Consider the following 72,089-nt stretch of genomic DNA (forward strand, 5'->3'; position numbering starts at 1 on the left):
TGGGCTGGGCATCAGGCTGGTGTGGTGAGCGACTGTATTGGGCATCAGGTGTCTATCTTGGGTTTTATTTTTCTATCTCCTCTTTATTACTAATAGTACTAGCATTACTATTAATATCAGTATATTTACTTTGTTTCCATTATTAAACTGTTGTTAACTCACAAGTTTTTTGGTGGGGCGGGAATGGGCAATGAGAAAGCGACTCCTTAGTTCTTTGTCGCCAGCTGGGGTTAAACCACAGTGGTGTAACCTAAAGCTGAGCAGTCCTTGCACACAGTGAGTGACAGGTTTTACCCAAAACAGCAGGAGAAGCAGCTCCTGCTCTCAACTGCTTCCCTCCAGCAAGCAGCTCCCAGGGCTTGCACGCTCTCTGGCATTAGCCACACAGTTGGACGTCAAAGCATTTTTCACAAAGTGATCGAAATCTGCAGTCTGAGATCATTCCACCTTGCATGTCAGTGCTTTATGCGGTAGCAGTTCCCAAGACACATGCAGTCCAACATGAAGAAAAACCCAAGGCCAAATACTTTGATTAAGGCAGTAGAAATACCTTTCAGTCTATCACTTTGGCAACGAATAGATGTACTCACTATACTGTACTACACACCTGTGAGAGACAGTTAAAAATTATCTGGGCACAATTAATTTTTTTATTTGACAGATTACATAAGTTATCACAAACTCCATCAATTTTGCTGAATCCACTTATTTTTCGGAAGAAAAAACTTCAATGGAAAGAAAACAGCCAGATTTACAATGATTATGTTTGATTAAGAATTGATAAGCAATTAGGGAAAAAAAAAATCCCAGCAAAATCTCCCTGCCTTCCTTGCAAAGACTACATTAATTTACCAGAACCAAGAGGAATTCTGGCTCAAATCAGTGCATTTTCCCTTTGTCTTTCACAGGACAAAAATTTCATTTTCAATTTTCCTCTAAATTTCTCGTCATGTTGTGATATTGCTCGTTAAGTAAACTTGGGATTGCTCAGCATTTGAGCATAATTTCTCTGTCGTGTGTTGGTCTGTCCTGAACCAGAACAGCAGGTATATTTCCCAAATAAAAGATTTCTCAGTTAAAAGAAGCAGGAAACACAGAAGGAGACATACTAACTATCCACACTAGCTGATTGGAATTTAACCCCACAAGCAGGTCCATGACCACGTTTTTTGCAGTATTGAATTTTTGGAACCTCCAAAACAGAGGGAAGGTGAGAGCGGTTTCAGCAAGTACAACTGACTCCCAGGCTGCCTGCAAATGTCTGCCCCATGTTGCCTTCCTCCAGGACTCAGGGGACAGCACTCCCTGTCCCTGCTGCCCCATTCCCCACCCAGACCTACTCCTGGGCCAGGCAGCTCCTACGCTGCCTTCACCTCTTGCTGCCTCCTGGAGCCAGCACAAGAGAGAGGGCAAGTCACTGGCCTGGAGTTACAAAGAAAGTGAAGTGCTTTACAATGGGAACTTAATCATCTAAAAGCAGATTCTGTGAGCAAAACTGTAGTATTATTTTTAATATACTTTCTCATGTGTTAAATATATCTTGGCCGGTTTCCTGCTGTTGTTCAGAGAAGTGTGCTGAATTTGACAAGAAAACTTCCAAGACATCTTTTTACTGTATTCAGACTAATTTGGCTGTTAATGTTTCATGATAGAAATAAACCTTTAGGACATGTTCTTACACCACTTTGCAAGCTTAATTGTTAGGATGTTATACTTTCCTTCCGCTGTGATAGACATGATGATCTCCTTACTAATAACATAAAACCAAAAAAAATATTATTAGAAACCTCCTTTTTGCAAATTAAGAACATTTATTTTTCATTACAATGCAGAGCATTGCACATAATGTGTAGAACAATAACGCTATTCAAGCACAGATATACATATGCAAATGGTAAGTCATGAACAAGAACACAGGTTATTTTGAATGAAAATAGTTCATTAGATTCAAGCTCTTTCCCATTTCACTTGCTCCTAACTTGATAAATACCTTGGATTTTCAACTTTTACCTTAAACATTCTCTTTTTGTGACCATTTAAAGGTCAGGACTTAATTTAGAAAGGAGAATGCACATTAAAAAAGATGAAGGAATGACAGAAAGACTAGGAGGTGAGACTCACTCATCAGTTGTGTGAGCAACATTTATTTCCCCAGGTAAAGCAAGCATTCTGAGGTCAGCTTTTCATTTGTCATACAGAAACAATCAGGAAGTGCTAGATTTGTCCAGCAAGAGTTATCTTGAATATTTCAACAACTGCTTTTATCAACCTGATATCAAAAATATTTGACATACATGACTGTGTTAACAACAAAGTAGGGGGAAGTCCTGCAGAAGGCTGAATTTCTACAGCACTTCCACAGGAACTGGACTGTCAGCTAGTTCAAGAAAAAACTCATTATTTATACTGGTGTGCATTAAGTATTTTTGGTCTAATAGGACCAAATCAGATTGTGTTTCTGAGAAAATTTGCCATGAAATGAAGGCACCCACCTTACTCATTCTTTCGTATTAAGAGCAAAATTAACAAGAACATATATGGTGTATCTGTTCAGGGTGAAGATAATGAGAGCATTCCTCCGAATTTCAGCAACAGAAGTAGTGGCAGTAGTAATATAAAACAACAGGAAGACAAAAGACTACAGACTGGAAGTCAGGCTCAGTTTTACCATAAACTTACCTTCAGCAAGCTAGTAGTTTATTTAGCTGTGCCTTGATACCTCCATCTTCACAGCAAAACAGAAAAAATTATTGAATTCAGAGGACCGTGTCAAAGAAAATGTATCAGCATCAATAAAACAGGAGATTTTTCAGTCAAAAGCCATTAAAGCATCCACTAATATTTAATTTCCTTTGTGTCAATCCAGTTAGTTCATGTGCTACTTCACTAGTTTCTAATTTGTCAAATATTTATTCCAGTCTGCTTACAAATTGTCCAGGAAAACAAGTTACACATAAGAGTGTTTCCTCCATGTAATGAATGTAACACACTTTTCATCAATTTTGTAACAAGTGAAGCATTTGAGGTTTTCTAGCCTCTTGTTCAATATACACTCTGAAAATGCATATTATATTATTCAGACTCAAAATAGAAACAATCACCTTGGAAAATCACACATTGAAAACATTACACACAGGTCATTAAACGTGCTAACAATTCTCCTTAAATTCCAAATTTTTTGAATGCCAAAAGGCTTCACCATACACAGACACAATAAAATCACTTTGGTGTGTAGGTAGGTCATGCTTAAATTGGATTTTCACAGCACAGACAACGGTTACAGATATATTAATTGAGGACAACATTGATTATAGCTCTGTCATTGTTCACAGAAACCTAACACTCTTCACTGTAAAAGAGGATCAAGTTGTCAAACTCCATACTTCAGAGGAAATCACTGTTGGAGCAGAAGTTTCTGGGATAACTCAGTTTTATGACCAAACGTTGCTTAATACAATGTTACATATTGTAACAAGAAGAGCCAGAACTATTCTTATCCAGAATCACCTGGTGGTGCTCTGCAAAAGCATGTTTTAGTGCTGGCTCAATTACAACAAACACAGTGCCAAAACCTGACCACCATCCAGGTCCTTTTCATTTGAGCTTATTTTCAGTAGGGTCTCGTTTATCGATAATAAACTTGCTTTAGTCCAAACTGCTGGGATTTCTGAAATATTCCAGAAATGTCTGTTTGGGTGAGTTGAGTTCAAACTGCAGTGGTAATCTGCGTCAGTCCTAGGTCATTGGACTCCTCTCTCTCCTGAGGACAGTAAGATGACATTTCCACGACTAGTCATACAGGTTTGTTTGCCCCACCTGCCTCCCTCATATAAGCTGGGTCTTGCACAGTGTTTGTGACTCTGCTGGTGCTCTGCCTCTCCATCCTCATCTTGAAGGGGAAGCAGAAGTCCTTGAAGCATCTCTTGAAGTTTTCATCCAAAAATGCATAAAGGATTGGATTGAGGCTGCTGTTGGTGTAACCCAAAGCAATGCAGAAGTAATAGCTGGATATGGCAGCAGTACTGTGGGACACGTCCCCTAAGGCTTCAACCAGCACAAAAATGTGGATAGGAGTCCAGCAGACAATAAAAACTGCCACAACCACAAGAACCAACCTGGTGATGCGACGCAGGTTTCGATCTTTTTCTCGAGACCCTGAGAGAAGCCGTACGCTTTTCAGGCGCAGAATCATCAGAGTATAGCAAACAATTATAATGAGAACTGGGATAACAAATGCAAAGACAAAGACACAGATTTTCATGAAGATGTCCCACCACACATAATCTCTGTCTGGAAACTGCAAGGAGCATTCAGTGCTAGCAGTATCTAGGAATGAAGGAAGCAAGAAGAAAATTGGTTTGTTACTAGATATTCTAAACAATATAATTATCATAGCATAATCTAGGAAAAGTGATTAGCATGTACTGCGATATTAATAAATGGAGTTATCATTAAATCACTCCAAGGAAGCTTTCAGTTACCATTGAAACTGGTTTTATTCAGCTGTCTCTAGAAATTACTGAGGTTTGGGCTTTTTTAAATGCAAAATATTGTATGAAATTTCTTCCCCATGGGAGAATCTAAAAAAGCAGAGCACAAAAACAAAATCTGTAAAGTTGTTTCCATTTGAATCGCACTGAAATTTAAAACCAGACTGATTACCACCTTCAGTGAAGTAGAAACCTCACCATTATTATCAAACTACGTATGTTTTTGTCTGTGAGTGGAGAAAGATTTTTGATAACATGAATGGTAAAAGCTGAAGGAGGTTTTGATAGTAGGAAAATTTTGCCAATATATGATAATAATGTAATCGTCTTTTCCCATGTGCCTTTTACAGCACAATTAGAGTACACATAAATGCTTGCATTCAGAAAAACTCAACAGCTTCTTTTCTATTAAACAGAAGCAAATAAAAGACACGTGTGCATGGAGTCAAAATGAAGCTACTCTTTTTGCAGATCATGCCATTGAAAATGCAGCCTGTGCAGAGACTGCAGGATGTGGGCCACAGAGATGAGCTCCCTCCCTTTCCCATCGCCCATGCCAGGATTCAGAGCCACAGGCTGTCACCTGAATGTGTTTAACAGAAATATTTCATCTGACGGGAGGCAGCTAAGGAATGAAATATTTGAGGCTTCATTTGCTGACCTCATTGGAGCCTTCCAGCATATAAAACATATGGGAAAACAAGTAATAAGATAAATTAAAAGGCAAGAGAAGAGGTAAATTTACAACTACTATCAGCAGATCAACTCTACTGAAGATAAGTCAGAGTTACACAGGGATTTTTCACTCTGAAATGCAGCTTAGATTTTATCCTGTACAGTAATGCAGTGTTCTTTGGATTTTTTTATCATTTTCCCTACTGAGTTTTTCATTCCTCTACAAATTATTATTGTCTTTCATCAATTCAGATCTAAGAGTGGAATGATTCAAAATACTCCTGTGCATCACTTTTTCATATCTGTCTCCATCAGGACAAGACAGAAAAAAAACCAATCAGGCCATATTTTCCTGCTATAAAAATGTTTCACAAATCAAAAATATATTGAAGAGAATTTGTTTAGAAAAACAATTAGGGAAAAAGTTAGCATTATAGTGCCATACAGACATTTCCTTGGTTAGATACCAGAAAGCTGTTACCGTGTAATATTGAATACCGAAACATTTTAATAGAACAAGTTTAAAGCTAAAAAAGCTAAATACTTTGAGGTTTTATTTTAAATAATATGTATTATTCTGAAAGCTGAAAATTGAAAAGACATTTTTCAAAGCTGATGCAGGATACTCAGATGACAGCACAAGTATGGCTTGACAGGCCTTGACACTCAGTGAACTTATCTAAATCCTTTGTGATGTAGGTTTTCACAAGCATAGTTGCTTTTATTAAATTTAATTCTAGAAATGCCAACAATCATCTTCAAAGATTTCGTGTCAAATATTACTGTTATTTGTAGTAGATCATGACTTAGCAGCAGCAATAAAATCAGGATGCAGCTGTATTAGCTAAACTAGTAAAACTGCCTCCAGATGTGTGGGTCTGGATAAAAATGAGTGATCATGGATGGCTGCTCCAGACCACATCCAACTACTCACTGAAACCCACTCCCAGAGGAAATGGCCTCTTCAAATCTACTGACATAATTTCACATATTTATCAAAATTATTAGGTCATCCTCACTATATTTTGCTATAATTTGTGGTTGGCAATGTTATTTTAGCATTTCAAATTATCAAATACAAATTTATTATCTTACATCTCATTGCAGTTTATTTTCTATGGAAAATCTTATTCTAAATTCATTAATATTCATGTATTGTACTTGATGTATGTAATGCCATAGCATAGTACTTTATGGAATCCATTTACATTTTCCCAGTTTACAACCAGGAAACAATCAATAGAAATTCTGGTTGTAATGCACAATACTATATTAATTTTCTGAAACTTTGGAAGTGGAACAGAATAAAATCCAATTTATGTTTTATTTTTACTGCCTGAGAAGGTGCAGAACCCTGTATAGTGTCATAAATTTAGGATTTCATACTGACATTTTCCACTTTGAAAGGCAAATATTTCAAATACATTAATATATTTAAGGAAAAACACTGTATTCTATATGGTATTTTGGTGTAAATCTGTTTTATAATGTGTTTGATAAACTACCATTTAAGATTAATTTTACTCTTGGCATAGGAAACATAGATATATAATATTGATTGTATCACTTTCATAGCCTTCACATCCTTACTGGCAATATGAGTAGATAATTTTATTCCTTTATTTTTTTTCTAGCTGAACAATTCTTCAGCAAGAAGAGCTCCGTTAAGGTTGGAGCAGAAAAATTTACACAGATGTAAAATTTATTCTGCAGTAAAAATGTATCCAAAAGGACACACCTGGGAGCAATTCTGAGCTGTGATAACAAAATGGATTAACTGAGCACGGTGAGGGAACTTTAAATATAATCACTTTCCATTTTCTGTTCAGTTGTTGCTTAAATCTGACTCCAGCAGAGGCTCTGAAGCATATAAACAACAACTGTTGTGACCCACATAACATAAAGTTTCAGGCCTGAGGTCCAGCTGTCAGGCAAAGGGAGCATCCTCACCTTTCCACTTCAGCGTTTATCAGCGCAATTCATGAACACACCAGACAAGGTAATTGACACTAAATGCTCAAGAGAGACCTTAGATCAGATGAGCAGGGAGGAACAGTAGCAGCTGACAAGCAGTTGCCAATATTTCCAACCTCATTTAGCCCAGCTGTGTTCTGTATTACCAGTCTCTGTTTCATAAGTAAAAAAAAGGCTGCCTGCTACATGGCGTGGAAAAAGCATTTAATCATTGCTGGCCTCAGAGGACCCCCCTGATCGAAATGTGCTGCTGACAGTGAATGACAGGACCATTCTGTTAGTTGAGCATACTCCAACAAAACACCTGTCTGAGCCAATGTTCCATGGCCTTCAGGATCTTGTATGTAGCGAGACATTCTTCCCAAATATGCCTGAAGTTAATGTTTCCCCAGCTAGACATTGTTTTATAGAGCCTGTCAAAACTTTACTGGGGAGAAGAGTTACTGCACTGCAGACCAGGACACGTGATCCCCCAAAGCACTGAAAGAAGAGTTTCCAGAGGACTTTTCTCTCACCTACATAACAGAAGACCAACAGCAAGAAAAAAACCTATATATCTTCAGCCAAATCTATTAGCCCTTGAGCAGCTATTACTGAAATGATTTTTCACATTGATCTATGTCAAACAGCTTAACATACAGCATTTATTGTCTCTGCCAGATGAAACTGTGTCCTTACGTAAACATTTGTCTCGAGAGGAGTGAAATTATTCTAAATAGAAAAGGTTGATAGTGCAGGAAAGTATAGATAATTTTTCAAAAGGTTGTTTACATCTCAAACAAGACTCCTGCCAAAGAAATGCCTTGTATTTTATCAAGACATCCAGTAAGGGGATGACACCAACCCAAGGACACCATTAGAAGTCTCCAGCCTTTTGAAGACACTGAGATAGATGCCCCTGCACTGCACTTAGGCCTGTGGGTATGAAGTATATTTGTGTGAAAATGCTTCTCCCCCTTCTTTCTCAAGGAAGATCTCAAACTCAGATTAACCCCATAGCAGGGTAATAAGTTTAGCTATAGGGGCTTGTGTTGGGTTGACCCTGAGTTGATGGACAGTCTTTAAGACCAATTACGCTTCTCACAATTTACATATTTAAACCGCACCGAAAGGCGGGACTTCCCCTTTTTGGTCGGAGCTCGCCTGCTGGAAGGTGGGGGGGCTCCGAGCCTCCCGGCCCCGCTGGGCCGGGCCGGGGCCACTGCCCCTTTCCCCCTTTCCCATCGCTGCGGCACAGACCCTGGGTCACTGAGGGGGACTGTCCCAGAGCCGCAGGCAGCTAAAACCAGCCATGGACTGCTCACAGCTAAACCCATCCAGCGCGGCTTCTGGGGACAGGCGGGTCCCTCTCCTCTCCATGCGGAGCCGGCGGAGCCAGCGGGAGCCGGCAGAGCCTCCTGTCTGCAGCCAGCACACTCCGTGCTGAACTGAAGAGGACACCACGCAGCCAGCAGCACAGAGGGAGCGAGGCTTTCCCCACCGTAAAGCCCGAACAAGAACACTCTTCAACATGGCGGCTTCAGAGTCAGAGAGAAAGAGAAGTGAGTCACGTGGGACGGAGCTGAGCATGGCGACAGGAGAAAAGAGGGCGGTGCCGCGATTCTGGCGCGCAGCTTAAAAGAAACCTTCTTGCATGCCGTGGTAAGAAACTGTAATACCACAAACTGTTTGTCTCTTTAATCCATTTGAAGAACATGGGGGGGGGGGGGGGTGGAGAATCAACGTGTGCCTATGAAGTTTGTGAAGAGTGCCTATGCCAGGCTATATAGAAGCAGTGAGAGGCTGTTAGAGACTTGTGGCGAAGAAAAGCCTCTGTGTGCAGGCCAAAATAACTTATCCTTAAAAAGATGAATAACCCCATGTGATGGCCCATGTTCTGTAGTGTGAAAGAACTGTGAAATTCTTCATGGGAGAGATGTTCTACACATAGCAGACTGTTTGTTTCCGGGCGGGTCTGCTATTGGTGGCAGTTTGGGAACCACGTGCAACTGAAGGAAAACCCTTTTTTCCTTAAGCATAAGAGAGAGACTTTTCAGGAACTGCAACACTGACTAACATCCCATGTTCTGTTATCCCTTGTGTGAGCTGGATAAAAGGAGAGAAGTGCTGGAAAGGGGGGGGGGGGGGGGGGGATTTACTTTAATTTTGTTTTGTTGTTTTCTCTTTACTTTTAATTCTGTTAGTAATAAAGCTCTTTCATTGTACTGCAACTGTTTAAGGTTTGTGCCTGCTTTGCTTTTCTCCTAATTCTTATCTCACAGAAGGAAAATAAGTAAATAATGAATATTTTGAACCAAAACCACTACATTTAATTAGTGTTTCCGCCCGGTTTCAAACTCAACCCGCTACAGGGCTAAATCCACAGTCCTTCATGGAATAAAAATTTCAAGCAAAGCCTATGCATGGTCTGCATAGAGTTTTCAGTGACTTTGTGTTCTTGTAGCTGTTTCCCTGCCGTGGCCTGAATTTCAATTTCCTGTGACAGTCCTTATTCTCAGCTCTTCCAGGTTTCCATACACATTCTCATCCTTTTTTAAACAAATCTTGAGATACTGCCATATGTAATTTATTTTCATTTTCTCTCTTCAGCTACTGACTTTTCCTTTCTTCACCATGCCTTCAAGTTCTGTGAAATTCCTAAGAATTCTAGTTTCTGTTCCTGGGACTTGGTCAGAACTACTCTCACAACACCTACAAAAAAGAGCCTTAAGCCCACATTTCAAGTTTCACCGTGAACTAATCCTGGATTCATCCATTGTGTTTAAATTCCTGATTATTTTCCCTTGCTGCCTGCTAGAAGTTTTTGATGGTCTCATTCTAGCACAGACAGAGCTCCAAAGTGCATTTTGTTCTTTTGGCACGGGCATCTGAGCTTAAATGATTTATATGTTGTACTGTGATGTTCCACAATATATTTCAAAATGTCAGGAATTTAGATATACTTTGAAGAAGGAATAAATAAGGTTTGATCAATATTTGACATTACATTTTATTGTCAGTTGAGGAATAAAAAGACTGAATTTTGAATGCTCACACTCACCTTCCCTGACTTTGGTACCTCCAAGAACTATTGCTGATATACCAACAGATGAGGACAGCAGCCAGATACAGATATTGATTATCTTTGCTTTGAGAGGTGTACGGAAGTCCAGAGCCTTCACAGGGTGACACACGGCAATGTATCGATCGACACTCATCATGGTGAGTGTGAAGATGCTGGTAAACATGTTATAGTAGTCAATAGAGATCACTACTTTACACAGCACATCACCAAAGGGCCAGGAGTTCATCAGGTACTCGGTGCTTTGGAAAGGCATGGTCGTGGTGACAAGTGCATCTGCCATAGCCAGGTTGAAGATATAGATGTTGGTCGCTGTCTTCATCTTCGTGTACCTGCAGAAAAAAAGGTAAGCCCATTTAGATATGTAACAGTTTATCAGTCAGGCTTTGCCATAGATGGGGGTTTTTATGTCTTTTCTCATCTGTGATAGAAATGTACACAAATGCAAGACCCTTGGGATAAAAGTGAACACACTTTATTCAGTCTCTCAGCACCTATGTTAGCAGTTAGAGCTATTTACCACAGGCAAACCAGGCATATAAATACATTTTATCTAATTAGACAAATGCTGATTTCAATACTATTTTCTCAAATCCTGCTACAATAAAATATCACTGTTAAATTTGGAAGAGATCAAAATGGTTTTTGTTTCTTTTTCTTGTAGCTATCGGTCAGTGATTGTGAGATTTCTGGGTTTGCTTTGTGGAAGAAACTGTTATCCCATTCTCTAGTAAGATTCCAAGCTAGTTGCTATGTCTGCTGGGCCAGATTGCTTCTTATATGATAGTTTGTCTTCCTTGAATTCACCACAGTGCCAGCTGATACAAGTTTTAGTCATTTCCCTTCCTTGTTCCTCCCTTGCCAATTTCTTCTCCTTTCTTATCATCAGCTTTTACCCATCCTCTCTTTTATGACTGATAATGTAAAAGATTAATATTGTTTAAGCAGGATACCACAGTGAGGAAAAAATTGTCAGAGCAGTATTTTTCTTCTGCATCCTTTAATTTCATCAAAAGCAAGCCCTGGTTTTGTCCAGCTGGTAGGAACCTAGCCTACAATGAAAAATAGGATCTGTTTCTGGAGATGACACCCTGCTTTGTTGGGCCCTAATGACAGTTTTGGGGACACAGCCTGTGGAGGACTGCTTATGTCTCTGTGATGAGCACAAAGGATGATGGAGGGCCTGCTAACATGGAATATACCTAACGCTCCTTTCTGACATTCTTCCCCTCAACCCTTGTGTTTTCTCATTGCTGTTAATTTATCATTGGATTTAAAGAGATTTTCTTTCTCAAAACTGCTGCAGCCCCATATTTTGACTGTGTGTCCGAACTAGAATGTGTACATGTAACACACACAGTAACACATGTAGCTACATTTTGCTATATGTCACTAATAATTTACAGTGGAAATATAAGATTCAGCCAGTTTAGGCCATGAACACGTAGGGCAATGTGTCTATTTGCCTCTAAAACTTCAATGCGTAGAATAAAAAAAATTTTAAAAAGAAATTGAGCAGTGCTGTCAAATTGTGCCCAATACGTAAATTAGATATTAAATAAAAAGTGGGAAGAAATTTCATTTTATGACCAATATGAAATGTTAAAAAATATCACTGGTTTTTCTAAAACACTCTAATTAAGACTTATCAAGGAAATAAAGCCAAATGGTGGTTTGAAGCACAGGGGAAAAAACTGCAAGGGAAGTACAGTTCTTGTACAAGGGATGTACAAGACAGTACATCCTTCTCACCCACGTACCAACCCATCAGTCAGAGCTGGGCTTCTGCCCCCCCACTGGATCAATCTCCTCAACAGACCCCCCAGCAGAGGGGGGCAGTCTGTCCTGTAGATCCCATTATAGCCCTTAAGGCACTGTTCAAACACAAATACAAGTCTTTATGGCTAGAAAAAGCAAATATAAGACATACTAACAGACAAAAAAATCCCTCCTGGCTAAAAAAAGAAGAAGAAAAAATATTATCTCCAAGTGTATCTCAGCTGTAAGACTGAACAAAAGTTCACTGAACACTCAAAAATCTCTGCTAAAGTGGACTAATTTCCATTAAATGAAATAGAACAGTAGAAGGACAATTTTGCTTCTATGGACATCACTGATGATATTTGGAATTGCTGTCTTGTTCACATTGCAAAAAAAAAGACTATGGAAAGTTGGAATGGTTGCATAAGAAGCACCAAAAAATAAATGAAGGGACTGGAGAAAATTCTTTCTTTGACTAACTTAAAGAGCTCAGCATGTTTAGTTTATGAAAAAGAACACCAAGAGGTGACTCGATTACAGTGTCTGAAGACCCTCACAGGGAGAAAATAGCAGGTACTGAAGAGTTCTTTAAGACTACAAAGAAAAGCATAACAAGAACAAATATGTAAAACTCTTAAGAGAGGCAAATTCAGTTTAGAAACAACGACAGTTTTTTTCCTAACAGCTAAGGTGATGATTACTGGGAAAAAGAAAGTGGTAATTTTTCCATCCATTCATTCCTTCAAATCAAGGTTTGCTGCTGTGCAAAGGGTCTGCTTCAGTCAAATACAAGTTATGAGATTCGACACAGGAGCATTCAAATGAAATGTAATGGCCTTTGACATGCAGAGGTGACACAAGTAATCATTCTTCTGAATCATTATTTCTGTAGATCTTTAAAAATTTCACCAAGAGTTTGGACAGAAAAAAGTTGCTTTCAAAATATAGAAGAATTAGTTTGACCTTTTTTCCTTTAAGGAAATCAGAAAACAGGGGAAAAATATCGAAGATTTTATTAGCCTTGAAAAAGCAAATTTCTGAAAGTCTTTATATCTCACATTTCCCATTCCTTGCAACCTTAATTCAATTATTTTATGTGTGTGCCATTACAACTGTATATACCATATTTTCCCAGTATCTCTTTTTCTTTTCCTCCTCCCTAGCCTTCCAGTGGAAGAACAGGAAAGAAGTGCTGTAAAATAGAGCTAGCTTTTTAGGCATCTTCAAAACCCAGTTTTTTGAAGCTGCAATATAAAGCATGTTCTCTGTGTATGCATGGTTTATGTTCTGTATGTAAATTGAGCAATTTTTTGGACTATGCAACACATGCACATAAAAGAAAACTAGTTTTACCATTACTACTGATCCAACAGGAAGGGTGTCTTAGCATTCACAGGTCAAAAGAAATATAGTCATTCCAGCATCAGCATTTAGACAACTGCCAATGTAACCAAGTCAAAGCTGTATATGGGAATGAAAGTTTAATAGGGTAAAGAAAAACCCACAGCATGCCATTTTGTCCCCTTTGTGAAAGATTTCCCTCATTTCAGGGATAGATTTGCACATAGCAATCCTTGCTTTGATAACCTTGCCTGGTGTGCATCTAATCCATCCCACAGCTCACCAGCGTGGCAGTCCCATGACTAGCTGGCCTTGCCCAAATCCACCACGGTTCACAGACCCCACATGCCTCCCTGCACCATTTATTATGCACCAGGATAGGCACCTGACCCCTTCTGACAGACTTTGAACAAGAAGGTGGAAGACAAATAAATACAGCTCCAACAAATATCTCATTTAGCAATCAATTCTCCCAGGCACTGCAGAGGGATCATGCATACCTGACTCAGGGATGAAGGGTGCACTGGCAACCTGAGCAATGCTAAATCCAAGCACATTTGACTGATGCAACCTTAAAACTCATTGATCTCACTTTGGTAACATAAGGAGTTTGATTACTTTTGCCTGGAAACATTGGCTTCTGTATAAATGAGGTATTGGTCCTTAAAGTTATTAGGCAGTATAGATTAAGTCATTTAGAAGTTTATAAACTTCATTTAGAAGTTTATAAAATTGAGAAATGCCTCTGAGAATCTGGGCTCAATCATCCAAACTCCTTTGAATGTTTTTAATTAAACACCTAAAAATTATTAAATGCCTTCATGCCTCTGAAGATATGTGCTTGCAGGTTTAATTAAAAGTCCAGATAAAGGAATGGAGTGACTGCTGTTGCTGTCAGACGCTTTCAAGCAGACCCTGATAAAGTCCACAAGATGAGGGATTTGCCTGCTTTCCTACAACTCATTCTATTGCACCACCGCATAGAAGGAAATATTTTTTTGTGGTCTGGGTTTTTCCCACTGTACTCTCCATTCACTTGAACAAACAATCAAAACAGTGCTTGTGTAAGAGAATCTTGTCTTCCTTTGCAAAATTAAAATTCTTGATCAAATATCTGAATTCATTTAAGTTAAAATATTTATATCTCCTTTAAGTACTTTAGCAGGACAGATAGGGTAAACCTGACCATCATTACAGCATAGATGGCACAGTGGTAATTAATGACAAACATTTTCTTAGTGTCTGAGGTACAAGTTTCAAAGACTATTATAATATTTATAAACCATGGCTGTATAAACTGCTCATGGGAAATCCCATGTCTAGAAAATCATTTGTTAAATACTGGGACTTCTTAAGAGAATGGCAACTTTTCTAATACTACATAGGAATAGAAGTCCCTCTTTTAAACTAGGTGCTAGAATCTAATTTCAAGTGGCAGAAAAACCTCTGATCCCTTAAGCTGGTGGATCTCAAGACTGCTTGTAAAGCTATAAGCAGGCCTCAAGCCTCTGTAGACTAAAAACTGGAAGATATATCAAAGCTGCAGAAAAATGGTCAAGATGAAACAACTCTTTCATTTAGATGGGGTTTGGTTTTTTTTTGGATGGGTGTATGATGAAAGTTTGCAAGGAGCAAGTTTTAAATTATGTCTACTTATGTGTCAAAAGTAAAACTCTCAAAACTATTAGGCATCATTCACCTTCCAAAAATTGAAAGTTCTTTGAGACTGACTTTAGACTGACCCCTAGAAATTTCCCCCTGTTTCTCAGTCGACTCATCATTACTGTTCTTTTCCCTCTGGAGTGGAAAATAATTTGCACAAGCTTTTAAGACAGTAAATAAGAAAAAATCACACCTCCAGCCTACGTTACCAATGAAATTGTGGGAACAGATGAGGGAAACGTGCTACTAAGGATCTGGTGTGCTTTCAGGAAAAAATCTGCTAGTTGAGCCCCTTAAAGTTATTATCTCAAGCTGAGGAAAGGAGTGTGATACTAAAGTACACTCTAACATTAGAAAAGATGATAAAAGATAAGAAAGAGGCTCTGGTCAGAGTTTTTCATGTAGCTGTAGTAGGATGAAGTGATGAAATGTTCCCTGCAGTGTGAAATGAGGGATGGGGAAGGGAGCAAAACTAACAAATATACTACACCAACCTCCAGTTGCAGAGGGAAAGTACAAAAGCATAAAATGCAATGAGGAATAGCAAACACAGATTTTTCACAGATACCTGGGTAAGTGAATGAAAATGAAAGCTAAAGCACATCTAAAGCAAATTACAAAAACACCTATCAGCAGGACGCAGGCTCTGTTCCACTAGGTTCCTCTGAATGAAGTATATGGAGATCAAGCAGCTGAAAAGCTTAGTCAGGAAAGCTGTAAATCTCAAGGCTATATTTCGAGTACACTGAGTATAATACTGCATCAGAACAGGAAGAAAAAACCAAAAAACGGTCCAGGAGGATCTATTGCAAGCCCATACCATGTCAAAGGTTTGGCTCAGCTCTCTCTTGGATATTCATAATCCAATACAAAAGTCTTATGCCAATATGAAATGAAGTCTAAGGTCATTTAAAGAATACAAAAATTAATATGCTGCAATTTTCATTTTTGTATTGGGTTATATGACGTTATCATGCTTTGAACTGCCACATTTTAGCAATAGAGAGGACCTCTCTATTGCTTTAAATACAGGAAAACAGCTACTGCACATATTTAAAGGTTGCCTGTCTTAAACACCAAACCCTTTTGGACCTGACAAAAAATTGTTGTCTACAAAATTATATCCTAAAGTGGAATCTCTTTACTTATAAGCATCCAAAGATACCTATTTTAAAGCAGCTCAAAAAAGAAAAGCATGATTTTGTCTTTTATTCTCCCATCAGGGAGCATGATCTATGTGAATGTCAAAAGGTATAATTAAAATCCTTACGATTTTCCACCACCATTACTTCTCTGCACTAGCCATAAACTGAGCCTGAACAAGATCTTGCCGATTTAGGTTGCATGTGGAAGCATTTTTTTTCCTGACCTAAAGAATCAGGCTCTGAATTAGTTCAAGTCTACATATATCCTGGTCAAAGTGAAAGAAAAATTCACACTACTTAACGAAAATGAACTAATTTTTCTCCTTCTATGATAAAGGTTTTTAATATTTTTATGTGAACTCAAGAGCCTCTCTTTGAAGAAACTATAAAATGTTAAAAAAAATTCTGTGAAATTTTTGCTTCTGTGACTTTAGCAGCAGAGCTCAGAGGTCAAGGTGCTGTGATCCACTGTGGCTTAAAATGAATCAGTGAGAATGCGGAATTTCACTAAATTGGTACTTTATCTAAAACCATTATGTCTAATAATATTATTAAAGAGCCTGGACAATTAGCTCAGACTACGTACCTGATTTTTTTTTGCTCACTGCTGGTAAGTAGAAATAAATACTGAACTTGTCAAGCAACTTATTCTATCCCTTGATAAACTTCATGCTGCTTCAGATGTTTCCCAGTGACGAGTCATTCTGTGGGGAGTTCCCAGGGTGTTAGACCATCCTAATCCTTCTTACTTGCCACAAGGACATTCCTCTAGTGAGTATTGAATCTCTGTCTCTGGTAACATGCACCTTTCCTGTTGTTCTTTTCTCTTGGAAATGTTTGGGGTTTTTTTAATAAAGGATGTGGGCTCCCTTGGCAAAGTGCTTCCCATGGGTTTATGGGAGAAGGAATTGAGTAGGACACACACTGCCTGGCAAAGAGAAAAAAACTCATTGCTCAAGGAAACAGAGACAATAGCTCCTCCAGGAAAAGATTTCACAGGGTCCTACTTTCCTTGTTGGAAGCAGACAATTGTTATTGAATGTTTGCTTCCTCTAGATGTTTCTGCAGGACAGAAAAAAGGAAAGAACTCAGAAACCACTCACTCGGGTCTTGGGGTATGGGTATCACTCTTGTTCCCAAAAACAAGGCAGCTGGTCTCCATTTTTGCCACAGGGATGAATAACAACTGACACAGCTGAGAGTGTTTAATAGGACAACTACACACTCAGATGTGTGGAGACCCAAATCTCTGGTCAACACTCCTGTAATAAAGTTGAATGGGAGACAAGGGACTTGGCTCTATAGCAGGTATAGGATTATGTGGTAAGACAACAAATGCACATATCAGTAGTGAGCCAGCTCAGGAAAAGTCATCAGTCCTTCTTAGGAGGCAGCTGGCAGGCTTTCTCTGGACTCCATCCATTTATCTGTTTTCCTCACCTGCTTCAGGGAAGCCCAGAGCACAGACCTCCTGAACACACACATTCCCATAGCAGATGATTCAAGTGAAATGCAGAAAACTTTAAGTCACAGTCAACAGAAGAGCACAGCTTGTAGCTTCCATAAGTGAAAATATTCTTCTCCTCTGCACTTTAGCAAACCAATCATTCTAAAAGGTGTGTCTAACAGTGAGTCCTGATGCAGTCCATCATCCAGCAGCATGGTAAAAAAACTTTTCTGAGTGTGGACACTAAATGAACATTGAATAGATTGTCTGAACTGATCCTACCATACAGCTTTCCATCTGTCACTACTCAAGGAGGCTTTTGCCAGTTGCCCAAAAGTAGCCACAGTGGCTGGACTACCAGCAGTGCAGTGGGAAGTGCATTTAGCGAGTATAAAATCCTCTGTGTTCCACGTGCAGCACAGCTAAGTTTGGGAGCATGATCTATGTGACATTCACTCTTATTGCATTGATGACTTTTGGAGCAGAGATGAGCAGCAGCATGTTACAAAGGGGGATTGATACAAGTGGAGAAAACAGGAAGGTTCTATTCACTTTCTTACCACGTATTTGCAGACATTTGTACACTGAATAGAATTGTCTTCTTATACTCATACTCTTGCAGGGAACACAGAGATTTCATTGAAAATGATGCCTCAAAACTGAAAACAGCAAACTGCCTAAAATTAATTTTCACTTCCATGGGGATTAAAAGGTGAATCTAATGAGAGTTGAACCCTCTAGCTTTGGGTGAAATAAATATTTCAAAGATAATTCACAGCCTGGCATGTCAACTTCCCAATAGAATCACGTCAATTTAAAGCAAATTAACAAGTAATCTTTTGATGTTATCAAAATCTAGTATTAATTTCAACCAATATCTTAAATAATTTTCATTTTTGTGCACTTTCTTTAAAAAGTGCTGTGCACCTTTACGTATTCTTGATTTATATATTTTTTACATTTTGTGGAATGCCAGCATGGTCAGACATCCCTCTTCCAATATCCTCGTTGCATCTGTGCACACCCTCTCCCCCCAGCTAATTCAGTTTGTGCACTTATGCCTGTCTGTAGACAAAATTATATTCCTACTGCCTTTTCCTCATATCTCTCTAAATTCACAAAAGAAAATAACAATAAGCAAAGAACAAAGTCTCCCTTGAGGAGAAGAGCACAGATTCCACACTTTGCAAGAATTATCTCATATTTAGAGATGGGAGGACCAAAATGGAGACCTGAAGTATAGTTCCTGGAAGTAAAGTGTAGCTGGGTGCTTTTTCTTCAGAAAGAAATATGTAAATGGAATCAAAACTCTTCTTGGGAACCCATCTGTTTCAGAGAATTTAACTGAAAGGGACCAATTAATTACAGTTTGAACAGACAGTGAGAGTGGGCAAGAGAGGAAGATTATCTTCCCTTGTCCTTAATGTGTCCCAGGCAATCTAAATTGCCCAGTTAAGGATTTCCTTTCACAACACCCTTTCAGCAAATCAAAAATCCTCTCTCAGAAAAAAACTAAATGAAGTGTTACCACTCTTCTCTCATTTCATCATCTTCACCAGAAGGGCTTAGCCAGTCTGCCTTCCCCAACACCACTGTGCACCCTCCCTATGCTTCATCCAGGATCATGAGCTACCCACCACTCTCCCGTCTGACAACAGGCAAATTATCTGAATCTTTCTGCCAGCAGCCAAACTGGAAAGTTCTTCTAAGTTTTCACTTTGTTCCAGTTCAAAAAGATTCTCTGTAATTCATCTTGCTTCCAGACACTGATTCCAGTTATGCCTTTCTCTGAACTAAATGATTACCTGGCTGTTAGCCCAGCGGAAATGTCTGGACGGATACCAAATTACTTTCCAGAAGCCAAACACATTACTCACTATAAGCCTCTCTTTAATACTGTCTGTAGTAAATATTCCTTTCAAGCCTTTCCTCTGCTCTCCCTGCCTTTCAGTATCATCTCTTCTTATCACAGCATGACCGTAAGTCAGGTTTCTTGTCAGCTTATAAATCCCAGGCCTCACTTAGTCACTGTCTAGCTGGGTTTTAAAAGATTGGAAATAGTAACATTTTGTTTAAATGGTCTGTGCTTGTCAAACTATCAATACTCTTTTAAAAGCCTCTCCTCTTTCATGTTTCCTGTTGCCTTCCTCTTTGTGCCATCTGTAAAAGCTTTTCGTAATGATCAGTCTTCAAAGTTGGGATGGAAATTATGTCACGTTTGAACTAACGCTGCAGAACTTATCAAAATTATCTCCATTCAGTGAGGTAAGGCTAAATTGTGTTTGAAATCTGTGGTGAATTGCTATCAATCCATTTGATGCCTCTCTACTGGTAGTAGTAAGGTGTCAGATTTTTGATTAGCACAAGAAAGGTTAAAAGTCATAAACTTCACAAAGTATAGTACAGTTCAGCCTTTGCCTTTAGCAGCCAAACACTTGATTTTATAAAAGAATGAAATCATACAAACTGCCAGCAATAGGGAACAGGTAATCCAGTTAGGTCGACTCTTCTGAAGCTTAAATTTTCATTTCAGAACAATATTCTTTCCAAATATAATTTAATAAAATTAGAACAATAATTTAAAGCAATTTAACAAGTAATCTTTTGATGGTATCAAAATCTATTATTAATTTAAACCTATGTATTGAATTATTTCATTGTTGTACTTCTTAAAAAATGCATTTTCATTCTTGTTTGGAATGAATGATGAAGAAATATTAAAAACAATCTGGAAAGGAGTCAATTTTATATTACATTTCTTAATACACTCTTCCTGTTATGTGAGACACTGTTCAGCTCAATGAATATAAGAACAAAAAATGTATTCCTGATTAAACTTTTTCTTCAACATTAGACTAAGCAGAGGATTATAAGGTTTCTCTTTTCCCTTAGGAATCAATTTACATATCTGTGACACAACCTCTTCTTTAAAATTCTTGAATGTAGAAAATTATTCAGTTCACTGGAAGCTTGAAAGACAATTTTAAAAAAAATACAAGATTGGCTCTTTAGGATCCTGTTGATATGAGCTGGTCTCAGGAAGTTACTTCAGGAACAATGAGGGTAAGATAAATACATAGCAAAAGTGCTTCTGGAGAGGGTAAGAGAGAGCATCTCCCAGAGTTTTACCAGAGTATGTTTCTGGTTTTGCTAAGTGCAAATCTATAGTTAAAGCTGTAACTTTAGTCTGGAGATTTTTCTTCCCTGCAGCTGTCATAAGAAACTACCATTTTGTTTAAAGCCAGCACTAAATTTTAAAGAAAAAAGTCATGAGGGTAGGGGAATGGAGAAAAAAGCCTTCTTGCTTCCAAGGACAAATAGGTTTTTTTATCCCCTTCAGCCAGCTATTTTACCTCCAGGAATATCTTCTAAGACCTCAGAGGAAAAGTTAATCTCAAAAGAAAAGGTTTGGGGTTGAGGTAAATTCTGGTCAAGCAAAGAACCACACAGCTCTAGGACTTTCCTCAGGTGAGGTCAGATAACTTTACCTGGTATCTGCAAACCCATTTCATGGCTCCCCTCCTCCTCCTCCTCCATAGGGGAGGATTGTGCTTCCCACACAGTGCTTGTATTTCCCAGCAGTGCAAGAGGCAATGTGATGCCCCCTTTCTCTCTTACTCTCTCATCAGGAAAAAGCAGCAGCCACAGGAGAGCATTACATCCCATGTGACATGGCTCAGCATGGACTGTCCATCCACTCAGCTGTCTGCTGGCTGACAGCAGAGCCCCTTGGGATGGTGCATGTGCTGCACAGCTGATCCAAACACAGGGACGGTTCCTGCAAACCACCCGCACTGGGAGAGCCGACCACCATGGGCAGGAACAGAGTACCAATCCACTGTACATTTAACACAGAGCTTTTTCTGCACATTAAAAATGAGCACTCTGTGTGTGTCTGAGGAGCCATGGGTGCTTACAGTAGACCTGGTCTTGCTCTGTTACAAGTTTTAGTGATTAAACTTTGGCTTTTAAATCTAATTGTTGCTGTGTGTTTAAAGACAGTGAATGCCAGCATCTCCATTTTACATATGAGGAAACCATGAAGCGACCTTGTCAGGACAGGAAAAAGTGTTTGTTCTCAAGCCAGAGAAATGTTATAAATTCAACCAACATGGTGACTATTTTATCCCAACACAGAATAGGTAAATTCAAACCAAAATGTAATTAGCACATGCTTTTCACTTTCCTTCGAGCCACACATTGGGCGCCACTAAAATTTGTTCCAGTTTGGCCAAATTTAGAAATATATCCTCTGAGAGAAGGCAGGTTACAACCATCCCTCCCCCACCAGGTTCGGGGAAAAATAAATTTTCCTCAAAGGAAAGAGATAAAAACTATTTATCTAACAAACACACAGGAAAGGGATAATAATGCTAAATAATAAAACCTCTTGCTCTGCTGAGAGAAACCTGGGAAAATTTCAGAGTCCTTCCACAGATCTCTCTCGCCCTCCTTGGAGCTGGGATGGGGTGGTGGGCCCATCTCCAGGGTGGTGGAAATTCCTCCTGATGTATTCTGATGTTGAAACTGTCCAGCAGAGGAAAAAAAAGAAAAAACAAAGTCCCAGGAATAACGTAAGTTCAACTCTCCATCTCTCTCTCCAGAGAAAGAAAAAGGAGCTGAAAAAACTGGCCAAAAGCAAGCGAGGTGCCTTCCCCACTCTCACTCTGATGCCGCAGCTGAAAAAAAATCTTTGTGTGACCTTGAACAAGCTGCAAACTGCTCAGAAGAAGAAGAAGTTTTACTCAGGTTTTCCTCCCCCCTCTCAGTCTCAGTTTAAAGGCACAGAAAGGCACAAAGTTAATTTCTGGGCATGGGGCAGCAAGAGGGGTTACACATCACAAAGTCACCCCAAGACAGTGTTGAAGCCTGATAGTAAAACCAAGAGAAGAATCCAGGTCTTATAAATGGTTTAAGAGGCCATGCTGTCAACATTGCACTAAAGGACCATTCCCAGTCAGATTTCAACACAAATCTCTCCTCACAGGAGCTGTACCAAACTCTGCTACTTTTCTGTCAGGAGTTTGTACATGTGGTTGAAGTGACATTCTCCTGTTATTTTTCCCTCTGAGGAAACTCTGAGTTTTCCCTCTCAGCAGAAAAACACCCCACCAGACCTGTAAGAGATTTCATTCACCCAGAACTCTACACATAAGCTACTGAGGTGCTGACTCACTGGTCTCCATGAGCTTCTTTAGCAGCCCTCAGAGCAGAAGTAGCAAAACCAGTCCTGTAGTGGTATCAAAGCAAGGAATTGGACAAGGTCTGCCTACACCACAGGCTAAGGCTGAATTTGAGCCTGTTTCTGAGACATCGCAAGACTCTGGAGTCTCCTAAACCTACCACAGCATTGACACTTCAACATTTTGACTGAAAGTCTCAGAACACAGGGGGTCTTCTTTTTTGTCACCCAAAAGGTGAGCCCGTGTCAGGCCTGGAGTGTCAGGCAGTTGGGGTGGATGATTATTGTAATAATTCCAACTGAACTGTTCTAACAACATTAGACAACGTTTAAATGAGCAAAGGGAGAAGGAGTCGTGCCTGCCTTGCCTGCCTGTCCAGAGGGGGTTAGGAGGAGGAGGGCAGATCTGGAATTCAGAGCTGAGAAATGGCAGCAAAGGGCCTCAGACAAAGCCTGTACTCAGCTGGAAGGTGAAGAAGAGCCACAGTATGTTCCCATCCCCTTTTAGAGTTGTGGCAGCTGGAGGAGAGGTATTGTGAGATGGCAAGGGGACAGGATCTGCCTCTCCCTTACCATCTTCTCCCACAAACTTCCCTTGGCTTTCCTCAAAAAAGGAACTAGTAGGAACCTGTAGGAACTAGTAGGAAAGTGAGCCATAACTATCTAGAGCCTCACAAAAATAGTCTTAGGCAGGTAGCAGAAGGAGAAAAAAAAGCAAATACATATGCACCAGTGTAATCCATCCATGCTAACTTTTAGGGTTAAGTTTGGATTTATTTCCACTGCCCAGGCCAGTTTATGAGCTGACTTTGTTACTGACTACTGGCTTAGAAAACCTCTGCCTTTGCAGCTGTGTGACTGTCAAGTATGGAATCTCTTTTCTTGAAGGAGAAATACAAAAAGAAATTAAATCTCTACCCTGAATGAAGATCAAAAGGGCAGGCAAGGGTATAAAAATCACACCATCACAAAACTGGAGCCAACCACTTGTTCTAAACTGACCAGAGGCACCTTTCTTTATTGCACTATTAAATGGAATTTTATTTTCATTATTCAAGAGTATTCACCTGATTATAACTCATCTTTTTGAAGTACCTCATCAACAACTTCAGTTCTCGTAACTTCCCCTTACATCAGGGCTGACAGTTACTTCAGCATCCTGCAATTGCTTGACCCTTATCATGCATGCTTTACTAAAGAGAATCCCTTCCAATACCTCCATTTTTGCCATGTACAAGCTGATTTCATTGGAATAATGAATAATCCACAGTCCTGGGATTTTTTTTCCAGAAATATTATCAGAATTCAAACGGGCTGTGGAGAAAGAGTCCAAATTGGAGTTGCATGATTTCAGTGCCCTGGACTGCTCATTATCACCCTGCTGAACTGCACTGTCCAAGCAAGCCTATAGATTGCAAATGAAAAAGACAAAAAGACAGAGGAAGCACAGTGCAAGCTAAAATATACACCAATGCAAAAGTGTAAGTGCAAGCATAAGTATCAGTGCATTTCACTAAGTGGCTTAGTTAAAACATTCACTAACACAGACACAGAGCTTTCTCCTCTTTCCTGAGAAACAATTTAAAAGGTATTTCAGCACCTTCTCTGCTTTCTTCAATCCAACACCAACAACTGGAGTTGAAAACTGCTAAACAGAGAAAAACATCCCTTGCTTTACATTAAGCCATTCCTCCTATCTTTATAATCTCCTGGCCTTCTCTCCTTGTTAAACAAAACATTAGGTGCCAAGACAGCAATGTATCAGTGTCCACATGACTGGATACATGAGCTGTCCCTCGGGGTCTCCTCAGTGGAAATAAAAGCTGCCTTGTAGAAGTTTGCTTCTTTCACACAAGCCTTTTTCCCTCGGACGCCAGCAGCATCTCATCCCTAGAGGGCAGCCAGTGAACACAGCTGCAGGCACAAAGCGCTTTCCCTCGGGCTGCAGGATTTATCACATTTAACCAGCTTGTCCCTTCTGTCTCTAACACAAGTCCAGGCAAACCACTGTGACAAACAAGACAGCAATTTGGGTCATTTCAGGTGATTTTTTCCAGTTCCTCACAGCAGAGCTTCCAAAAACCACCCACTCCCCTACCCTGCCAAACTTAGAGACAGTCTTTTGCACCTCTTCCAACCAGCACCCAAAACCTCTTACCTTATGATGACAAACATGACCAGGGAGTTTCCCACCAAGCCGACAACGAAGACTACAGAGTAGACAGCAGTGATGATGATGGGAATGGCAGGGGAGATGCTGGTGTGGTTGTGCTGGCCATCCCCAAAGGCCCCAGTGGCATTGCTGTCATAGTCTGCCCAGCCTGGGAGCCAGCTGCTGCTGGTGCTGGGGGGTCGGCAGGGCCCTGGGGAGCAGGTGGAGTCTGGCTCCTCACGGAAAATCTGTATGGGGGCATCCATAGGGGTACAGTCCCCACAGGCAGGAGGGAGACCAGGAGGAGGGTGCACACAGCAGGAGGCAAGTATGCTGGAAAGAGGGAAGAGAGAGAAAGAAGTATTTTCACAGCCACAGAACATTAAGACCTCTAAAACTTGTAGGTGTTAAGGGGAGCTCTGCTGTGATGGGAACTGTAATTTGCCAAGCAGAGATTTAAGCAAATCACATTCATACTAAATTCTTGCAAGTTTTACATCTTGCTATATAATGCTGCTTCTCCAAGTGCACAAGGGAAGTTTTCCTCCACTTTCAAAGGTTGCATAGTGAAGCAAGCCAGATGGGAACAGCTCAGATCCACCCCCACACTTTAACCCTGTCTTTCCCATCTTTCGTATTTTAAGTCAAACTATATCCTAACAGAGGCTCCTCATTACCTAAGCTCTGCTATAAAGGGGAAGGAGACAGAGAAACCCACCACCTCTCTGTACACCTGCCTTAACATCCTGCTCTGAGTTATTCTTTCCTGATCCCATACCTGCTTTTATAGAAAAGACACATTAGTGACAAAAAAATACCTCTTTCAGTCCAGGAAAAGAAGCGGAGTCCTCAAACAGGTGCTCTTTGCAGGAAAAGAAAAGAATAAAGCAGCTGTGCTTGGCTCCTGGAAATGCCACTGACCACCTAGGACTTTTGAATGTGAGGCACCTGCGCCCTCGGAGAGGCGTGCTGGCAGCAGAACCGGTTCCCGGGCACCAGCTGCACCGTGTAGCAGCAGCAGTTGCTGCTGTTCCAGCTCCCACCACTTCGCCTTTTCTGTCTCAGGCTCCCTCTGCCTCCCTCTCGCTCTGCCAGGGCTCCAGCAGCACTCTGCACTGATGCACACGTTCTCCACTGTCTCTGTCCCTGCAGCTCGGAAGCTCACATGACTTCTTTCTAAACACTGAGATGCAGATAAATTAAAAGAAAAGCAAGAAATAAGTTCTGCTATGAATGAATGCTTATTTTAATACACTTTTCCAAGTTGTCTTCCCTCAATTCCCCTGCACTGCCAGGCCTCAAGCAATGATGCTCTTTGCCCTATAGAATCTCACAGGATTTCAGACTAGTAGACACTGAATAAAAGAGGAATTTTAAATTTAGATGCCTTACCTGGTCCATCAGCTCTTTCATGCCTCAATTCCACAATTGTGTGTCCAAAACATTTCTCACTGGGTAGCTCTGCCCCTGCTCCTTTGCACCTGCAACTTCCAAGAAAATCAGAAGCTGGCTACCAAAGAAGAGAGGGGCACCCAGATAACTACGTAGTTTTTTTCAGTCTGTCCCACACCATGTGAGAAGCCAAGAATTCCCTATAGCACTGTCAGAGCTCCATTCTCCCAGCTGCAGCCAGAAACAGGGAGATGGTGTGTACAGAAATCACATCCCTCAGGGCTTATCTCTAATATATTCCCTCAAGCAGGAGCTGGTAAAGCACCAATATGTGTGTTCTAGTATCCCTGAATTTGCACACAGACCTTGAAATCCCCACCAGGAGTCTCTAAATGGCAAATTGGGACAGAAGAGGCAAGACCCTGAGTTATTCCTACTCCTTTGGAAGAGGCTGGGAACAGCCAGACTGGCTGCATCTCAAAGTGTGCAGCAGGAAAACCAGTCCCTGGAGAGGAAGACAGGCTGTGGGTTTCCTTCAAGCATTTCCAATCTTAAAAGTTTATTTCATGCTCCTCTTGTTGAGTGTCTGTGATCAGGCTGAGTTTTCTACTCTGAAACAATTTTTTTCTAAACCTATAATCAAGAGAATAAATTATGTCAGCTCTGAGTGAGAAGTCATGTGGGAGGCTTAAAAGGTACAGAACCCCCTCTCTTAGAGGAACAGTCTTGTTCAAATGGGATAATGGCTTTGACTGTGGTCACTGTTTTCTCCAGAAGTTCAGTAACTGCTCACCACCATGTGCGTAGAGCTGTCTAAAAGTTTCACGTTTAATGATGATGGATAAAAATGCAAAATAACAAATATGTGACGAAAATGTTCCTGAGTCAGGGACACAAACCTGAGCAGTTATCTTTTTTTGAAGATGAAGTGACATCCTAACATAAAATATACTTCAATTCTGTTTTTATCCTCTGCAATCCACAATCTCCTGCCTATGTACTGAAGGGAACTACTGTTGCTATATCTTCTCATAAATAACTTTACTGGTGATTTTCAACTCCTTGTTAGCATCTTTCCCAGACTTTTCCATATCCTGGAATTAAAATATACAAGAGAGATTTAAGATAGCAATATTTTAGCACTCCATGATAATTTAGCTCTTAAGAGCAATCATTTTGTCACTCTGCAACTGCTACACAGGGAGCAGAAACTTCTAAAAGGGGAAGAAAATCCCTGTTCCCTCTAAGGACTGACACCAGACAGAAGGCCCTGCTTTCAAAGGAAAGCAAGGAAATATTTAAAGAAGAAAGACAGCACAAAAAAAACATAGTCTCACCATGCAGCTGCAATTTTCCTCCAGTAATGTTCTCACAAACATGTGGCTTACATGCCCCCTGATTTTTTTGCTATAATACTTTAGACCAGTAGTGTTCACCTCACTGGACTCTGGGAAATACTACAGAAATCACTTGGACTTTTTCAATTAAGAATACAAAACTATATATCAAATTCTATAATTATAGAAAATTGTTTAAGTTGTAAATTCCAGCCCTCAAAAGTGAAAAAAATATCACGTTCAACTGCCTGATACCTAGGAACTACAACATGTGCATTTACACAAACTTTTATTTTCCCCAGGCTCTCTGCCTCAATCAAAAATCAGCTACACAGTATTGCTAAGTATGAGTGGAAGGGCAACCATAAATTGTGAATTTGGTATCTGTAAAGTGTTTTCTTTTGCAACCCTAGTGAAATTATTTGAATGAATAAGAAACTCGGGGGGAGGGAAATATGAGATATTTAACAACAGCAGGTAGGAAGGGCTTCAGCACTGTCTTTTTTCTTGCCAAAAGCTAAAGAGCTGCCCCCATCAGCACAGCACTTTAAAACCTTAACAGTGTGGTGGGACATTAATTCAGCCCTGACTCAGAGGCAGGAATGAAGCACATTGAATCACTGGCACGACTCGGTGCAGCACCGTGCCGGCTGCTCACCATGCTGCAGCACAGAGCCAGCTCCATCATCCCAGCACACACAGGCTTGGAGTGACAGCTGTTTAGCTCCTGACATTGTTTCCCAGGGAACCATGACACTTTATGGGTTTCAGTCAAATGTGCAGGATAGGACAAGCCTTGAGGTTCAGCCATAAACTGTAACACTGGATACTTTGGAACAGGATTATTTGCAGAGATCACCTTCTATTCTAGAGGCTGGAGAAGAGTCCACATGAGTTAAGTGGAGCACACTATCAAGATGCTTTTTCAGCTAATATTTGTTTTTACTACGTGATTGACCAAAGGCTACGATGATAGTGAGCCTGTGTAAAGGTAGGAGATGCTGGAAACACTTTCTGTTGGCTCCAGTTGCCAGGGAAACAAAGTTCTCTTGTCTCTCTGCATCCAGAAATGTTAGCTCCCTGTGTGAACACAGCTCTCGGGAAATGGTGTGTGGTTTATGCTCTTCAAAGACCTGAAAGGGAGAGGAAGGGGGAAAAGATGAGAAGGTATATACAATGCTACTTAAACAGCTTTTATACATATATTTTGTTCACAGCGGACTAAACATTCAGCATAAAACTTGTGCTTTACTTTTATTTGTAGATAACAGAAGTTCATGTTACTTTTTTTAAAAAATTACTGGTACAGATCTCCACTGCCACCTTCAGAAACCAACCCAATAAAGTGCTGAGCACTGGGATAGCTTCTGTCCCAAAACATGTCTTCCTTCCACAGAAAAGTCCCTGGGTGGTTATGAAAAGACCAGCCACCCTGAAACTGCCAGCTGCAGGGAGGGACTGGGACAGGTCTTGAAAGGTTTCTGACCCTAGGACTTTAAAAAAGAAGGGAGTTGCACAGAGAAGAGCTAACTGGCAATGAGGAGGTCAGTGGCTGGGATTAAGGAGTTCAGAAGATCCCAGCAGGAGGCCATCTGCCTTGCTCTGCTGTCACCCTGCCTCCCTGCAGCAGCACTTCTGTCACAGCTGGCCATGGCATACATGCCAGGACCCTGGAGCAGAGGCAGAGTTGTCAAAACAGGTCACCACTTTGCCATCTTCCCTGCATTTCATTTCATCAAGATTCTCAGCTGGAAGTTTTATAACTTCTCACTTTTCTGGAGCAGGCTAGAGCTCCGACTCCAGAGAAAACAAAAGGATGCTGAAAGCAGATGAATGTGAGCTTCAGAACAACTTCCAAGACTTCTCTTTAAAAGAGAAAATTGTGGTGTTCTTCAGATATCTGTATAAAGATACAGATACCTGATCTACAAACCAGCTCATCTGATACAGGTATTTTTAACAAAAAACACCAATTAAACAAACAAAAAAGTCACACATACTAACCAAACAAAAAGCAACAATGACAGAACAAAAAAATTACATCTCTCTAACTATTATTTACAACTACCTCTCCTGTGGGCATTATCAGTTAATCATCTTTCATGGCAAGTTGGCTTCCCAGCATGTGGAAGCACAGTTCTGCCAGTGGGTGGTTACCCTGTTCCAGGAAGGGAATGGGGATCAGCTAACACGTCTTGAACTTCCACACAGCTTCGGTTCTGAGACAGGAGATGATGATCATGCCATTAATAAGTTTTATGGGAATAAATAGAAGCCACTTTAAGATTAGCCTGGTCATTTCTTTTTAAGATGATCCCAGTAGATTGTGTGGGATAAGTACTGACTTCCTCAAAGAGCTCAAGATCCTGCAGAGTCTTCTCTTTACCTTTTTAACAAGAAAAAAAGGACGATTCATTTCCATGAAGGGTAAGAACTGTGTTGATTACATGCCAATGATACCTAAATCTTAATCTTCTTTGCTTCTGACTTAGAATTGTTTGTTGACTTATTCTAGTGCCTGGCAGAATTAAGACCAAAAAATGATGTAGCTGAAGCTAGAGAAGAGTAAATTTTCCACACAGGCCCTAAACCTTGCCCCTCCCACCTCCTCTGCCTCCTGCCTGGCACCCTCATTCATACATAATTAATGGCTTAAAGACAAGTGCTGTGGTGAAAGAGGGGTGAATTTAGCTCTCTGAATAAGGGTTGTGCCTGCACCAGCTGACTAAACCAGTCTCTGCTGACTCTGAGACAGTGGCTGCTGACTCCAGGATGGAGTGGGGAAGGCTAAACCCCACTTAGTCGTTCCCCCTTTCCTTTTCCCAGCTAATCAAGTCCTATTAGTCACTCAGTGAATGCTATAGAGAACCTAGATTTGCAGAACAGTGCAGTAAAAGTGATGCTAACTAGTGGGGAGTGACAAGTAAAACAAGGCATGGATGCCACACTTTGCCCCAGTGCAGGAGGATGGAAGTGACCTTACTTAAACATCTACCACTAATGCTCACAAAACAAACCCTCAATTACTTGAGGTTATTTGGGCTTATTTAAGTCACACCAAAAAAAGGGCTAAGAACTGGCCAGCTCAAAGTCTGACTCAAGGGTCAGGGTGAAGCCCAAAAATTGTCAAACTGTCCAGAAAGCCCATTTAGCCAGAGCACACATGGAAAGAACTGTATGTGAGGGGGGATAGTGACCCCACCACTTCTCTGTGCAGTCTGTTGCAGTGTTTGAAAACCCTTTAGAAACTTTTTGTAATATCCCACTAAACCTCCTCTTGTGCAGCTTGAGGGAATTTCCTCGGATCCTGTCATTTGTTACTTGGGAGAAGATACTAATATAAACAAAATTGCCCAATCAAAATTTATAAAGAAATGACATTTATTATGCGACCGAAATATCGGTTTCAAAAGCCACGATCGAGAAAAGCAGCCCCGAGCCCGGGGTCAGAGCTGGGTGAACAGGCATAGGTCTGATGTCTATCGTATCAGACCTCCCAAGTTCACCACTGCTGCTTTGGCTGGTCCCTTCTTACACAGTTTTTGGGCAGAGTCTGAATTAATTCTATTCTTCTCGTATTCATGAAATTTTCTTGTCCCGGAGTTGGGCTGCACAAAGCCTTTCCTGGGTCTGATGAATTGTCCATCCTGGGTGATGAGTGGGCTATTTCTGCTGATGGATGGGCCATCTCTGGTTCCTGGAATAGTTATTCTTAGTTCCCGGAATGTCCGATTCCCTATCAGATGCGATGTAGATATCAGAGTGTGGTGATCAAGTCGTCATGGTGCAAATGTCCTGGTGATAAGATCCAACCCCACCTAGGTGGAATCCTCACTTATTGTGAAAGAAATACTTTTAGCGTTGTGAAATTTTTCTCTCAACCAGGCTGGTGCAGGGATTTAGAAACTCGGTCTCTGTAGGGTCTAATTACATTTCAGTTTTATATATAATAGCACGAATTACATATTTTATTTATAACAATACTGACTCTCACCTGGATACAGCCCCATCTTGGGTAGTAGTAGGGAGGGATAAGGTCTCCTCTCAGCCTTCTTTTCTTCAGGCTTAACAACCCCAGCTCCCTCACCCACTTCACCACCTCCACTGCCCTTCTCTGGACACCCTCCAGCACCGCAGTATCTTTCTTGTAGTGAGGGGCCCAAAACTGAACACAGGATTCCAGTGCCGCTTACAGGGGGATGGTCACTGATCCTGCTGGTCACACTATTTCTGCTACAGGCCAGGATGCCATTGGCCTTCTTGGCCACCTGGGCACAGGCTGGCTCATGTTCAGCCAGCTGTCAACCAGCACCCTCAGGTCACTTTCTGCTAGGCAGCTTCCCAGGCACTTGTCCCTAAGCCTGTAGCACTGCCTGGGATTGTTGTGACCCAAGTGCAGGACCCAGCACTACACTTTTTTGAACCTCAGACAACCGGCCTCAGCTCACAGATCCAGCCTGTCCAGATCCCTCTGCAGAGCCTTCCTACCCTCCAGCAGATCAACACTCCTGTCCACCTTGTTGTCAGCTGCAAACTGACAGAGGATGGACTTGATCCCCTCTTCCAGATCAATGATAAAGATATTAAACAGGAGTGTTCCCAAAACTGAGCCCTGGGGAGCATGACTTGGGACCAGCCACCAGCTGGATGTAACTCCATTCACCACCACTCTCTGGGCCTGGCCATCCAGCCAGATTTTACTCAGCAGAGTAAATTCTCCAATCTGTGAGCAGCCATGCTCACAACTACTTAGCAGTGTCAAGCAACAGCAAGGTACACATTTTAAGCCTTTTGCAGTCATTTGCTTCAGCATGTTTGATAAAGTAAAAAACAACATTTAAGCTCATGTCACAAAGAGGACAAATGGCCATTTTACACTGTCTTGTTTGATGCTGTTACTAAACTGTAGATTACAAAGTGTGAAAATTAATCTGAAAACTCCTGCCAATGTTTGGCAGCATATGGAAGTGCTCCTTTTGAGACATTTTTTTAAAATAAGCAATCCAAGAAGAAAATTAGCCTGGGAACAATTTGTCAATTGCTTAAAGCTGAGTTGGGCATAAAGCTGGAAAACTCAGGCTCCACTTAGGAAGGTACTTAGTGGGACACATAAAATACTAAGTCAAATTTTATTGTCATTACTTAATGTGTGTAGAACCACTAAATTCAGTGATGCTGCTCGTGGAATAAAAATACCAGGCTAAAAATTTCATTTCTAAAAGACAAGGAGGAGGGGAAGGAAAAGAAAATCAATAGAAGTATAAGAGAAAAATGCAAGAGCAACCCAAGCTGAACAAAACGTACAGAAGGATGAAGTGTTGACTAAGCATCATTGCAACCAAGTGGCATCAAAAAGAAATATTAAGTGAGAAATAACAACTTGGCAGGACAACAAAGCAAATCATCAAAGACTTAGTCATTACACTGAAGTATGCCACATAGCTGGCTTGTCTTGTCCTTTTTTCTGATTTCACCTCTTTTACTGATAGTATAACTGCCTATTATTACAAATTGCCAGCATATTCATAAAGTAAATGGCACTAAGGCAGTCCCTTTTTCTTTTAATAAACTAGAATCTCATACCAGCTAATTTTCCAAAGTACTTTTCAATTGTGGTGAAAGAAGATTACTAATTGCTTTAGGTTGGTAATTGCTCTACATATCAAAGGATTTTTTTAGTAAATGCAAAGATCCTTTGAAATCTCAAGAATAGAAAGCATTTTATTGCCCAATGGCTTTATTTTCACTGTTTCAACAGTATGACTTAAGTGAAGACACATGTGTCTTTACTGCCTGAGACTTCATCCTTGCTCTGCCGCACAGTGACAGAAACTGCTGCTTCCTACCAGTAGGGAGAGTTGGCCAGTCAGGCATCTTACACAGATGGCTGTTAAAGAAAATGAAATAATTTGGGGTTAATCCTTGAAGACTATTGCAGGACAATGCATTAAACATGCATAGAAATGCTTAATTCCTATGGCCAAAAAGAAAAAAAAATCACTGGTTATCTTTAGAAAACACAAGACATGGATATAGCCAGTCTTGTTCCTGGCATGAACTCATGGTTTCATTTTCATCCTACAGAAACTCTCCTAGGAAATATTCACCTTAGAAGAACTGAACCCAACAGCCAGTTTCTTATGCAGATATACAGTTTCTAAGAAAATCTGCTTCATAATTAAAACAGATGTTATGCCTAAAGTTTATCAGAATGTAAACACTTTTTATAAGGTGCACCACTAAGGAATTTTGCACAAAAAACAGACAAATTCCCTGAGACTGCCCTGTGATCAGCTGGCAAAGACTCTGTCTTGTATAGCAGGTTTTTATCAAGCCAGAAAAAAACATGTTGCCCAGAGAGACAATAAATGCCTCATTCCTGAAAACATTCAAGGTCAGGTTGGACAGGGCTCTGAGCACCCTGATCTAGTTCAGAATGTCCCTGCTCATTGCAGTGGATTGGACTAGATGGCCTTTAAAGGTCTCTTGAAATCAAAGTATTCTATGGTTCTAAGATCTGCAAATAACTCATTCCTGAACAAAATAGCCATTTATTTAAGTGGCACATTTTTACTACGGAAGATGGAAAATGGATGCATACACACTTACAGGGAGACTGAGAGAGAAAGGGAGCTCCAGCAGCTGAGGCTGGCAAATGGCACTTCTAGGCTTTAGCCTTTTCTCTTGGAGCCAGTCCATTGTAGATAAACAAGGATTCAGAGAAAGACACATTGCTGCTCTAGTCTATTAACCAAAACTCTTGCTAGACATGTGGAAAGCCCAGGCTCACCTCCTTGCTCCAAACCAGAAACTATAACTGTCTTGATCTCCCACATGCGGACCAAGTGAGCCTGTTCCACCAGTAATGTTTTTCATTTTATCCAGAATACTCACATTTAAATTTCCAATAGCAATTTAACCTGTACATTCTAGTAATAAATATTTCAATGTAAATGATAAAATCATCGCACTATATTTTTAGGTGTGAATCTGAGTGCCTTACTTAGGTCATTCAAATCTGAACTTTTGATTGTTGATTTTGATTTATTTTTACCTTGATTTTTACCAAGTGTTTATGGGATATTGTATACTTTAAAGTCACATGATGCTTGTAGAATGCTTGATCCACCTCTTAAAATAATGAAGAGTTAGGAAAGTGTCAAAAACTATTCAGATAAGATTTATTGTTTCAGCTAATCAGCAATAAATTCAGACAAAATTATGGGTCCTTGTCTCGGTTTTGAAAGACAGGTGTCTGCTAAGGAAGGCAGAAGCCCCCCCTTGAAGTGGCAGATATAACCCCTTTTCCCTCTAAGTTATTATATTTTGAAATCAAGGGCCTTTAGGCGAAGATGTGGGAAATAGGAATAACAGTTCTTTACTATATATATATATATATATATGTATATAACCAGTCAAACAAAACAACAACAACTATGGCAGTAACAGCAATCACAAACCCAGTGCCAGCCTTCTCGGCTGTCGGGCCCTTTCCCCTCGGGTGCAGTTCCGCTCGCAGCCGGCGGGGGCGCTGGCGGCTCCCGGTGAGCAGGGCAGGTGCGATGGTTCCCCCGCGGCTGCAGGGGGCGCTCCGGAGCGAGCTCGGGAAACCCGCGGCACCGGTGCCCTGGGATCCCGGGAAGGGATGGAACAAAGGCTTCACAAACCGCTGGGCAGCTGATCCCGGGCTCTCAGGAACAGCAGGCTGGAACGGCAGGCTGGAGCGGCAGGCTAGAGCGGCAGGCTGGAACGGCAGGGACGAACGCAAATCCCAGGTGGCAGGCTAGATGTATCCAGATGGGAGAACCCCACGGAGGCCCAGGCAGGCAGGGCGAGCAGGGCTACAGAGTAGCGAAAGCTCGAAGCAGCAGCGGGGCAGGGCAGCCACAGCTCAGTCTCCAGCAGGGCAGGGAAAGCGGCTTTTGCGGTCCCGGCGTTGTTTCCAGCAGGAAGAAAGAACGGCCAAAAAGAAAGAAGCAGCAGCTCCTTTCTCTGCAGCTTCTCTCTCCAGACGCTCAGAGCGAACTGACTCCACACCCAGGTGTAGACAAAGGAGTAGCCAGGCCCGCCCCACCCCCCTTTTTGTCTTTCTTAAGTACAGCTATTTGTCCCCTAGCAACATGCATATGGGAGAAAATTCCTTTAACAGAAAAAAACTAAGACTAAACTGAAACCCCAACATTATCCACCCCAAATTTTTTCCCATACTAACATGTTACATGAAACGTAACTTTTTTAACCATATAAATCTATGCATCACCCAGATTATATACAAATATACATGCTGATACTGATACAAGTACAGAGCCATGGGTAGTTCACTCTAAAACAAGGTCCCCTTGAGGTATGCATAGGGTATCTCCATCCTTTTGCATCACCCACCAGGTGCAACTTGGTCCCTGAGCAAAAACAACCCCACGGATGGGTTTGTCTTTGCTCAAGGCAGACTTTACCCAAACAGTTTTTCCAAGCATACCTCTCATGTGCACCACTGGAACCTTATCTCCATCTGTTGTTTGTAGGGGTTCGGATTGGGCAGGGCCTGCTCGGCTGGTGGAGCCTCGAGTGTTAACTAACCAGGTGGCTCTTGCTAAATGCATCTCCCAGTTTTTGAAAGTCCCCCCACCCAGTGCCTTCAAGGTGGTTTTAAGCAGTCCATTACACCGCTCAACCTTCCCCGCTGCTGGTGCATGGTAAGGGATGTGGTACACCTACTCAATGCCATGTTCTCTAGCCCAGGTGTTTATAAGGCTGTTCTTGAAATGAGTCCCATTGTCAGACTCGATTCTCTCAGGGGTGCCATGCCTCCAAAGGACTTGCTTTTCCAGGCCCAGGATGGTGTTCCGGGCAGTAGCGTGAGGCACAGGGTAGGTCTCCAGCCATCCAGTGGTGGCTTCTACCATTGTGAGCACATAGCGCTTGCCTTGGCGGGTTTGAGGCAGTGTGATGTAATCAATCTGCCAGGCCTCCCCATACTTGTATTTGGACCATCGCCCGCCATACCACAGAGGCTTCACCCGCTTGGCCTGCTTGATTGCAGCGCATGTCTCACAGTCATGGATAACCTGGGAGATACTGTCCATGGTTAGATCCACCCCTCGGTCTCGTGCCCACTTATAGGTGGCATCTCTGCCCTGATGACCTGAGGCATCATGGGCCCATCGAGCTAGGAACAGTTCTCCTTTATGTTGCCAATCCAAGTCTATCTGGGACACCTCTATTTTCGCAGCCTGATCTACCTGTTTGTTGTTACGATGTTCTTCATTAGCCCGGCTCTTGGGGATGTGAGCATCTACATGACGGACCTTCACGGATAGCTTCTCTACCCGAGTGGCAATGTCTTTCCACTCTTCAGCAGCTCAGATTGCTTTTCCTCTGCGCTGCTAGTTTGCCTTTTTCCACCTTTCCAGCCAACCCCACAGAGCATTGGCTACCATCCATGAATCAGTGTAGAGGTAGAGCTTTGGCCACTTCTCTCTTTCAGCAATGTCCAGAGCTAATTGGACAGCTTTGAGCTCAGCAAATTGGTTCGATCCACCTTCTCCTTCAGTAGCCTGTGCAACTTGTCGTGTGGGGCTCCATACAGCGGCTTTCCATTTCCGGCTAGCGCCTACAATTCGGCAGGAACCATCAGTGAAGAGGGCGTATTGTCTTTCACTCTCTGGTAGCTCGTTATATGGTGGGGCTTCTTCGGCACGTGTTACCTGCTCCTCTTCTTCTTCAGAAGATAACCCAAAAGTCTCACCTTCCGGCCAGTTTGTAATTATTTCCAAGATCCCAGGGCGACTTGGGTTTCCAATTCGGGCGCGCTGCGTGATGAGGGCAATCCATTTGCTCCAAGTAGCGTCGGTGGCGTGATGTGTGGAGGGAACCTTTCCTTTGAACATCCACCCCAGCACCGGTAGTCGGGGTGCCAGGAGGAGTTGTGCCTCTGTGCCGATTACTTCTGAGGCAGCCTGGACTCCTTCATAAGCTGCCAGGATTTCCTTCTCTGTGGGAGTGTAGTTGGCTTCAGATCCTCTGTAGCTTCGGCTCCAGAATCTCAGTGGTCGGCCCCGAGTCTCACCAGGCACCTTCTGCCAGAGGCTCCAGGACAGACCATTGTTCCCGGCTGCAGAGTAGAGCACGTTCTTCACCTCTGGTCCTGGCCTGACTGGGCCAAGGGCTACGGCGTGAGCAATTTCCTGTTTGATCTGGGCGAAGGCTTGCTGCTGTTCAGGGCCCCAGTGGAAATCATTCTTCTTGCGGGTAACCAGGTAGAGAGGACTCACGATCTGGCTGTACTCGGGAATGTGCATCCTCCAGAAACCTATAGCACCTAGGAAAGCTTGTGTTTCCTTCTTGTTGGTCGGCGGAGACATTGCTGTGATCTTATTGATGACCTCAATGGGAATCTGACGTCGTCCATCTTGCCACTTTACTCCCAGGAACTGGATCTCTCGGGCAGGTCCCTTGACCTTGCTCTTCTTGATGGCAAAACCAGCTTGCAGGAGAATTTGAATTATTCTCTCTCCTTTCTCAAACACTTCGGTTGCGGTGTTCCCCCACACAATGATGTCATCAATGTACTGCAGATGTTCTGGAGCCTCACTCTTTTCTAGTGCAGTCTGGATCAGTCCATGACAGATGGTGGGACTGTGCTTCCACCCCTGGGGCAGTCGGTTCCAGGTGTACTGCACGCCCCTCCAGGTGAAGGCAAACTGAGGCCTGCACTCTGCTGCCAGAGGAATGGAGAAGAATGCATTAGCAATGTCAATAGTGGCGTACCACTTTGCTGCTTTGGACTCCAGCTCGTACTGGAGCTCTAACATGTCTGGCACGGCAGCGCTCAACGGTGGAGTCACTTCATTCAGGGCACGATAGTCCACAGTCAATCTCCATTCCCCGTCAGACTTGCGCACAGGCCAGATGGGGCTGTTGAAGGGTGAGTGGGTCTTGCTGACCACTCCTTGACTCTCCAGCTCACGGATCATCTTGTGGATGGGGATCACAGCATCTCGATTTGTCCGATACTGCCGGCGGTGCACTGTTGAGGCGGCAATTGGCACTCGTTGCTCTTCCACTTTCAGGAGCCCGACTGCAGAAGGATTCTCAGATAGTCCAGGCAGGGTGTTCAATTGCCTAATGCCCTCTGCCTCCACAGCAGCAATCCCAAATGCCCACCTGAGTCCTTTTGGGTCTTTGTAGTAGCCATTCCGGAGGAAGTCTATGCCCAGAATACACGGGGCCTCTGGGCCGGTCACAATCGGATGCTTTTGCCACTCCTTCCCAGTCAGGCTCACCTCAGCTTCCAAAAGGGTCAACTGCTGTGATCCCCCGGTCACCCCAGCGATGGATACAGGTTCTGCCCCCACATGTCCCGATGGCATTAAAGTACACTGTGCCCCAGTATCAACCAACGCATCATATTTTTGTGGCTCTGATGTGCCAGGCCATCGGATCCACACCGTCCAGAAAACTCGGTTCTCTCGTGCCTCTTCCTGGCTAGAGGCAGGGCCCCTCTAGCCCTGGTTATCATTCTTTCCCTGGGCGTACATGCTCGAGGTACTTTCAAGGGGATCCAACATATCATCCTCCCTTCTGTAATACCTGGCAGCTCGGTCACGGGAGGCTGAGGCTAACTTCACCTTAGCGGAACCCCCTCGGTTAGTGCCTCCCTCCTTGAGTTCACGCACCCGCGCTGCCAGGGCAGAGGTGGGTTTCCCATCCCACCTTCTCATGTCTTCCCCATGCTCACACAGGAAAAACCACAGCTCAGCTCGTGGGGTGTCCCCTCTCTCTCTAGCAGGGGGACGACGGGCTCTGACTTGGGGGCCTGTGACTCGCACTGGTGCCACACTGACCCTCCTCATCTCCTCCCTCATCTCCTCCATCTTCTCCTTCATGTCCTCTTTGAGGTCCTGGACCACAGCAGAGACATGAGCTTTCAGCGGGCCATTGATCATGCTGTCATAATGCCTGAGCCTGTTGGCAACAGAGCCCACTGTTTCTCGGGTATTGTCAGCATCAATCGTTGCAATGAAGGTGGTGTATTGCGATGGCCCTAGCCTTGCCAGGTTCCACATCATCTGTCCTGTGCACCTGACCTTATCGGGGTCATTATCATGCTGTCCATCCTTCCCAAAGAGTACCTCTAATATTGCCACCTCTCTTAGCTGTTGGATCCCTTGCTCGAGTGTCTTCCACTGCATTCTATGATGATACTCCTGCATTCTTTCTTTGTGAATGAACCTTTCTCTCACGCTCGTTAAGAGCCGCTCCCAGAGAGAGAGAGGCCCTGGCTCCCTCACAAATATCTGGTCCACACCTGGGTCCTGGGTCAACGATCCCAGATACCTTGCCTCACCACTATCCAGTTGCACACTTGTGCCCATAAGGTCCCAAACCCGAAGCAGCCAGGTGGTATAAGGCTCACGCCCCCTTCGCACAATGTCGTTTCGCATAGCACGGAGACTGTTGTGCGACAGGGACTCAGTGATGATTTCTGGCTCTGGCTCTCCTGCTGGTTGTGAGGGCCCTGGTTGCCCATCATCATTAACTGGTCGTACTGATTTGGTCTTACACTTCCTCCTTCACACAGGGGCGACTGCTGCTGGCTGTGGTTGTCCTTGTGGTTCAGCTGAAGCCTGGACGGTTGTAACATCCATGGGTTCCACTGCTGCACCATCGGACTCACCCTCTTTGGGGCAGGGAGAGGGTTTTTCACCTGCTGAGGAGGTGTATTCCCTTAGCAATTGGCATATCTCCTGGCGCACCTGGCCCATCTCCTGGCACATCTCCTGGCGCACCTGGCCCATCTCCTGGCACATCTCCTTGCGCACCTGGCCCATCTCCTGACACATCTCCTGGCGCACCTGACCCATCTCCTGGCATATCTCCTGCATCCCTTTTGCCAGTACTCCCACCCAGTTTGGGTAGTCCATTTCTGAGGTAGACTGTTGGGCGGTATCAGGCTGTGGGGCAGGGTCTCTAGTGTCTGGGGCCGTGTCAGGTTCTGGGGCAGGATCAGGCTCTGGGGTAGGAACTCTACTCTCTGGGGCCATGTCAAGTTCTGGGGCAGGATCAGGCTCTGGAGTAGGATCCCTAGTCTCTGGGGCTGGTGTCCGGGTAGTTATCCAAGCTGATCTCAACTTATCTTTGAGTGCTAAGTAGAGTAGGCCTATCAGCAGCAGATGGTTAGTATTCAGAGGGAATTTAAACCCTTCGAAAATTGATGGGGTGGGCCCGAAGAACTGGTTGAGGGGTTGGGAGAAAACTTCCCCTGTGTCATTTCCTCACAGAAGGTACCATTGTTAACATAACCCCAAAAACATGTGCTCAGTGTGTGATAGCCGTTTATCCATGTGCCCACATTCCAGAGGAAGTTAAAAACCCATGAATTCCTCACCTTCTCGACCCATAACGCAAGCTGGATAACAGCAATGGTAGCCTTAGTCAGAGGACCCATATTCAAGTAAGGAGCTGCAAAGGGGAAGAATATAGCCACGGCCACATGCCACCCGAACCAGGGTAAACTAGACCACATAGTGCTGCCTAACAAGGTTCCAATATCCAGCTCACAAAATTAAGTTATCCAGGAACTGTTATTCCTTTTTCACCTCTCTCTCTTAATGCCCTCAGGCCTCACATTGGGCGCCAAGATCTGTCTCGGTTTTGAAAGACAGGTGTCTGCTAAGGAAGGCAGAAGTGGCAGATATAACCCCTTTTCCCTCTAAGTTATTATATTTTGAAATCAAGGGCCTTTAGGCGAAGATGTGGGAAATAGGAATAACAGTTCTTTTCTATATATATATATATATATATATGTATATAACCAGTCAAACAAAACAACAACAACTATGGCAGTAACAGCAATCACAAACCCAGTCCCAGCCTTCTCGGCTGTCAGGCCCTTTCCCCTCGGGTGCAGTTCCGCTCGCAGCCGGCAGGGGCGCTGGCGGCTCCCGGTGAGCAGGGCAGGTGCGATGGTTCCCCCGCGGCTGCAGGGGGCGCTCCGGAGCGAGCTCGGGGAGCACGCGGCACCGGTGCCCTGGGATCCCGGGAAGGGATGGAACAAAGGCTTCACAAACCGCTGGGCAGCCGATCCCGGGCTCTCGGGAACAGCAGGCTGGAACGGCAGGCTGGAGCGGCAGGCTAGAGTGGCAGGCTGGAACGGCAGGGACGAACACAAATCCCAGGTGGCAGGCTAGATGTATCCAGATGGGAGAACCCCACGGAGGCCCAGGCAGGCAGGGCGAGCAGGGCTACAGCGTAGCGAAAGCTCGAAGCAGCAGCGGGGCAGGGCAGCCACAGCTCGGTCTCCAGCAGGGCAGGGAAAGCGGCTTTTGCGGTCCCGGCGTTGTTTCCAGCAGGAAGAAAGAACGGCCAAAAAGAAAGAAGCAGCAGCTCCTTTCTCTGCAGCTTCTCTCTCCAGACGCTCAGAGCGAACTGACTCCACACCCAGGTGTAGACAAAGGAGTAGCCAGGCCCGCCCCACCCCCCTTTTTGTCTTTCTTAAGTACAGCTATTTGTCCCCTAGCAACATGCACATGGGAGAAAATTCCTTTAACAGAAAAAAACTAAGACTAAACTGAAACCCCAACAGTCCTCTAGAAAGATAATTTTACTAATTATGAGGTTAAAATTGTTACATTAGAGGCTAAAAGTCATAAAGAAAAACATATTCAAGGAAAATTATGTCCTACTGTTCTGGAATAGTCATAGTGCAACAGGAGTAAAATATTTATTTCAGAACTGAAAATGCTGAAACCTCCTGATGCTGCCTCTCAGTGACCCACACTGTATCGTTTCAGAAACCACAGAGTACGTGTCATCTCGGATGAGAGTTTCAGAGATCACCTTAGACATTTCCAGGGATGAATTCTCATTCCAAGAAAATGAGTCTCTGGGTTATATAGACAGGTCTACTGAGTGCAAAGGATCACGATGAGGTATTCTTCTTTATATTTTTCATAACAATGAAGGATACCTCTCGCAATTAACTTTCCCTCCATTAGTAGGAATACTGAAAAATAGGACCAGCTTCTAGGAACTGAAGAGAAGGAAAGAGACAGGAGCTATTCTACAGGAGAAAAGACACTCTAAATTTTGTATGTAGCCAGGACAATAGAACAATGAACCATTTGAGGACCCTGATCTTGTACCTTTGTTGCCTCCGAAAAAAAACTGGAATGATCCTAAGGCTGCTGCAAAGAGTTACATCCCTGGGTTTCTATAGCGTCACGGGGGGAAGAAGCAGATAGGCTCTTCCTATAATTAGATTTTCTCTTATGTTGAATGTCCATAGTAACAAAGTAATGAGGTCTCTTCAGAGTTCATGGGCATCCCTGCTGTTGAGCCAAACTCCACGAACAAAATCAGTCCCACTGCTCCTGGAAGTGCTTCATGCAGGCACACCAGGTTTTACATGAAGATCCTTCTTCAGGGATGTTGCCATGGAAGCTTCTTAGTAACTCGGCTCTGATAAGCCTTTGCTGTGCAATTTACCTGCTGGCGGTTTGACTGAGAGAGCCTTGGCACTGTGATTAATCTGAGACCCGTGGTGTGTTTGAGCTGACACTGCTATTATGCACCTGTAGTTTGCCTTGACTTGTTAGCTCTCCATTCAAACTGCTGGTTTTCCTGGTCACCCATTCCCCCTGCAATTCCTGCTCCATAGCTGCTAGTTTACTCCATGGCTGAGTATATTTTACCAGACAAATACATATTAGGGAAAAGATTGTAAAGAAATAGAGTAAATATTTAATGATAAACTGTTGCAACTCAACTATTTCTGCACATCTAAGGCAATAAGATGGTGATAATCAGGTGAAATAGTAACCTTGTGTAAATCATATGAGCTTTCTACAGACATTATTTCTGCAGAAACTTATTTTAACAAACTGAACATGTTTTATTTATTATTTTGCAGACTATTGTTCTTTTACAGATTCTGTCACTTGAAAGGGTAAGTAAAACTTTACCATTTCCATGTTAATAATTCCTCCTGGAGAGAAGGTGCTTCTGAGAAAGAATCCAGGTTCAACATTTTTGAACCTATTAACCACATATACTCACAGCTACTGCTTTCTCTCTGTGATTGCCCCATCTTGCTTTAGTGTAATGCACAAATGGATTTTTGGGGTACACGCTACTTACACAGTTTGAATCATAATTATGTATCCAGAAGGTAAATGAACTGCACATGATCTTATTATGCTAAGATTTTGTACATCTTTGAGGTTTGAAAAAGATCTTTTAGGAAGTATGAATTGGTACATGGATCTTCAGAGTGGTTTAGCATTATGATCTTTTCAGTACAACAATAAGAAATAAGAAAAAGAACAAATAAGAAAGGAGAGAAAATCATAGATCATAGGACCAATAAGTTTGGAAAAGACCTCTGAGATCTTTAAATCCAACCATTAACCTAATACTACCAGATCCATCATTAAACCAATCCCTAAGAACCACATCTACACATTTTTTAAGCACTTCCTGGGATGGTGATTCTACCGCTTCCTTGGGAGCCTGTTCCAATGGTTCATTTAATTCTGACACAAATTTGTCTATAGGTGTGACCACAATAGATATGAGATATATCTGTCAAGCTATAATTTTCTCCTCTTGGGGAGGATTCAATTTGGGGGGCTTTAAAATTCTATTAGATATTAAAACAGATTTCAGAAATGGCTCCAAAGTATTTTATTCCATTAATTCTTGGCTCCATAGAAGATGTATGTATTTTTGCTTCTAAAATACTACACATGGACATCCCTCCAGAAAAGGAATTAAGGTATTAAACTTTTTCCAGGAATTTTTTAAACAATATTTTTTACTTTTGTCTTTTATAATTTTTCACTCAAGAGGAAAGACATATTTCCTTTTCAATCAAATCTGCTGCAACTACATTCTGAACACATAACTACTGATCTTTTCACTGTGAGATCCAAACTTAATTTCTACTATATGTGTATTTGCCTTTTGAGACATATCTATGTAATCTATTACATAGAGATGTTTAGAGCATGCAATGTGAGATAAAATAGGATAGTTTCTCTGGTTCAAATTTAGACTTTTTATCTCCTGAAGGATCAAATTCGTTCTATCCTGATGAACTTAGTGACTCTTCCTTAATTTAAAAAAAAAATTGTTCTACACCCATCAAATATTTCATTTAAGCAGTATAAAGACAGTTATATAAAAAAATGAAAACGGTAGGTGATATTGAACATCTTCTGAGAGTTGTATAGTTTTACCAACACTATCATTCCTCTTTTCATGTAAAGTCAAATTGTCAGTAGTTAAAAATCATCAAACTCAAAAAACACAGGTTATGCCTGACTAACAAGAAGAACACTTCCAGAATGAATAATATTTGAAAAGCTTGCTTAACCTACCCTGTCCTAAATCTATTTCCACTGAAAACTAGAAAAGCAGAATAAACATTAAGAAAATATGCTTCCTTTGAAAAATGTTCCCAATGGCTTAGATGGCTACCAGTAGTTGTTGGGATTAAGTCACTTTGCCAAATCACCAAGTTCAGCAAAACAAGCAAAGGATTGTGGCCCCAACTTCCTTGCCCCACAGCAGCCAACATAAAGGCATCATCAGCAATCCCTGGAGAAAAATGAGTGATCTCCATCTCCAACATGCCCCTTCCCATATTCCCTGCTGGAGGGCTATTCCCAGAAGGTTTCAAATCAGCTTTTAAGTTACTGCCTCAGCAGGAGGAGTTGCTCAAATGTTGTCCTCTCTGAGACATTATTTTTCAGTTTTTAGGCAACTTTTAATACTGGATCTGCTTGTATTTTTTTCCTTCATGCTAATTTTCAGCCTTTATTGATTTTGAGACAAATTGGTGAAGAAGAAAAGAAAAAGATACACAGAGGGAAAGGTCAGAGAGGAATATTATGAGGCTGGGGAGACGGGACAAAGAAAGAGGCATAGATGAAGAAAAGCAGATGGCTGATTGCCTGCTGTCTTTAGACTAAGACATAATAACTGCAGAAAATACATGGGGGAAAAAAGATTTTTTATTATAAGGTCTGTAGTGAGAGTCCAGTCTAAGAAAATAGTCTGTGATTAATTTTTAGCTTCTGAACAGAGACAGTAAACATAATTCTGAGCACTTGAATAGTTTTTTCTACCTTTCCACTTTCACATTTTTCCACTTTAACATTTTTTTCCATAGCATATCCCATCAGCACACAAATCATTGAGTGACACAGAATAAAAGCAGCTGAAAAGACAAGGATTTGAGTGATATCGTGCCATGTTTTTCCAAAATCCAGCCACAAAACAGTAACATTCAGAAGCTTTGATTTGTCTGACCTGCAGCAAGCACAAGTCTCAAGGCTCTCCAAGTCAGACTACAGGGAATTACTAGTACAAGCAATTACTACTACTACCATTTTATGGTCTGTTTTACTGCTCATGCTTTTCTTCTACAAGCCACGTTCAGCAGGACTTCTTCCAAGCAAAAACATTCAATCATTATGTTCATGCTTTCCATTGTGTTGCCTTTTTACTTCAGAAGTCTATAGGAAATACCATAAAATTACTTATTTTCCACCTCATTAAAAGGTGGATATGAAAATTAACCTCCTTTACAATCATATTTATTAAGTTTATTTTAAAAAAATGCTTTGAAGTAAACTACTCAAATAAATTGGAGTTAGACTTGAAAAAAAACCCCAGATCCTCTGAAGTTCTGTGATTTTATTGCTTGATGTCTGCAGGTACTCAGCACTGCAGCTGGTGAGGTCATTTTGCTGCTCCTTTTGTTAGACTCCTTTGTTACCTGCTGTTCTGTAGTCTGATATTGGGGAACCTTCTAGAGCCACAAGAGCAGACTCAGGCAGGACCATCAGCTGATAAACATTTGTTGCTCATGAACACCTTCAGCTCCACCACTGTGAAATTAACTTCTTTTTTGGAATCAGAAAAACAAAGATGTGCTCAAAACAGCAGAAGAGCTACCTTGGGTTGAAGGCTTATTCCCCATTTCCCTGCCTTTCCCTTCCAGTCCTCTCCCTTCAAAACCCTGTAGTCTTTGATCCAAAAATGTGTTTATAAAAAAAACAGACACTGTCTCACAAACCACCCAGGTACTTCCAATAGGACTTATAAGTTTGAGGAAGTAAAAGCTAAAGTAAAAATAGAGGGAAAATCCTGAGCATTTTCCAGAATAGTTACAGAGTAACAACCATTGATTTCTTCGCCATTATGACTGTATCTTACATTTACGATGCTTATGGGTTTTAGAAAACATAGTAAAGGAAATTTTGGGTACATCAAAGATGGAAATTTTCTACACTGAATTCTTCCTAACTGTATATCCTGCCTTCTTTAAAAATCTCTAAACAGATTTCTATCTAGCTCTTATGTGGAAAACCTTGCATCTGCTTTTATAAGAATAATTTGTTGAACTGCCTCTTTCCTCTTAAATAATAATAAAAAAAACCTACTTTAAAGGACAGTTATGCTGTCATTTGAGTGCTTCTAATTAAACCTACATAAAATTACCATGAATAAATGTCTAAGAAAAATAACAGTCATTTAGTATGAAAGCATTTTTTTCCAGCTTGTTTTGATTATGAACATAATTAAATAAAGTATTTAATATTTGAAAGAGGGACCAATGATGGATATCATGTCCCTTTTTTAATATTAGAAAAAATGTATAAGTAACAAACATTGCTTTTGCTATGATTCCAGCACGATCTTCATGGTTACTCTAGAATGCAAAGCTATAAACCAACATAATAGTCTACCTAGTTTATATGCAGTCTGTCTAGTTTATATACATTCTATCTAGTTTATATATGTTTTGCAGAGATTATATGCTTCCAGTCTAGAGAAAAATGCAGAAGAATATGTTGTTCCTGAATTAATCAGCATGCTATTCCCAGAGAACCACTCAATGCAGACCTAGAGACAGTAAGAGATTGTCAAAATGCACTTTTTCCAGTGGACAAGTGGTGCTCAAACTGGCATTTGGAAAACACAAATTTATAAACCACTTCATCATATAGTACATTTTTAAGTGTACTTTTTTTGGAAGGAATTAGGTGTACATCACTTCTGTTGGTTTCTACTTTCCTGATATAAATAATAAAACAGTGCACTGTGCCCCAGAGAACTAATCTAAAGCAAGCCAGGTCAGTGATCACCATGGAGACCTTTAAGAATTCATAAATGCTTAAAAAATAAAATCAGCTGTCCTAGAGGCAATTCCTGTCCTTTTTTAAACCTTCTTCTTTAGCCTCTGCCTCATATGGAGCTCCTAATACATGGTCTCTTTGCCATCCAACCACTCAACTTCACTAAATGCATCTCATGAATTAAGTACCTTTGATTATTCCTTTGACAAACTGTGTAAAAATTGGCCAGTAACTTTGAAAGCCATTAAAAGAGACAGAAAGAAAGATAGAGGTAACATTTTGTTTTCTTAATTTTACCTAAAAACAGGCGATGCAATTTGATACCTACTGAACTGTAAGCATTCTGTATGTAGCACAAGATCACCATGTCAGTCATGGCATGCCTTCAAAACTGACCAGTTTCCTAAGGCTGGAGAATAAAAGAAGATAGGATTCTGAAAACACTGTTATCTGACCCTCCACTCCAATGAAGCTGAGGTTTTTAAAAGTAGGAACTGGCCTCAGAGAAGTTAAAGATGCATAGAAATTTCTCCTGTTTCAGGATAAATGTGATGCATAAAAATTAGTCCCTATAGTGGAATGCATTGGAGATCTGGAGTGTAACAACAGAAGAAGAAAGGAACTATCTTCCATGAATGACTGTCTAATCTATTTTTTATATATAAGAAAAAGAAAAACCACAAAAAACCAAATCAAAAAAGAAAAAACAACAACAACAGAATAAATCTTTGCAGATGAGATCTATACAAGGAAAAATGTCAACAAAAAATAACTATATGTGACAGCAAGTCCATAAAGAATTTTTTTTACAAGACATGGACCTGTTAGGTCAGGTTCAAAGGAGATCAAGAAAATTTTCAGAGGACTGGAACGTTGGTCTCTACAAAGAAAGCCTGAGGGGGTTGAGGTTGTTCAGTCTGGAGAAGAAAAGGCTCCAAGGAGACTTCACTGTGTCATGAGTAGCTTAAACATTAGTCCAAATAAGAAACCAACAGAGAAATTCATCATGCTTAAAGGGGACTTATAGGAAAGAGGAAGGCTTTTCAGCAGAACTTGTAAAGACAATACAAAGACAAACAGTTTTAAACTGAGAGTAGGTTTACACTGGAAGGAATTTCTTATGGTGGAGGTGGTAAGACACTGGAACAAGCTGCCCAGAGAACCTGTGGATGTCCCATTGCTGGAAGTGTTCAAGGCCAGGTTGGACAGGCCTTTGAGCAAGCCTAGTCTAGCAAAAGAGGTTCCTGCCACACACAGCAAGAGGCTTGGATTAGGTGATATTTAGAGATGCCTTCCAACCCAAACCATTCTATAATCTTATCATTTTTATGCTGTCTAAGTCTAGTTTAATAAAGAAACCTACTTGTTCAACATAAATCAAATATATTATCCAAGGTTTATAAGATTAAAACTTGCTACCTGTAATCAGAAAAGACCTGTATAAACAACAATTTGTTTAGAAAAAACTGTTTCCAGAAGAAAGGAAAAAACCCACAAGTATTATTCATAAAAATTAAAATATTTATCAGGAAAAGAGGCGTTTCTGTACCCAAGCCCCATTTGTGGTTACTAAAGAAAGAACTCTCCTCAGCTATTGCAACTACATTGAAATAAGGCAAGGGCATTGAAGAACAACCAATGCATATTTAGTGAAGAAACAGAGATGCTGACTCAGGGTGAAAAGGCCAAAATTAGGCAGAAAATAACCATTGAGTATTGAAAATACCAGGGGTTTAGAAATAAATGCATTATTTTCTTCCAGAAGAAGATTGGTTAACAGGAACAGGAATCACAATGATGAGAATACTTTTGGTCTCTGTGGTTGGGAAATAAGTGATGGTCTATGACACGTAGCTGAGTGCTTTGAAATAGATGAGAAAGAAGAATGAGGAGCATTTCCTCCATTTTAATGACAGAAGATTACCACACAGACATTTCTGGGGACAAAATTTTCATTTACGTAAAAGCAAGCTACTGGGGTATGTATCTACTTGAACATATATCAACTGATTTCTCTGTCAGTTTCTTACTTGGACTAACACTTAAGCTACCAATGAAAGATATTGAATTTGCAGAGCCTATCATACCTTGATAAGTGTGTTGTATCACTAGTTATCTGCTGGCTGGGTTAACACTTACAAAGGTGGTGGTTGGCTTAAAAACTGCATGTGGAAATCAAGGAGGTAGGTTAAATATTTTTTTTATGTCTACAGATTAAAATGACCTACATGGACAAAGCTTGGAGAAATTAGTCAAAGGTGTCACCACACACACACAAGGATACATTCACCTTTTGTGACATCCAACAGCTCACGGAGTGCCAAAACATATGAAATGCTGCTTCATTTATTGATGGAGCAGAAATTAGTGGTTTTCCACTAATGAGCCAACAAGGCTCAGTTTTGGGGAGAGTCAGGAAGTATCTCCTGCTCTTCACCTGGACCTACTGCTTTGGGAAGTGCAAATTTTCTGCAATTCTGTCACACACATGCCTGGACCAAAAAAAAAGCAAAAGGCTCCTCCACCTTCATTACCTTACTGCTCCCTCTCTGAATCTGCTGGTATGATACTGCCTCGGCAATAAGAAGACACAACTGAGAGAAGTGTGAATTCATTTTTTCATAAAGCTTTCTGCCAACAGTGTTGGAGGACTGTGCTGTTGCACTGGAACCCCAGAGACTGCAAAGCTGTTTCATCCTAGGTAAAGGCTGACAAGGACGTGCTAAAGCTGGTGGCCATTCTGCTGTCATGAAAGCAGCTGAACATCATAAGCAAAGTATGACATGTCCTTGGCAGCCACTAAGCATACAGTAATCATTTGCATTTGCACCCATTTTATGAGTAGGTCAGTCACAGCCCATTTAAAATGCCAATTTTTACTATGTTAAGAACTGTGCAATTACCAGACCATTGGCTTTACCTCAATTTGAAGCTAAAATTGAAAAAAGAGGAGCCAACTATTGGAAACACTACCTACCCAAAGGAAAGGTCATGCCTTTGTCATATTTTCATAAAGCAGCATGATGTTGATTGCTTTTGATTCAACAATTATTTTATATTTGCCTCCTCTTTAAAACCCTAACTAACCAACATCATGGATTTGTTTTCTAAAATATAAGTTGAAGTTTTTTTCCTTCCTACTAAATTATTTTTGATTCTTTGTATTTCTACAACTGATAGGATTGGCAGTATTTGGACTAAGCTTACATCCTACTTTTTACTTTAGGTACATTTATCATACTTTACTAAATCTCTGACAGGCTTGAAAAAGATCCTTTATAAAAAATTATACATACTTACTTTGTTTGTAAAATCAATTTTCAAGCTCAGTAGGAAACAGGAAGAGAGGATTTGAAACAGAGAAATAATTTTGGCAAAAGTAGATTATTGTTTTTGATTTGTCCAGCACTGATAAAACTGTAATTAGCAACATACTACATTAGCTAGAGAATTTTCCTAGTTATAGAAATGAGTATAGATTGGAGGTCTTTTAAAAAACTCATTTCAAAAGCAGGCAGAAATCTTGGGGTATTCTTGAATCACAGGGGAAATGGAATAATCCTCAAGAACTTTGACTGACTTGCACTGAAATTTTTCTTTCTAAAGGGCAAAAGAAAAAAAAATAAATAGGAAATAAAACTTATAAAATATTCTGAAAAGTAAATTGTCAGACGTATCCTATCCTGATGCAACAAATCTGCTTGGTTCCAAGCAACCAGATTGAAGTATCCAAGTAGCTGGATTGGAGAGCCTGGAAATTTCTCACAGCTCTACTAGATGTGGTCACCTGGGGGTCCCAGAAAACTGGAGACCTCAGAGAGAAGCCTTTGCTGTGACCAGCACTGGTCACGGTCCTGTCCACTTGCCCACATGTGGGGCAGGAACACAGCTCAGGAGATTCAAAACAGGGATTCCCATGAGATGCCCATGAGTTGGGCAGGAGGAAAGTTTGGTCCAGTCCAGCAGCCTAAAGATATTTCTGGCGTGGGGAATAATGCTGACTTAAAGTGGGTAGAACAAACCTTTTAGCAACCTTATGTGTAGAAGTAGCCTTTTGGCATCTGATATATCATGGCCCTAATTACTGGATCGGAAACAGGAAAATGAAGAATACCCATCTCTACCCACAAACTCCTTTTGCTGCACTTAGTGGTAAGGACATATTAGAGCCAATCAGATAAATGACAGGAGCATTCCTTCTGTCTAACCCACCTATCCACTATATCATTTCCAGCTAGTGTGAATTCATCCTACTGCTTTTTTAATTTTTTTAATCAAGATCTCTCTGATATTTTAGATCTTTTCTCTGAAATTTATGTGACAGGAACATCCAAAATTACTTTGTGCTAACCTGTCTTCCACATCGTAAATTTTCAATTAAAAGAGAAATGCAATAAGAAGCATTTGATATTCACAACAGTCCATATTGCTGTCCTTATACAAACCGCAAGGAAGCTCATTATGTTGTCTTAGCACACTCTGTTTCTGTACAATATAGGGTCACAAAGTCATTGAGACAATGCTTCCCTGACACAGGGGAATTAAATAATTCTTCAATTTTAGCTCCAAATGACTTGTAAATGCTGATGCCCATCTCCTAAAATGCAAAAGTGCCATAGTAGGCTCAAGGCACGTAAGGACTCATGGTCATTCCCGCTTTCAGCACCCACAGCCAAGACAGCCACTGCACTGAGTGCTTGACCACCATGATGGCTGCTGAGCCAGTGCTACAAGGAACAAAGCGAGTCCGGTGGTAGGACAGCCCCTAAGACCAGTGATTCTTCCAGGTTAGGGTGACAAGAAAGGCTTCCCCCAGGATGCTTAGCTTTGTTATGTTAATGTAACCCCAGCTCTGCTTCCCTGGTTGGCCGTTGGCCTCTCCGCCCCTTTGTTACCTTATATGTCCCATGCCCTAGAAAGTTCTCCACTCCAGGTTCCCCCCCATCGGCCCTTGCCCCTCACCACTCCCCCAGAGTTTCCCCATTGGCTCCCATTCCTTAGTCCCACCTGTGTGCTGTCCCCGGGGTCCTGGGAGAGGGGCCCTGGGGGGGAGACACGGCGTTTCCCTGCCCCTGGTCAGCCTCGTTCCCCATTGGTTGGTTTGTGTTCCCCTGCGCGGGCAAGGACCCTCAGGTCCCGTGATTGCCTCAGTTCCTCGGCAGAGCCCCGGCCATGCAGCTGGAGAAATAAACATCTCTGAAATATCTACCAAGAATCAGTCCATAGATATTTCTTTTCCACGAGCCTCGTTGTCTGATACACGTTGCAGTATCTCCAAACTCCGAAGAATGTTTGACTTAACTACACTTCAGTAGCTAGGAGGTCCATAAAATGCTTCATAACTTTTGGGACTGCTATTAGGTCTTGATAAATAAATTAGTCTATAGTCATGTAAGCAGGCTTTGTTCTTTGCTTCCTTTAGAATGTTAATAGCCAATTAACGACCACATGGTTTGTGCCATTAAATTAGACAAGTGCTTCATGCCTACAGACTCTCCTAATACCATTCTTTAGAATGATATTAAAGTTGTTCTTAAATACAAAGGGAAAAATTACTGAAACCTGAACTCTTCCCCCCCTGAGAAATCCATCATCGATTTGGTATATGTTAGACTCCAGTATTACATACAAAAGGTTCAGAACCTTTGCTCTAAGGAGATTATAGTCCTACAGGGATATAAAAAATTTATTGGAGTTTCACAGACAGCTATTTTTTATCCTGTTTTGGTTGGATTATATTCTGTCTAGAGAGAATGAATAAGGGTCTCCTGACCTCCTAAAGATGACTGGGATTACTAGGTTAAATTTCACCCTTATGCCACAGCATGGAGCTTTCTTTCTTGTTTCTGTTTATTTTTCCTAAAAATTCATCTTTATGTCCAAAATTTACTTTGAAATTGTTGTAACATTTTAGTTTTCCACTGTGCAGTACATAGCTACACTTCAGTGTAAAAAAATAAAATTTTAAATTAAAATTATTTTTGTCCCTAGGAGATAAAAAATATAAAATACCTCCATAGTTGTTTCCTCTCATTGTATTTCACAGGGTGCTGCAAGAGTGGCATCATTGATTTTCATGTTTACTGTGTCTCAATAAAATACACATCGATTTAGAAATAAAAAGGCAGTTTTCTAACCCCCTGCACCTTGGAGACTCAACATCACCACCTAGAAGAAGAGAAGGATTTTATGCTCTTTTTTTATTCCATTCCAGAAATTCTTTTTTCATTTTATTCCGTTCCAGAAATAAACATTTTTTAGACCAAACCGTTAGCACTGCTTATATTTCAGTAATTCTAAAGTTTTTACCACATCTTCTGGAGACAGCTGTAGCACTATCTTACCTTGTACAGTGAGATTCATCAGTCCATAATCTCCTTCAACCGTGGGTACATATAACTTCTTTAGTTTGGCCAGTATTTCTTTGACGTGACACTGTGGCTTTGTTCGATCAGAACAGTCATGCTTTCAAACATCATCAAAAGGCTATTTCATCAATCAAGGTTTCCCCTACAAGATCCTGGGTTTTCTAGCACAGTGAATTTCTGAGCAAAAAAACCCTGGTAATTGAAAACAGTTAATTTGTTTCCATACAACTGCCATTATCTAGGGCAAGGATAAGGCACTTTTTAATATGCTTTAATAAAGTGTTTTATCTTAGTGATGTTTTCTTCCTTGTAAGAAGGTCTCAGGTTGAGATCCTGGCCTCACTAAATCCTGATTGTACCCAAAATTGTCGGTCATAGTCTGTCACTTCTGCCACTCCCTCAGCCTACTAAAAATGAAAGGGTATGAGGAAACCAGGCTGTTGTTTCTCAAGCAGCCACAAGAGCTTCAGGGAAGTGTTCTTTGGAGAGACTGCATAAATGTTTTCCCTTTGATATTCCCCAGCTATGCTTTTTAACCTTGTAAACAAAGTCTGCAGCACCAACAAGCCTCACACTATTCTTCAACATTGAGCTGGTTGTACATCTGGACTTGAAATAAAAATGTTTTGCACCTGCATTGAAAAAATAATAGATAGATGTATTCAAACACACAAGGGCTGTAAAATTTTGACCACTTTATTGTGTAATGCCAGCAGGAGCTTTAATTCCCTTGCTGTTAGTGTGTTGAAGCTTTCATGTGCTGGAGCATGTCTTCCCTCACTGTGGTCAGCGAGACCCCTGCCAGCACTTCCCAGGACCAGGCACTGCCTCAGCCCTGTGCTCCTTCAGGGAACACAAGTGAGACATTTACTTCCATATGCCACAAAGACCAAGCTACAGAAACCACCAATGTTACAAATCTTGGCAGGTATCAAAAAAGAAAATCCATGTGAGTGAGAACAAGACTTTTAAGACAGTTTGTATATTTTTTCAGTGTTTTTACACCTTACCTCCAACAATGTCAGTTACGATCTTCTGGTTTATATTAAAAACCAGAACTCTCTCAACCACAACTTCTTCACATAAAACAGGTAAGACATTGGTCCAGTATTGGTCCAGGACCATATGTATTTATGGCAGTGCTATTATCATTTTACAGATGTTTCCAAAGCTAGCCAAGCTGTGTTCTGACATTTTGTTTATTCTTGAAATTTCAAAAATTAAGCCCACATTGAAGATTAACTTGTCCTTCAAAATGTATAAAAATTTCCAGTTTGTATACTATACAAATCAATTTCAGTTTGAAAAAATGCCTGATTTAATATTTGTCACAGAACCTTATAACAGCGCTCATTCAATCCAAACAGCAGGAAAAAAATCATAGAGCATGAAGGACATCATACATCTTGTAAAGCCCATCCTTATTTGTAATGAACACCAAAAAAACATGTTTCAGATCAAAGATCCTTAATTCTCATCGAAGTATTATGAAATTTTTTATAGTATTTTTAATCTTGATTCTCGTATCAAAATGCTATTTTAAATGTTATTGGAAAACAGACACTATTTTTAGAACATATTTGTTGAAGGACAAACGTTGGTTAAAGTATTTTTGATCTGCGACAGTGTCACATAACTTCTGAAAACACATAATATTGTCCATGTATATACATGGGCATGTCTGTGTGTATGTATATGTAAACATAAAGATAAATATGCAAATGTAAAACTATAAAAATGGATTTATATTTTTAAAAGCAATTTTTAAAACCTCTTTTGTGCTGCACTTTTCAGATTACCGAGGATTTTTATCTTGAATTACCGCGGTTGAAATTTACTTATTTAAATTTTCAGTGTGGGAAGATTCCCAGGCTGGGCACAGAAGAGCCAAAAGAGACAAAGGGAAGATTGCTTGGTTTTGACTTGGCTTTATCTGTGCAACTCTCCCTCCTGTGCATATGCATTACCATGGAGATTTTGAAGGAGATGAACTCTTTTGTTATTACCTTCAGGATTTCTGCTTCATGCAGGGAACACATTCAAGAGAGAGATGTAGTGAAAATACCAATATAGCTTTATTCATTATGATTGGTGTGAGCTGGTGCCAAGAGCAGCTCAACACCATCATTATAGCTGTGGGATCCTGCAGGAGTTCAGGTTCCAGTTTAATCTTGGACACAAATTTCTTCGTAATGTTGAACAAGTCCTGTTGGGCATCACATTTGCTAAGGGAAAGGCAGCAATATTCCTCCATTTCACAATGACTGGTTAAGGCTGAATTAAGTAGCATTAAATTATTAGCATACAGATTAAATACATAAAATTAAATAGCATACAAACATGCATTTGCTCAGACCTGGACAATTGTAAAATAAATTCAAGTTCAATTCAATGCTGGGTGAAAAGAAGTTGCATGGGCTGTGTGGCAAAACCTCTCTTCACTCTGATCTTGGGATACTTATAAATCTACAAAGCCTGTGGCCTCTCATTGCTTTATTTTACCTTAATTTACCAACTATAACAAGTACCTATCTCCACAGTTAGGAAGAAAGGTGAACAAATCAAATACACATTCATCTTCTATTCAACATCCACTCTCTTCTAACCTTGCGCAGATCAGGAATTCCTCATTTCAGAACCCTGTTGAAATTAGGTTTATTTTCTAAATTTTTTTCTGTTCTTTATCCCAACTGATTCTTATACAGCATCTTTATGTCATGCATCTTTGTGGTGGGTTGATCTTTGCTGAATGCCGGGTGCTCACCCAGCTGCTCTCTCACTCCCCATCCTCAGCAGCACAGGGGGAGAAAATAACATGGAAAAGCTAGTGGGTTGAGGTAAGAACAAGGAGATTACTTATGAAGGACTGCAGTTCCTGCCAGAAAACCTGCTCCTGTGTGGGCTCTCCATGGTCTGCCAGGGACATATCCACCTGCTGCAGTAAGGATATCTGCTCTGCTGTGCTCTGCTGGGCTCTCGCTGGGCTGCAGGGAGACAGCTGCCTCACCATAGTCTCTACCACAGGCTGCAGGGAAATCTCTGCTCCAGCACCATGAGCACCTCCTATTCCCCTCTACACCCCTTGGTGTCTGCAGAGCTGTATCTCTCAGATATTCTCACTTCTCTCTCAGAGTTGCTGCACAGCATTTTTTAGCCTTCAATATCTTTTCCAGAAGCAACAGCAGCTGATGGGTGCAGCTCTAGGCAGTGATGGGTCCATGTGGGATCTCACTAGAACTGGATTTTACTGACATGGGAGCAGCTCCTAAGCTCTTCTCGGGGAGACCATCCCTGCTGCCTCCCCCCATACCAAAATCCTGCCGCATAAACACAGTCCCATAGACTTGATTGCATCTTTCCCACTCTATTTGAATATCAGTTCACCTTAGGCCCAAACTTTGGGATGCATCAGACTCCAGTGCATATATGAGAAATATGAGAAAAGAAGACGAAGATTCATAAAAAGGTACTTAAGAGTTCTTTTTACACTTTTTGGAAGAGAGAGAAACATTTCATCAATCTTGCAAAGTATTTGCCTCAGTATCTGACATTTGCTAGAGGCAATATTTATCATTTTCTTCCATAACAATTCATCGTTCTCTTTCAGTACCACTTGAATGACATGACACTGTTTAAAACCCACTGTGAAGTCTGTAAATCAGTTTAGTGCTTAGAACACATGAAATTCATTATTCAAGCACCAGTGCTATTGGCAGTATATCAGAAAGGTCAAATGAGCAGATTAAAATCTTGCAGTATGAATTAAACATGTCAGTTGATCTTTATGACATCAAATACATTTCACACAGGCAAAAGAGTTCCTGTTAACAAATTTGGGCACATCTTTTGCACTTGCTGCTTGAGGAAGTGCAAAATATGTTTGGAGAGAGACAGATGACAAGCAATGAGATAATAAGGATGAGAAATTATTCCCATCATTTTAAAGAGAAATGTTGACTGAGAGTTTAACAGAAAGAGCATAAATGTTAATCCTCCTAAAAAAAAAATAATTTGACTAAATAGATGGACAAACTTTTGCGTATGTGAATACCATATATACAAATAAATAATCCGTGATTTTTAAAGCATCCTATAAACAGTTTACAGGGGTCAGATTGTAGGCTGTATGCAGTCATTGCTGATATAGGAAGCATAATTCTGAACATATCACATAAATCAGAGTCCAGTAGACTAGAAAACCCAGACACAGGAAAAAAAAATCCAGAAGCAGAGAGTAATGCAAATTTGTAATCATTATGCTAAGGAATCCAGTTTGATCTGCATTAAAAAATAAAATAAAATATATCAAGGAAAAGGTGAACTGAAATATATACGAATATTCTGTGCTGAGTTTTTCTCCTGGTCCCTGAAAGCAGCAAGCTCCCAAGAAAGTACCTGCGACTCATTTTTCTCCCTGACCTCTTTCAGATAAGAAGTCATCCCTATATATTGGAGGCACCAGTATTTATAGTCAACACCTCTTCAGACAGGACTGGCTTGAGAGAGTTTTATTAAGAAAAGGCTATTCACAGTTTTTATGGCCCACAATCACAATTACCACAATTTTTGACACACTTCACATTTAGTCTATATTTCCAAAACAGTATAACCACTGGATGCCAAAGCTGTTGGATTCCACTGATCAAGATTGTTTTATAGATTTTTGGCATTTCTTATGTTTCTCTGCAGTTATCTTTGGTCTCCATTTAGTTTGCAGGTTGTGTGACAGACACCACCTCTGCAGAAAACCACAGGAGAATTCAGATTAGAAGGATCTGCAGGGATCCAGCCACCTGCTTGAACTAGGCTGAGCTCTGAGGTCAGCCAGACTGCTTAGGGCTTAATCCAGTCAGGTCTTGAAAAGCCCCAAGGATGTGAACAGTACAACTGTGCCTGTGACACTGTCTGACTGTCACTCGGAGAAAATGTGCATGTAGCCTAAACCTCCCTTATTTCAGTGTGTGCCTGTTGTATCCTGTCCTCCCACCACACACTGTTGTGAAGAGCCTGGCTCCCCCTTCTCAACGAACTCTCCACAGGTATCTGGGGTCTGCTCTTAGGTGCCTCCAAAGCTGTCTCCAATCCAGGCTGAAAAAGACCCCATCCCCCAGCCTTCCCTCATGAGGTGAGTGCTGCAGTCCCTGACCACCACAACAGCCTTTTGTTGATCCTGCTCCAGTTGACTGATGTCTTTTTCTCTTTTTTTTTTGGTTGACTGACCTGAAATTGAATGAATAATTTTGATGTGATCTCAAGATAGCTGAGTGCAAGGGGCTCTGGTTATGTGGGTGTGATGCTGTTGATACCACCCAAGATGCCATGGCCCTTCTTTCCAACAGGGCAAGCTGGGTTCATGTGCCACTCCGGGTCTGCCACAGCCCCCAGAGCCTCTTCAGCAGGGCTGCTGCCCAACCAGTCCACGCCTGTCACACCTTGCTGACACTCATTATTCCTTCCTGGACTTTGACAGTCAGTAATTTGACTTTACTGAATTTCACAAGTTTCCTGTTGGCCTGTTCCTCCAGCCTGTCCAGGAAGCTCCCTGCCTTGGAGCATATGGGCTGGTCCCATCAGTTTGGTGCCATCTGCTCACCTGATGAGTGTGCAATGTTGCATCCTCCAGGTGACTGACAAAGATACAAAGGTCCCAGGACAGATCCCTGTGATGCTTTGCTTCTCACCAGCCTCCAGGAAGAATACATCCCATCAACCACCAACCTCTGAGCCCAACCATCCCACCAGCCTCTAGGGTTTGGCACACCACAGTTGTACATGCTAGGCCTTTTCTGGTGGAAAGTTTTTTCCTAACTGAGTTTTCTTGCCTGAATAACTGCATCTTCCAGATGTCACAAAAAGAGAAAGATCAAACTAAACAGACCTAGGTTTTCACATGAGACTATTTACATTGAGCTAGGCCATATAAGTGTTCATGGCTTTAAAACAATAAAATACACATGCAGACAAAAAAGAGAGAAAAGTGACCAACACTCCATGGGAGATCAGTATTACAACTCAGCAATCATAAAAGACTGCTGAGAAACAGAATAAAAAGAAATGTCAGTCTGAACCCTATGGAGTAGTTAGGCTGTTTCTACTGCTGGTGTTTTAGTCTTTAAATTGCCATTTTTCCACAGCAAATTAAAGGAAAAAGAAAATAGCTTTGCTTGCATCTGCAGCTGTCTGTGAAGTACGACAGCAGAATCAACAACAGCACTACAAGAATAACAGTTATGTTTGGCCAAAAGGAATTCATCATAGAAAATATCAGATCACTGGTTAAAGAGCTCAGTGACTGTTTCAGTCAATTGCTGTTGAAACACCTGGGTACCTCCTGGTTTCACAGCAGAGCAGTAGCTATTTTCTGCTCCTAATAAATTTTGAAAGGACTATATAGTGATGAGAGGCCTGATCCCATAATAGTGCATACACATAGTTTATACATTCTGTAAATTTGTGCAAACTCTGTAAACATAACTTGGGTAATGTAAGTTTCCCTGTGCCAGTGGTGATTAGGTATCATCAGGTATTCCAGTCCTCCAAGCTAGCGCCTACCACAGCTCTAGAGAATACTGCTGCTCATGTCCAGATCTTTCCTTCAAAAAAAGCCTCTAGCAACATGACCTTGCCAGTTCCCAAGTTTCAGAAGAGAGTGCATCACACCAACATCCCCCTTTAAAGGTCCCTGTCAGCCTGCGGAGAACAAACCTGCCAAAATTGATCCCTGGATACTGGACTAAAGCAGAGAAATGAACATCCATGCCCACACATAGCTTCAATTCCTCTTAAAATAAGCACACCACATTTGGGGCTTTATAAGTCAGCAGCTCTGGCTGTATATGTCAAAATTTAATGTCAAGCAGAGTTCTCATTCCAAATGCTCAGTCACAAGGCTTTTCCTCTCTCTGTTAAAAGAGCAAACTGGTATCACAGTGCTGTAAGCATGATGAGTTCCTTGGAATAGAGTGGCGTCTCTCATCACTCAGCTTCACCCTTGCTATATAATTTGTATATCCAAGCATCTCCAATGTTACTATTATAATAAAACTCTGCAGCTCCAATTTGGATTGGTTTATTTCAGTACCACTCAAGTTTTTCCTTTGTAGCGTAGAACCTGCATTTATTCTGAACAACTGCCCTTTTAGTTGCAAAATTGATCAAGCAGTAATCCATCCACCCAACAAAGTTCCTCAGGCAGGATAATTCTCTGTAATATATCACTGCTTGTTGGGGAAGATGAAACAGGAAAGCCTTATAAATATGATTGCCTGACAAAAGATTTTGGGAATATGAAAACTACAGGCAACATCGAAATGAAAGCCACTTTTGAAATACCAAGTCTTAGTTACTGAACAACTGGAAAACAATGGTATGGCCGACTGAAGTAATCCCCTCTTGATGGAACAATACCCTCTGCTTGCAGGCAGGTCCAAGGGTCAGAGCAGACCCTACTAGCTCAGCAGAAGGGGTCCAAAGAGTAGTTTTTAGAAGTTAAGATGTAACACTCTATGGTAATATAAGAACTCTTATAGGCTGTATGTAAATGCTATAGGATTTGTATCTTGTATTAGATTGGTTAGTGACAATTAGAATATTCAGTACAGAAGATGATTTATTGTATTGTAACCAGGACTTCAGACACTTCCATTCCTTACTACTTCTTCCACTCTTGCTCTTACTTCCACTCTTACTCTTGCTCTTACTTCCATTCTATTCTCTTTCTCTCACCATTACTCTCTTGCTCTCTTGGGCCTGCTCAGAGCTGAGTCTGGCAGCTCTGAGCAGTGCCCCTATACCCACGCCCTTTACAATAAACCGCCTGTGTCCCAAGACCTGCCTATAGAGATTTCTCGTCACCGTCCCGTCTCCGACCACCCGTAACCTACAGTCTGGCGCCCATCGTGATTGCTGAGCCCACACCCAGCACCTGCAGCCTGGCGCACAACGTGATTCAACGCCCGGTTCCGTTTTCTCCATCTGTGGGACACTTCTCCATGGACGGTAACTAAAAGACCAGTCATAGCCACCTAGAACGTGTCGTGAGCACGGCATACCGTTGCTGCGCATCGTAATAGCTGGAGCTCTGTAATTCTGCTGAGGCAGCCTTCGAGCACGGGGATTACCTGGAGCTCTTGGAGGCAATTGCCTGGCAGTCCTCGAGCACAGGCCGCCACTGCTGCGCAGCGGCTACCTGCAGCTCTTTGAGGAAGTCTGCCGTATCACCCCTCGAGCACGGACACGCTGCTAAGCAGTGCTGACTGGAGCTCTACAGAGGGACCCTGCCGCACGCCCCGAGCACAGGCGAGTAGTGCTGAGCACCGCCCGCACTGGAGCTCAGTGCGGACCCACCCGTGAGGTCCTGAGCACGGAAAGCCGTTGCCAAGCGACGCCTGAAACCGGAGCTCTGGGAAAGGACCGAAAAGCGGCGTCCTGAGTGCTGAGTGGAGTGCCTGGCCAGCCCCGCACGACAGACATCTGAGTAAGGACGCTGCTCCTGCGACATCATCTAAGTGAGTATCATACTGGTCTAAAAAATGGGACAAACCCACTCTGCCCATGACAGAGATCTCTATAAGCAACTTAAGCATTTACTTATAAGCTCTGGTCCAAGTCAGTTGCCTAAACACGAGCTAAAAAATCTTTTAGAATGGACCCGACTTAATTTCCCAAATGCTGACCGTTCAGCCGTCTTTACAAGAGACTTTTGGGACACAGTTGGGGTTAAGCTCTTTAATAATATCTCCTACCGGGATATGGCTGCCGTGCAGCTGCTCCCAGCTTGCAGAGCGCTGGTAGAGCTGTTTGCTGAGATGGCGCCGCCTGCAGCAGTCACCCCGCCGAGCCCGGCTCCTGCTGCGAGCCCGCCCCTTGCCGCCGCGAGCCCGCAGCGGAGCACGGCCCCCGCCCCTCCGCCGGACCCCGCGGCTCCGGTACCCGCGGTCCGGCTGACTCGCGCCGCCCCGCCCCCCGCGCTCGCGGTCCCGGCACCCGTTACCCCGGCCCCAGCCACCCCACCGAACCCTACGGCCCGTCCCGCCACTCCCGCCATCCCCGCCCCCGCCATCCCACGCGTCCCCGCTCTCCCATCCCCCGCGGTCCCTGCCCTCGGTTCCAGCGTCTCCGCGGCCCCGCCCCTTGCCCCTGCCCCCCCGTGCCCCCCCCCCCGTTTCCGTCATCGCGGCTCCACCCCCCCCTGCTACCGTCATTCTTACCCCACCCCCCGCTGCTGGCATCATAGTGGCCCCGCCCCCCGGTGGTACCCCTGCGGGGCCAGCGCCTACCCCCCTGCTACCTACGGGTGTTACCCCTCCCCCAGCCGCGCCGGTTATGGCCATGGCTGCCATTATAGCCGGCCCCCTGCAAAGCCAAGTCGCGACCCTTCTTCCAGCCCCCCAGGTCCCCCCCCCCCGACACGGCGCCTATGGTAGCCATTGTTCCATCCGCGTCCATCGCTGCTGCGTCTTCACAGTCTCCTGCCGCTCCCGAACCACCGGTGCCTACAGCGCCGGTCACGGCCGCGCTGGTGTCCCCAGCACCCCCTGTGCACGTTACCGCAGGAACCCTACCCCCCCACCCTGCCGTTCAAGCGCACACAGCACACCCCGAGCGGTCCCCCCGGCCCCGCGGCACCACAGACACCTATGTCTACTCCCGTCCCTGCTACCGTTCCTGTGCAATTCCCGTCTCCCGGCTCCGCCACTCCGACAGCGCCGTTCCGGCCCGCCGCACCACCACCCACCCCAGCCCAGCCTACAAGCTCCCAGCAGCAGCACGCCGCGATCCAGCCGCTGGCCCTCCTGCCTCCCGCTTCTCAGAATACTGCAGTCCCATCGCCACCGGCATCCATGATCGTCCTGTCACCCCCCCTGCGGCCGCAGCCCCAGCCCCTGGTTCTGCAGTCCTGCCATCTCCTGCTCTGCCCGAACCGCCCGCCACACGGACTACTGCCATTACAGCCTGCCACGCTGACCTGATGACGCAACCCGCGCATGCGCAATTGCTGCAACTCCCAGATGAGCGGTATCACTCCGCTCACACTCCTCCAACCACAGCACCGCTCCCGGGACCAGCCGCACATCTTCCCGCGACTCCGCCGCCTGCCTCCCTGACTCCGCCGCCGCTTCCCAGAACCAACCCAAGCAGCACCGAATCACGCCCTCACTCCCTCGAACACCCAGCCGCGCTATTGCCCTCTGTGCTCCCGGCACCGAATGGGACTACTTTGTATCACCAATCGATCGCACAGCTACAGCCAAGCACACAAGCCGTGCAACAAGGAGAGGGAGGGTGGAATATGACACCTGCTTTTATAAATACAGGACAGACTGAGAACTATTCTGCCCCTGCAAATGCCAACCCCTTAATCCCAATACAAAACAATTCCGAAAAAGAACTAAGTCTGTTCCCAAACAGCTCTGGCGTCCCCCCAGTGTTCCGGACAGACTTCTCAACTCAGAAAGAGACACCAAACCCTGAAGATTCACCTGCATTAATCGCAAAAGTAGAAAACTCCCAAAAATGTTTCAATAATTTTCAATTTACAGACTGGCATGAAGTCAGACGCCAAATTTGCAAAGAGGAAAATCTAAATCCTTTAGCTATGCCTGTACTATTCAGCCAGCAAGCTGGTGGTCCTAGAACATGGCAAGCTATCCCACACCATGAGATTAAAGAGTTGCGGAAAGCAATAAAGGACAGTGGTATCTGCTCTCCATACTTTAAACAACTGCTAAAAAGTACCCTAAAAGGAACACATCAAACTTTAAAACGCATTTTAAATCAACAGAAAGGGGGAAAAGCCCAGGCTACACCTCAAAGAAGGTTGAATAAAGCCTTGTATGTTTTTAATTTCTTGAATAGCTCTGCAGAAGAGCCTGATCCCCCCATCTTCAGACATTTCTTAAACAACAAAAAAGCAAAACTGAAGGAGCACCCCCTAGTTTTAATTAAGAATTTAGCATCAGGAAAAATAGAAAGACCTTATGATCTTATAATGTGGGGAAAGGGATTTGCATGTCTCTCCACAGGTGAAGGAACCAAGTGGATTCCAGCAAAGAACATGAAGCTGTACCACACATCAAAACCCGTTGTCAGCTCCACACCAGCCAGTGACCCTGCAAGTGGAAGCCAGGAAGCAAGCACCCAAACCTGAAGTGCGCAGAATCACCAGAAGAAAGTGATCTGCCAAAAACAGCTCAAGAAAATAATGGAGTTTTCTCATCTGCGCGCGTGCATGTTGCTTTTAACCTTTTGTTTTTGTTTTTGTAGTGAAGTTTTACCTGTAAATCAACCAAAGACAAATGTTTGGGTTGCTTTAGCCAAATCTGCAGGCTCCGATACCATCTGTCTATCTGACACAAGCCCTGACAAACCTTTTTCAACCTGTTTAGTTGGAATACCTTTTCCAGAAGGTTTTGATAATGTTACTTTTGATAAATATTGGCCATATGATAATCATCACATTTCTCCAACTTCCAGCCATAGACACCAAACCTACATTGATTATCTTTTATTAGCACATGGGCATGGCTATGAAGATTTTGAAGGATTATGCTGTATGAACTTATCCGATCATTCTGTTTCCATTCACAAACAGTTACAAAACCTAAGGGACCTAGCTAACCAAATTACAACAGATAACTCATCTTGGCTAGACAGTTTGTTTGATGGTTGGAGCTTTGCACCTTGGCTAAGGGAACTCTGTAAAATAGGCTTGATTATTCTAGTATTAATAATTATAGTTTTAGTAGCAGTACCTTGTCTACTTCAGTGTGTGCAAAAAATGACGAGTAGGACTATGTCTAATATCTTAATTGTTCATCAGAAAGGGGGAGATGTTGGGGAAGATGAAACAGGAAAGCCTTATAAATATGATTGCCTGACAAAAGATTTTGGGAATATGAAAACTACAGGCAACATCGAAATGAAAGCCACTTTTGAAATACCAAGTCTTAGTTACTGAACAACTGGAAAACAATGGTATGGCCGACTGAAGTAATCCCCTCTTGATGGAACAATACCCTCTGCTTGCAAGCAGGTCCAAGGGTCAGAGCAGACCCTACTAGCTCAGCAGAAGGGGTCCAAAGAGTAGTTTTTAGAAGTTAAGATGTAACACTCTATGGTAATATAAGAACTCTTATAGGCTGTATGTAAATGCTATAGGATTTGTATCTTGTATTAGATTGGTTAGTGACAATTAGAATATTCAGTACAGAAGATGATTTATTGTATTGTAACCAGGACTTCAGACATTCTCTCTTACATTCTCATTCTCTCTTCCATTCTATTCTCCTGCTCTCTCTTCCACTCTTGCTCTTACACTCTCTCTCTCACCCGTTCACTCTCTTGCTCTCTTGGGCCTGCTCAGAGCTGAGTCTACCAGCTCTGAGCAGTGCCCCAATACCCACGCCCTTTGCAATAAACCGCATGTGTCCCAAGACCTGCCTATAGAGATCTCTCGTCTCCATCACCGACCGTCCGTCCGTAACCTACAACTGCTCTGATTTTAGAAGCCTGAACAATGCAATTTCCACCATATTGCATTTAAGCTCTTTTGAGATTAAACATACGTTTTTTCTTTTCGTGGTAAACAGCTTACCACTCTTATTTACACCCACATATAATGGTTAAACCAATGGGATCCAGTCTGGAACTGCTCTGTGGCTTTCCTTGGTGCCTGGAGAAGTTTCCTCCCACAGACTCAAGACATCCCAAGGGCCAAATTAATGAGCACAGCATCTCTGGCCTAATTCCTGTACACTGGAAATGTTGCTTCCCTGGAGCCAAAATATCAATTTACTGCTCTTTGCCCAGGCACCCCAGGTTTCTAAGACTCAGGAGAAAAATATCCATAAAGAGAAGAGACATTCTTTCTGAAGCAGGCATTTCATATCTCTAATTGTACGTCTGTGCTGCCGTTACAAGCATCTGAGACTCAGGGAAAGCTAAAACATTGTGGCTTAAATTAAAATAATCATCAAAAGCATTACAGATAATGCAGTGCATAAGCAGTCAAATTACAAATGGCATTTGCATTTTTACCTTCAGAAGAATCAATCCAATTTTAACTGAAATAAACCTACTACCATAAAGTTTGAGAATCATAGAATTTGCAGAGTTGGAAGGGACCCCTCAGGATCATCGAGTCCCACTTCTGGCCTAGCTGAACATGTAATAATGAAGATGGTTTTTACTTGCAAATTTGTCCTTTCTTCCTTCTTGTTTCCTAAAAATATTCTTTTTAAAGTGTCAAGCGTACTGCATTTGCAGATCTGTTAAGCAGAAGAAACATCTGTATCCCGTGATTGTATTTTCCTGTACCTTTAGATCAGCAGAAACCTGTCTGGTTTTCCTTTGCATTTGTATAATTTGTCATAATTAAGTATCACAGTATTACAAAGGGTTAAGAATGTCACCACCTATAGTGAAACTGCTGCCCACTGTGACACTGAGATTTTTTTACATGATGTTTTTCAAGGTGTGTGCTTCGTATGGAACTTTCCAACCTCCCTTCCACCCTCATTTGCATTTTTTCAACTTAAATGTGATCTTAGAGTGTTTTGTCTCCAGGTCCAACCTGCCTAGGTAGCACTGAGTTATTCTTCTGATTTAAATGCCTTTTGCATATTGTCACTCCTGTGGACGTTATTTTTCTACCAGAGTATTTCCCAACAATCTGTACATTCCAGCTCTGACTTAAGTTTATACAGATATAGATATATAGACATAGATAAAAATAAAAAAAGGAACCTTGGCTGGTTTCTTCCTGCACCTTCTTTAAGTTAGCAGACTCCACAGTCTAGGACTATCATTCTGTCGTCTTCCACATGTCTTGAGTGTAAAGTACTGCCGTAATACAGCTAATGCATCAGTTCAGAGAGCAAAGGGGTTTTAAATTAACCAAGTGTGTTTGGAGCCTATGGAACTGTCATATGAGCTACAGCTATCACTGCAGCTGTGCCACCTCAGCACACAGTTACATAAAGCAGGTGCTTAGACCCTGTGTCAGTGTGAATGTGTTTTGTATGAATTTCTGCTGCATCTTTCTGCCTTCTCCTCAGAAACTAGGTAAAGTTAACGCTTTTAGTTGACCACAGAAAACAGATTTTCCCCATGTCCTGCACAGGGGCTTGTAGGACCGCACAGAGGTTCACAGGAGGTAAGGCAGGCTGCAGGCAACCACACTGCCAATCCAGGCACCTGAATCCATTGTGAGTCCATCTGCCCCGGGCCAAGCAGAGCTTTGTGCAGCATCAGCCCTTAACATTTTCAGGAGCTCCAGTTCTCCACCAACAGCCTGATCACAGGGTATTGAGGTGCCTTCTTGGGCTGTGACTATTCAAATGGGCTTCAGGAAAAGGAAGAAAGTTGGGTCAATTCCCTGTTGGATAAGGATCTCCATTACTGTAGCTCTGTCAACATAAATTAAATTTTCTCATTCTGGTAGGCACAGTGTGTGACTTAGAATTCATTACTAATATTTGATAAGGTGTTATTTTTGGAAAATTGGTTGTTTTATTCTCACCCACAGATACAGCTTCAAGCAGTTACATATCCAAGATAGGCTTACACATAAAAATGTACATATATTGTTGAGTTCATTCTGGGTTCTTAGACCACAGGGCCAGATTCAAGTAACAGCAAAGTTCTTTGAGAAATAAGGAGGACACATAGAACGGGTTCTTGACAATGAAATGTGTCAAAGTCTTTCACTCATCTTCCTTGTAAAGCCTGCATTCCTGGAGTTCAGAAGTGCCTTTAACTAATAGGTGAAGAGCCTCCCAGCCAGAAGTGCAGGAGAAAGGATCAACATAAAAGGATTTTGTCTGAAAAGCTAAAAACTGTGTTCTGAGTATAATAGTCCTTGAGAAGTCTTGATGTCCCAAAACTGGAACAGAGCTTGGAACATAAATACCAAGATTGTTTCCCTTATCACATAGCAGATTCAGCTGAAGCACTTTTCTTTCTTAACCTACCACGTGAGTGAATAAAGCAGAAGTTATAGCCTTCCAAACATTAAATATATTAGTCTGTAAATTCCCAAGAAGCAGATTCCTCTTGCAAAAATGGGTTTTATCTTTTCTCAGGGTTTCCTTCTAAAACTCCACACCCACTCACACAGAGCAAAATTAATTACAAGCCATTGCTTCCACCATTATTATTACTGAACACCACATTCAATTTGAGACATAGGTCTCAAATATCACTTCTGCAGAATTCTTTCTGCTTGCTTCTAGTCAGAAGACTGATGAAAGGGAGGAAATAAGGTAATTAAATCATTCCTCTCACTCATAAGAGCATGCACAGCATTCAACTAAATTTATATTAATATCCCTGAGAATCGTAACTTCTTAGGACAGTTTGAGAGCCCGTGTAAATTGAAGTTGCTCATTTGAAAGCAAGAGAAGCTTTAGTATAGGTAGCTCCTTCAAAGTGGCAGTGATTTATTCTATCTGAGAATCTAAACTGGAATCTGGAAAAATCAATGCTACTGTAAAAACATCATCTTGTATAGAACCTGCTCAATAAATAAAATGCATTTGCTTTAGGACAAACAGATTTCCAAGGATATTTTACAGAAATACTTAGTCCAAACTGAGCAAAGCATCAAATTCTGAATATCAGGTGATCCACAGAGCTTACGGCAGTCTTCTCCCCATACAATGGACTTCTTGCTCAGCCTCCACTTGGAGTGGAAGCAAGTGTCCTCCTGTCCTTGCCCAGCTCCAGCTCCTGTCCCTTGCCCAGCTCCAAGCCATTCTGCACTGCAGTGGTTTTCTCTACGGAGAACTAGGGCAACACTGAAGAACAGGGATCACAGTCACCATTTGCCACATGGTGGGGCCCAGCTCTTGGCCATGCTGTACACCAGCTGCCCTGGTCAAACACAAAAGTCTGATGTGCCACTCGAGGATATCAGTGAGCTTGTCCCCTTTTACTGCTGATGAATACTCCCTTTTAAACTGTGGCAAAGCACAAAATGCCACCCAAATTCCCTTTCATAAATGCATTATTCATCCCACATGCATGTTTTTCAGACTCCTGCATATGAAGGGGCAGACTGAGCAGGGGAGTTTGGTGTAGGTGAAGGGGAGGTCTTTTGCCACACAAACGATTGTGTGACCTACTGCGAAAACGGCACATGCAGCCATGCAAACACCAAGTGCACTCACCAGCCTTCCTGTTGGCACACAGCCACCACCATTCCTGCCATCACCAGCTCCATGGGGCAGCACTTGGGAAGTCCTGCTTGGGCCCACCACCCTGGTGGTGGCTGCAGAATGTACCCATGCCAGTGATGGAGGATGACTGACTCAGGACAACTTCGCCTTCCAGGGTCAGTGTCTGCTGCTTCTCTCCCTTGGGCCTGTTATGGAGGGTGACTGAAGGAACCTTCCCAACCTTGACTTGGGCTTTTCTGGATGATCACTGGTCTGGCATCTGGTTGGATATTTCCTCAACCATCTTGTCATGATTTTATCTAGTCATCACTGGTCTCAGCAGACCTTGCATCCATCTAGTGGTAGTTTGAAAAAAGGGCATTTAGGGTCAACAGTTCCCTTTTGAGTTGTATTGATTCCTTGCATCTCACCAGTTAGTCTCGTAGCTGTCTGGCAGGCCCTGGGTTTCAAGGGAAGGCTGAGTAGTCTTCCCCACACAGCCCAGCTTCTTTGCAACCATGTTCTGGAAGAAGCTCAAGATTTGCATTTTATTCCATATTTTTGAATAAATCTGTTCCTTCCCATCTTGAACAAGACTACACAAAGGCCACATAAAATGGAAAGTGGCACTGAGAGAGATTGTTGCTATCCATGGATTAATTCCCAGTCTGGCCAGCTGTACATGCACGTTTCTGATTTCAGGTTAATAACCAAAGACACTCCATGATCAGATGCAACTGCAGGAAAAAATAGTGTAAAGACTCAGTGACCAGTGTCTGGCCATTGCATTATCCCATCTCAGTAAGAACTGGAAACTTCTGGGAGAGAAATTGAAAGCAATAAAAGGAGGAATTGTATAGCACTATTTCGTGAACAGGGACTGGTCATTTTCCCAAAACAGACTTTTTCTCTAATAGGATCAAATACACTGAATCAATACTTCAACCCAGATGGGGTTCATGGTTTCCAGAGGAACCTTTCTGGAGGAAGGTACACATCTACAAATACTATTGATATTTTAAGGGACTATGGCTAAAGAGAGCTCTGTTTAATTTTGTTTTAATACTGTTACCGTGGTTTAGGAGAGGGGGAAGGGTAAGGGGAAGAAGAAGGGAAGAGGAAGGGGAAGGGAAGGCTTTCTGTCCTGACACATTACAGCACAGACCAGGTGGGGCTGGAAAATGCTGCTGTTTCCCTAGAAATATTGTATCTGTGGCTGCAGTAAACCCAGGAGGTTAGTGAGCAATAAACAAAAGTATGTTTGTTACTAGCGCGTGTCCTTACTTCTATTGAGTCTCATGTTTCTTTGCCAGAAAGAGCATCATTAGCTTTCCTACTTTACCTCCCAAATTTATTCAAGTAGTACAAATTGTGGAGGTTATTCCTCAATTACACTTTCATGCATTTAGATAGAAAGACATATGTATACACAGACACTCAAAGTGTAAGATAATTTTTATATAAGTAATATGTGTAAATGATATACTAATAACAAATAAATAGTTTATTATATATTTAGGAGGTTTATATATAAGCATATATGTACATCTAAAAACTTTTTTTCTAGAAAGATGCATGGAATCAGCATTCAGAGTTGCTGCATATCTCAGAGTTTCACTATAATCCAGTAACCTGTTACTGAATTCCCTGTTTTCCCAGTTCAACTCACTCCTTCATTTTCCTTCACCTCCAATGCTATGAATAAGGAAAACTACAGCAACCTCCCATCTACATCTTTTCTAGAGGCCTCCAGTGTACTAACACAGTACAAGTGCTCACTCTTTAGTATTACCACTGTACA

General features: G+C 42.1%; 1 protein-coding gene across 1 annotated transcript; it reads right to left on the reverse strand.

Moving 5' to 3' along the window:
• Nucleotides 1-1,791: 1,791 nt before the first annotated feature.
• Nucleotides 1,792-28,118, reverse strand: OPRK1 (opioid receptor kappa 1). Its single transcript, XM_048287080.1, has 5 exons — nt 26,283-28,118; nt 25,709-26,073; nt 24,897-25,223; nt 10,180-10,532; nt 1,792-4,326 (listed from the first exon to the last, which is right to left on the reverse strand). Exons 3-5 carry the CDS (start codon nt 25,154-25,156, stop codon nt 3,794-3,796), a joined length of 1,146 nt encoding a protein of 381 aa, XP_048143037.1. The 5' UTR covers nt 25,157-25,223; nt 25,709-26,073; nt 26,283-28,118; the 3' UTR covers nt 1,792-3,793.
• Between the last annotated feature and the right edge of the window lie 43,971 nt (nt 28,119-72,089).

Source organism: Corvus hawaiiensis, chromosome 26 (assembly GCF_020740725.1).
Source record: "Corvus hawaiiensis isolate bCorHaw1 chromosome 26, bCorHaw1.pri.cur, whole genome shotgun sequence".
Lineage (NCBI taxonomy): Eukaryota > Metazoa > Chordata > Aves > Passeriformes > Corvidae > Corvus > Corvus hawaiiensis.

Bases quoted from the DNA above. Each gene is read 5' to 3' on its own strand.
- OPRK1 (XM_048287080.1), bottom strand. From the start codon at position 25,156: ATGGATGCCCCCATACAGATTTTCCGTGAGGAGCCAGACTCCACCTGC. The intron at 10,533-24,896 runs GTAAGAGGTTTT...TTTTTTCTGCAG, and splicing joins GTCATGTTTGTCATCATAAG to GTACACGAAGATGAAGACAG. The intron at 4,327-10,179 runs GTGAGTGTGAGC...CTTCATTCCTAG, and splicing joins AGGTACCAAAGTCAGGGAAG to ATACTGCTAGCACTGAATGC.